The 72089-nt window shown below is 35.5% G+C and overlaps 4 protein-coding genes across 4 annotated transcripts in view; 1 reads left to right on the top strand and 3 right to left on the bottom strand.

The window, feature by feature from the left end:
• LOC131607421 (probable LRR receptor-like serine/threonine-protein kinase At5g59680) overlaps positions 1 to 2789 on the bottom strand; it is a 2858-nt gene extending 69 nt beyond the window's left edge. The window contains exons 1-9 of the mRNA XM_058879427.1: positions 2563 to 2789; positions 1888 to 2431; positions 1208 to 1671; positions 967 to 1102; positions 774 to 845; positions 624 to 692; positions 439 to 510; positions 261 to 329; positions 1 to 168 (exon numbers count right to left, since the gene is read on the bottom strand). The exon at positions 1 to 168 is cut by the window's left edge and continues 69 nt beyond it. Coding sequence (XP_058735410.1) covers positions 278 to 329; positions 439 to 510; positions 624 to 692; positions 774 to 845; positions 967 to 1102; positions 1208 to 1671; positions 1888 to 2431; positions 2563 to 2674 — 1521 coding nt within the window. The 5' untranslated portion in view covers positions 2675 to 2789 and the 3' untranslated portion in view covers positions 1 to 168; positions 261 to 277. The remainder of the gene's footprint in view (positions 169 to 260; positions 330 to 438; positions 511 to 623; positions 693 to 773; positions 846 to 966; positions 1103 to 1207; positions 1672 to 1887; positions 2432 to 2562) is intronic.
• A 9721-nt stretch (positions 2790 to 12510) lies between these two features.
• Positions 12511 to 15919, top strand: LOC131602596 (protein CYPRO4). The gene is made up of 2 exons (XM_058874747.1): positions 12511 to 14192; positions 15467 to 15919. The coding sequence occupies exons 1-2, from the start codon at positions 12591 to 12593 to the stop codon at positions 15758 to 15760; spliced, it is 1896 nt and encodes a 631-aa protein (XP_058730730.1). The 5' UTR covers positions 12511 to 12590; the 3' UTR covers positions 15761 to 15919.
• A 20134-nt stretch (positions 15920 to 36053) lies between these two features.
• LOC131607420 (ethylene-responsive transcription factor ERF109-like) lies at positions 36054 to 36994 on the bottom strand. The gene has a single exon (XM_058879426.1). It carries the CDS (start codon positions 36882 to 36884, stop codon positions 36207 to 36209), a length of 678 nt encoding a protein of 225 aa, XP_058735409.1. The 5' UTR covers positions 36885 to 36994; the 3' UTR covers positions 36054 to 36206.
• A 33404-nt stretch (positions 36995 to 70398) lies between these two features.
• LOC131602595 (ceramide synthase LOH2) overlaps positions 70399 to 72089 on the bottom strand; it is a 3974-nt gene continuing 2283 nt past the window's right edge. The window contains exons 4-6 of the mRNA XM_058874746.1: positions 71651 to 71836; positions 71375 to 71553; positions 70399 to 70750 (exon numbers count right to left, since the gene is read on the bottom strand). Coding sequence (XP_058730729.1) covers positions 70734 to 70750; positions 71375 to 71553; positions 71651 to 71836 — 382 coding nt within the window. The 3' untranslated portion in view covers positions 70399 to 70733. The remainder of the gene's footprint in view (positions 70751 to 71374; positions 71554 to 71650; positions 71837 to 72089) is intronic.

The raw sequence follows: 72089 nt of genomic DNA, 5'->3' as shown, positions 1-72089 counted from the left end.
ATTATGATTCCTGATAATCTGTAAGGACATAATGATATTCATTTGGCTCCAATACTCCTCTTCCCATTACAACTATGGTTTGTACTCAAAACATCCCAATCACATACAAAATCGGCAGGATTTACAATGGCGTTATGCTGATTCTGATAGAAGAATTATTGAAGCCACCTTAATAATCCAAAAAATAAACAATTATTAGTTAGCAATATGGTTTCAGATTCATAGGCAAATATATGTATACTGTTATAAGTAGCCCTTACTTGGACTTCACTTTGCTTTAGTGTTTGATAGCTTTCCCATCAATCTTCTTTTTTTGGAAATCAGAAGAACTGGTTTAACAGACACCATTGGTCAAGTCCATGAGAAAAGCAATAGAATGAATAAAAATTAAGCAATGCAATGTCTTGTTTTTGGCCTTAAAAAATGTCAAAATCTTACATCTCATGTAGTTTTGGAAGTTTCTCAATGGATGGATGAAGTGGTCCTTCAAAGTTGTTATTCTCCAAATGCCTTTATTGAACAATGATTCAAGAAAAAAAGGGAGTAAGAGTTCATGTTACTATATAAAATTTAAGAAATCTAACAAATAGAAAACAATGAAAGAAACAACAAGAGTTACATACAAAGTTTCTAGCTCATGTAGTTCACTCAAATCAGGGATAGGGCCTGAGAATTTGTTCCCCGCAAGCAATCTGTAATCAAATTTATCGTTAAAGAAACAACAAATGGAATTATTTGAGATATTTGAAAACAAAATAGTATAGATTACATACAGGTGAGAAAGAGCAGTTAAATTGCCAATAGTTGGAGGAAGAGTCCCAATCAGGCCAGCGTTAGTTAAATTCCTTGACACACAAGAAATCAAAAGATATGTGAATGAAATGAGTCAAATAAAACTTACTTTATTAGTATATAGATTAAGAATATAACTAAATCATTTGCATTGACTGTGACATGGGAACTTACAATGCGGTGATTCGTGCAACAAATTGATCTGAGCATGTAACTCCGGTCCATGAATTCCCTCTTGGGCGGCAAGGATCACCGTTCCAATCGCGAGGTGGATTTTGAATGCTTTTAACCAAATCTTCCATTGGAATTACTATATATAGACAATCATTAATATTATAGTCAAAATATTCAATTTGTAGCATAATGAAAGAAATCATAAAAATAGCGAGATTAGAGATTAGTATAAGTGAATTACTGTCTCTAGTTTGAGTTCGACCACCAAGGGGAAGAACCTGATAAACTTCTCCAGCATTGAGAATAGGTCCATAAGGCATTCCCTCAGAAGGTTTCATAGTAATTTTGGTCTGTCCGGAAAGTGGCCATTGTGCAGCATAAACTGTGACACCCTTAGCTGTGGCATTAAGGTTTGAGTAAAACGTGTGACCATTAATAGAAACATCAAAGGTTCTCCAGCTAGAAGGGCTTGGCTTTCGGTCGTCTTGAAAATAGAGGGAAATGTAGTAGTAAGAACTTGGAAGGGACACCGGTGGCCATTGAATTTCAAGTGTTTTTCCTTCACTAGTGGTGATTCCTGAACTGAATGCTTTAGCTGGAGGGAGGTTCCAGAAGTCCGTAGGTGTTATATTTGTTTGGCCTGCCACAAGTGGATGCTGGTCCTTAAATGGTTGCCACATCCGGTTAAATTTGTCATCTGGAAAACTAAGTTCACATACATAAAACTCAATCATCAGAATTTGCATCATGTCTATCTAATTCCATATTTTTATAAGAGATCTTAGACGACAACAACCAAGTTTTATCCTACTAAGTGGAGTATTATTTTTCACTGCATCCGGACGGCGATGCAGTGGCTCTAGAGTTTAGACACTAATTAAAATAAAATAAACAATAAAGAACATGTTTATGTTTATGTACCTAATGATATCTTCACTTCCAAATGCATGTCTGGAAACAGTTACAAGAGCATACTTGTGAAAATCAGTAGGATTATACAAAGAACTATCCAAATTCTTAACCTCCAAGGCAGAGATAAAGGGACTTGAGCTACCAGTATGTTGATTCCTAGCCAAACACACACTCAACCTCTTCCCATGAGACGCCTCAATCACAACCTCATAATACGAACTAAGACCTTTCGCGTAATCTGCTGTCGTATTAACAATGCTCCATCTCGTCCCTTCAACGATTTGATCGAACACAGGCGGCTGTTTCCCTCCATCGAATTCTCCGTAATAATATACGGTCTTGACAAGGTATTTGTTTCCTTTGATAACCGGAAATGAATAGCAATATTTTTTAGATAACGTGTTGGTGAAGTAACGCAACGTGCGGAGTATTGGCAGCAAGTCTGGTTTGTTGATTGTTGCGACATTTCCAACCTTTATGTAGCTTCCATCAGGAATGTATTTTAGACTGTCTACGGTTACCTCATTTGTGCCTCCACAGTTAATAAAATAACCTGCATATTCATACATGCATGCATGCATGATGCAAGCACAAACATTGAGAAAATGAAAAGTATATTAAAACAAAAGTGGGTTGCTTGATGAACACGTTAACAATGTATGAAGATGAATGAATGAATGATACCTAGAGGGTTAGAAAGGGCAGGGTGGGCAAGAAGGAGAGGGACAGTGACAAGCCAGAGGATGAAGACGAAGGGGCTCATATTGTCATAAGCCACTGCCCCACCTGAAGGCATGCGATTTGGTGGGTTTGTTGAAAAGAAAGGAGAAAGAGAAAGAGATGATGATGGTGATGGGCATTGCCTGGTTCCAGATTCAGAAGGGAGGACACGTCCAAGGCTGTCCTGAAAGATAGAAGTTTAATAACATGCCTTGACTTGGTCATAATGCATGTTTACTGTATAATTATCTATTGAGAAATCATGTTATTATTAACTAGATTGTGACCCGGGTGATGCGCATGTCAACCTATTTTTCATTCCTTGGTTTTTTAGTTTCATAAATTTTTATTAGAATATATATTTCTTTTTTCTTTATGGTAATTTGAAATATTGAATTGCAATAGTAAAAATGAAAATGAAATAAAGTACTGATAATGTGATAATTCGTTAAATACTAGATAGATAAAATGAGCCAATTTACTATAACTATACAGAGATTTGCGCGAGAGTGTTTAGTAATTGTCCTCAAATTTTTTTTGAGTGAAGACCCATTTTGGTCCCTCACAAATATTACACGAGTCAAATTAGTCCCTCACAAAAAAATTGACCCAACTTAATCCCTTACAAAATTTAACCGGATCATATTAGTCCTTCTGCTAATATTTTTCTCAAATCGATTTTTTCTACTTCTGAACCTGTTCTTTTCATACTTCTAAACCGTGACTGGACTGACACGTTAGATTTTTTTTTAAATACTAAATTAATTTTTATTTTTAATTTCATTTTTAAACAGTTATCAATGAATAATATCAAAAAAGACAAAATTATTTCTTATAAAGTAATTTTTAAACAAGTAATTTCCATGATTTCTACTAATATTAACAAATTCAATACATAAATTTTTACTTATGAGGTCTCAAATCCAAGTCCCTTCAAGTTAAATAATTTTCACTTTACAACTAGACAAATCAATTTCTATCGTTAATAAAGTGACTATCATTTACAACTAGAAAAATCAATTTCTAGTGTTACTAAAGCAACTATATTTACAACAAGACAACTCAATTTCTATTGTTAGGAAAGTGATTATCATTTACAACTAGATAAATCAATTTCTATTGTTAATAAAGTGATTATCATTTACAACTAGACAAATCAATTTCTACGGTTAGTAAAGTGACTATCAATAACAACTAGACAAATCAATTTCTATTGTTAGTAAAGTGACTATCATTTACAAATAGACCAATCAATTTCTATTGTATTAAATTGACTGTCATTTAATCTGAAGAGACTTAGGTTCGAGACCATATTGATACAAATTTTGTATTTTTTATTTTAAGTTTAGAATTGTTTAAGATTAACCACGTGGGCCTGAGTTCAACTCCTTATAAGAAACAATTTTGGCTTATTTATATTATTAATTTATAATTGTTTAAAAATAAAATTAAAAATAAAAATCAATTTAGTATTTAAAAAATGAAAAATAAATAAAATCCAACGTGGCAGTCCAGTCACGGTTTAAAACTAGAAAAAAACCGATTTGAGAAAAATATTAGAAGAAGGACTAATATGATCCAGTTAAATTTTGTAAGGGATTAAGTTGGGTCAATTTTTTTGTGAGGGACTAATTTGACTCGTGTAATATCTGTGAGGGACCAAAATGGGTCTTCACTCAATTTTTTTTAAAAATGCATTTTTGAATATTCTTTATATCACCTTATCATTCATGAATTAAACAACCACTTCATTTTTGTTAAAAAATTAATTCAAAAATGTATTTTCAAAAATATTTCTAAGTGGATTTTTAGCTATTTTAACGCAACCACTTCATTTTTGTCCAAAATTAATTTGAAGATGCATTTCCGAAAATATTCTTAAGTGTATTTTTAATTACTTAAATGTATTTATTTTGTATATTATGAGATATCTTTAGAGATGCATCTTCGAATGTATCCAAAAGATTTTTCGTTCACCCATTTGCACTTATTTTGTGTGAAAATACTCTGTTCGGAGATATATTTTCGAAAATTTGAGAGAACCAAAAATTCAATATTTTTAGGCGGCCTATAGAATGAATGTATATTTGCAAAATTGGGGGACAACCAAGAGTGAATAAAGAACAACATTGAAGATGAATATTTGGTTAGCGTGTACATGTTTATGTACTAAAAACCAATATAATGGAGGAGTCTAATTTTATTAAAGGATATGTACTCTTATGGAGGATGGACATAAGTAAAAATGGAAGTAACTGGTAAGTTGACTAAATATATAGATATCAATTTTATAGTCGCAGTTTTTTTTTTTTTTTTTGCGATACAAGATGAGAAACGCCCAAAGAAACAAAAAACTATAATCTAGTTACATGCGGATAAGAAATTTCGATAAGATTTAAAAGAAAAAGCAAACTCGATTATGTAGCACAAATATCATATAAGTGAAGACCAAATTTATGCTTCAATTCTAAGTTTGTCAGTGTTTCTTGGTATATAGATATCAATTTATTTGATTCTCAGTATGTATGACTGATGTGAATCTCTCATTCACGACCAAACATGGTTTTAGTTCTCTATAACATTCCTCAACCAACATCCTTTGCTTTTTAAAAAAGTTTTAAAAACCTTGCCCTTTTGACATGCTTCACAAAGAGCTTTTGAAGAGAACTTCAGATTAGGAAAGACTTCTGACAAAATTAAGCTATTTTAGCTGAGACATTCTTCTCGTAATAACGTAGCCTAATCGTCTACGCCATGTCAATTTCTCTTTATTAACAAACATAAGTCATTTTATGTTTTGTTATTTAAGATCAGAAAGTCTAATCTTAAAAATGTTGTTATTCCTTTTAACATTAAATATTAGAGTCATCTTTCTGACTATCAGCATTATAGAATTCTGAATAAGATGATCTGATAACCATTTTTACTTGATTGATTTATGAGTTGTAACTCATGCATAAAACCATCAACAAGTAAAACATTAATTAAAGAGGGAAGAGAATTATTACTAACTCTCTTGGAGCCTATAATCTTTCCCTTTTGACCACCTCCAAATCCCACGACATCTTCAAGATTAAGTTCCAGGCTTTGGAACATATACCTTCTTCCCGCATTGTGATACTACCAGCCAAAGTTCAGGAACCAAGACCGGTGTTTCAACTGTGCTGTTGAGAATATCTGCAACATAAATTATTTTCTTTTTTAGTACCCACAACTTCTTAGGTCTTTTCTTAGTTATCCCAGAGTTCTTAATAACTTTAGGTTTAACAACAGAATAATCATAATCACAGGAATTAAAACAAGACAGTTTAGCCAAAGGTTTTGCCTTAGGTTTAGAAATATATTTCTCTTTTTCTTTTCCTTTATCTTGAGGCACAAACCCATTAGAGACAAAATGGAAGTGAATAGTATTCGGTTTGTCTTCCTTATCAGAATTGGATTCGTCATAGGAGTTATAGCCAATACCATTTGTCTCATTTTTGCTCACGCCATAGATCATAGAAGCCATCATGCTTCTCCCTATGCTTATGGCTAGGAACTTCTGAAAAGATTTGTCATATTTTATAATGACTCATCTGTACTCTCAGAAGCTTCTGAAAGAGCTATCATGCCTTTGAGGATGAAGTTCTCGTCTTTAAGAAAGAAGTTTTCTTCATTAGAAATGGAGATATCTTCCTCAAGCTTACTATTTCAGAAGATATGGATTCATGGGACTTTTTAAGTTCCTTGAATTTGCTGGTGCGGTAAAGCGGCAAGCAAAGAGTAATAGGTATATTTATTACCGGGTGATATAGGTTATATCATATCGTAGTCCACAGAGATTGGTAGAGAAAAACTGTCGTTCAAATATATCACGTTCTAAGTTTCATGATTGGGTGCAGAAAGTAAATGCGGGAAAAGTAAATAAAAGCAAATAAACAATCTTAATAATCTAAGAGAAATAGTTATGAAATTGCATTTCGTTCTACCCGTCGAAAACTTAAATCTGAAGATCTATCGCTCAACACTCACAATACGCATCAAAATCACCGGACATCATTCGAGACGCCACATCAGTGTCCATTTCTACAATACCGACGAAAGCACAACCATACTATTCACATCAGCGATTTCCCAACCGACACAAACAACACAGAGGCATTAAACTCGATACCCATTACGATTATTAGCCCCAAATCTATTTCTACAATTTAGAAACTAATATTTATCATTCCTAATCAAGATATATGATGTCTATTTCCACAACAACACAAATCCAGAGCATTTAAGCAAAAAGATCAAGAACAACAACAATGATGATTTGTAAAGTGAATATATAAACGATCCCAAGATCAACAAATGTACATACAAGAGAGGAAAAATATACATACAAAACCCACCATTGGAATGGAACATAGGGAAGAAGGAGATGAACCGTAAACTTTCACCGTGTCAAAGCAATTGAGACAAATCCATAGCCAATCGACAAGATGTAGCACCCAGGTGTTTCCCAAACCTCTAAACTATCAAAAATGGATCAGAGCCACTCCAAGGAGGAAATGGATGATCCAAACCCTAAAAATTATGTTCTGAACTATAAATACAAAAACTGAAAAACGCAGAGCGCGCTAAGCGCCCTACAGCGCGCGACGCGCACTGTCACTTAATGTGCAAAACCGCCCTAGAGCGCGCGATGTGCCCCAAGTCCGCGCGACGCGCCCTTGCTTCTGCCAGACTTTATTCTTTTGCTTCTACAGTGCGCGACGCGCCCTCCAGCGCGCGTAACGCGCTACACCAGAACAACAACTTTATTTCTTCAAAACGCTCTCGCAGCCGTGTCTTCGACATTTTATTTCTCGAGGCTCCGACAATGTAATAAAACCTACAAAAATACAACAAAACTATCAAACGGTACATATTTACACAAAAACGTAACAAAACTCAAAGTATACGAAATTACACAAAACGGAGAATTATTCAAACGGTATTAACAAAAAGTATCGATAAGTGCCACTATTTACATACACAAAATAACTATTTTGTCACTTATCAAACTCTCCCCAACTTAAATTTGTTTGTCCTCAAACAAGGCCAAACACTCAAATCGCAAAAGTAAGAATCTTAAGAATCATGAATCAAAAAATTTGGAGAAACGAAACAATTGTACGGTTCAAACAAAAACGTACGAACAAAGTAAATACTTACCACAATCCTACAACGACAACATGAAAACGACACGATTCCTAAGTACACAAATCATACAAAACATTCTAAAACAAAAACAAGCTCAATCACGAATAACGCCTGGCAAAAATTCATCGACAGATGAAAAACACCGAAAGGTGAGGACTTTGAACACTCATCCAACAATCTTGCAAATAAAAGACAAAATTATGCGTTCATCCAAAAATAGTATTGAAAATGCAACGGCACGAATAACAAGGGCTTTCAAGGTTGTAATGCGGCTTGGTTATCAAACAAGTGATAAGTCCTAAAGCTAATCGAAACAAAAACTTGCCTAAATCTAAGGGAGTAATTACTTCCACAAAGTTTCAAACAAAGCAATTTCAATAAAACTTTCTTCTTCATCACATGTTTCACACCAAACACAATATTTATTAACACAAATCTTATTCTAAACTCTTTTTATTATTTTGTTATTCAACTTTTAATCTTTTTTCTTTCTTTTTCTTTTCTTTCTTTTTCACATTTTCTTTATTTTTCTTTTCTTTCTTTTTCACATTTTCTTTCTTTCTTTTTCTTTTCTTTCCACAACCTCATACCAACCACAATATAAATGGGAAAACATCCTCTCCCCAATTTGAATTCAACCACAACATTAAAGTGAATACTCCCTACTTTCTAAGGCAAGGTAAAAATCCAAACTATACATCATAATTGATGGTTCAAGAAAGCAAAGAATCAACATCCACCATTGTGAACCAAACACTCATAGACAAGTATTAAGCAAAAACAATATGGACATAAACAAAAAGGCTCAAAAGGGGTTACTAATGCTCACACACTCACAAGGTGAATTGATATTTGGCTATGGTAGTTGTGCTCAAAATCAAACAAGTGCCTTGATCACTTTCGTGCATTCACAAAATCAATACAAATGAAAGATTAAACATAATAATATCCAGTTAAAACAAGAAATGTCAGTCACCCATATATATACACAATGGAAAGCCAGCTCACATTTATGGTAAAAAGGGAAAACTAATTGTGATTCAAGTCATGAGCAAGTTATGCAAAAAGAATGAGTAATAAGAAATGTACAAATGAAAAGTCTCCTAAACATGTTATGCTATAGAAAACGATAAACGAGTACCTTGTTGTGTATAAATTTGAACAATCATTACCGCACAACCGACATGTTGAATAAATCAAAATCGGAGAATTACCAATTGCTCCTCCAAGTAGTCGGGCCAAAATTTGAGTCTAAACAACAACAAAAGAATTAAAATATAAAACTATAAAATACTATACTATAAAGCCATGGTGTAAGTGGGAAAAAGGCGAGCCGAGTGGACCATAAAAAAGAGTTCACTGGCCAAAAGCTATAGGGCGCGCGACGCACGGCCAAGCGCGCTACACAAGAAAAACCAAACCAGTCTAAAAAACCAGAATTTCCAGTGCAGCCTCCACTTAACACCTACATTACTCATTTACAGAAAATTAAAACAGAAAAATATAAAATCGTTGGGGTGCCTCCCAACAAGCGCTCGTTTTACGTTGTTAGCTTGACGCCTTTTATTATTTCGCGAATGGTAAGCAAGTTCCTCGCGGTACGTCAATGTATTCTCCTCAAATGCAACCTAAAGAAATCGTCCTGCCCAATCACATAACAAACGAATCAAAAGCAAAAGTATATACACGTAAGTATTAAAACACAAATATACATAGAACACAATATTTACAAAAATCCTTAATTGGCTAAACAAATTGAAAAGTGAAGATTTAGAATTTACGAACTATCCGAGTTCAATTTGTTTAGCCAACTTCACCTTGCTAAATAGCAAAAGTAAAGAGGAACAAGTATGAAAACATAAACATGTATAAATATACAAAAAATACACAAGTATGAGAATATGCACAAAATATATGTTATGAACATATTTACGAAACTTAGAAAGCAAAACCATTGCAATGCGATTAATCTCAAAAGAAATCCCCGGCAACGGCGTTATTTTGCTGGTGCGGTAAAGCGGCAAGCAAAAAGTAATAGGTATATTTATTAACGGGTGATATAGGTTATATCATATCATAGTCCACAGAGATTGGTAGAGAAAAACTGCCGTTCAACTATCTCACGTTCTAAGTTTCATGATTGGGTGCGGAAAGTAAATGCGGAAAAAGTAAATAAAAGCAAATAAACAATCTTATTAGTCTAAGAGAAATAGTTATGGAATTGCATTTCGTTCTACCCGTCGAATACTTAAATCTGAAGATTTATTGCTCAACACTCACAATACGCATCAAAATCACCGGGCATCATTCGAGACGCCACATCAGTGTTCATTTCTGCAACACCGACGAAACCTCAACCGTACTATTCACATCAGCGATATCCCAACTGACACAAACAACATGGAGGCATTAAACTCGATACCCATTACGATTATTAGCCCCAAATCTATTTCTAAAATTTAGAAACTAATAGTTATCATTCCTAATCAATATCTATGATGTCTATTTCTACAATAACACAAATCCAGAGCATTTAAGCAAAAAGATCAAGAACAACAACAATGATGATTTGTAAAGTGAATATATAAACAATCCCAAGATCAACAAATGTACATACAAGAGAGGAAAAATATACATACAAAACCCACCATTGGAATGGAACATAGGGAAGAAGGAGATGAACTGGAAACTTTTACCGTGTCAAAGCAATCGAGACAAACCCATAGCCAATCGACAAGATGTAGCACCCAATGGTGTTTCCTAAACCTCTAAACTATCAAAAATGGATCAGAGCCACTCCAAAGAGGAAATGGATGATCCTAACCCTAAAAATTATGTTCTGAACTATAAATACAAAAACTGAAAAACGCAGAGCGCGCTAAGCGCCCTACAGCGCGCGACGCGCGCTGTCACTTAATGTGCAAAACACGTCTAGAGCACGCGATGTGCCCCAAGTCCGCGCGACGCATCCAAGCTTCTGCCAGGATTTATTCTTTTGCTTCTACAGTGCGCGACGCGCCCTCTAGCGCGCGTAGCACGCTACACCAGAACAACAGCTTTATTTCTTCAAAACGCTCTCGCAGCCCTGTCTTCGACACTTTATTCCCGAGGCTCCGACAACGCAATAAAACCTACAAAAATACAACAAAACTATCAAACGGTACATATTTACACAAAAACGTAACAAAACTCAAAGTATACGAAATTACACAGAACGGAGAATTATTCAAACGGTATTAACAAAAAGTATCGATAAGTGCCACTATTTACATACACAAAATAACTACATTTTGGCACTTATCAGAATTCCATTCTTGATTAACTCATGCGTTTCCAGAATTTCAAGCAAGGAAATAGTTAATTCAAAGTGAGTAAGGTTAGAAAATATCTCTTTGGAGAATACCTCTTCTGCTTCTGATATGAAGTTCCAACATGATCCATCAGCGCCACGTTAGCATGATCTTCTTTCGAGTCGTCTTCGGAGAAGTCAGAATCTTCCCATGTTTCCATCAGCCCTTTCCTCTTACTCTTGAGAGCTTTTTTCTTGGTCCTTCTGAAATTCAAGACAGTTGAACTTGAGGTGTCCTGACTCGTTGCATTCATAACAAATGACTTCTTTTCCACTATACTTCTTTTGAATAGAAGTAGACTCAAAGCGACCATTAGTTCTTCTAGTACTTCTGAACTTGTTGTTGGGGTTTATTCTTCCAAAGACGGTTAAACCTTTTGGACAACATCTATAACTCATCTTCCACTTCATGAGAGTCTTCTTCAGAATCCTCAATCTCTTCAGCTTGAAGAGATTTGGACTTCTTAAACTTTCTGACACATTTGAGCGCAACATAATTTCCTCTCTTCTGAGGTTCATCCTGTTCTAGCTCAATCTCACGACTTCTTAGAGAACTCATCAGTTCTTCTAGGGAAGTGTTGTTCAGATCCTTTGCAAGCTTGAGTGCAGTTATCATAGACTTCATTTAGATGGCAAGTTCCTGATAAATTTCTTCATGTGATATATGACGTTGAATACCCATTGTTCAGAAGTCTCAGTCCTGCAACTAAGGTTTGAAACCTTGAGAACATCGTCTCAACTGGTTCATCATCTTCTATTTTGAAAGCTTCGTACTTCTGAATTAAGGCCAGTGCACGAATTTTGACATCTTCTTCTTTTTCCTGTCCAATCTTTCACGGAAAGAATTTCTTTTGGACCTTCGGTGATTTTTTCATCCACTTTTTCAGTGATGCCAAACAATGAAAAGAAGATTTGTCCACTTATTTTCTTTCCTATATCTTTCCACAAAACCAAATACAGTATAAATGATTGATTGGAGATATACTAATTACCTTTCAAAAATTAATAGAGAAATTGGGGTCAAAATCTTCTCCATTTTTCTCTCTCTCCATTTTCTCATAGAGAGGATCTCTACCCGAGAAATTGTCACCTACAACTACAAATAAAGCAAAAGCTTAGCTATGAAGTAAAGTTTCATGAATCAACTAAGTAAAGAACACCTCCAAAAAATACACGGAGCGTACTCACTTTTTTTTTAAAAGGTAAATTCAGAGTTTCAGACTACACTCACTTAATTAATTTCTATTTTTGCCTTTTCTTTTTAGTTATTATAGATAAATAGTGCGTTAATTTCACGCTCATAGCAAAGGTGACAGCATAGCAGGGAGCGTGTTGCCCGAGTAAATTACCAACCGCCACGCAGGCACTAACACTATATAAACCGTTAACTCAATTCAAATCCCAAAATAAACATCACTCACACCCAAAATATCAATCCCATCTCGATTTCATTTCATATCATCTGAATCTGATGGGTACTTCTCAGAGCCGTGAAGGCCGTGAATTCTCCGATACCGATTCCGATTACGACGAACAAAAAGAAGATTCAGTAGAAGACGATTACCAAGACGCACAATCTCACTCTCAACCCCATTCCACCCAACTCGACGAAGTAGACGCCAAACTCAAAGCCTTAAAACTCAAATACCCTTCTTCTTCATCTTCACCTTCACAACCTCACACACCAACACCAACACCTCTTCCTTCAAACACCGTCAAGCTTTACCTTCACATCGGCGGCAACACTCCCAACGCCAAATGGATCCTCTCCGACAAACGCACTTCCTACACCTTCGTCAAACTCGAAGACGAAGACGAAGACGATGAACAAAACGACGCCGCTCAAGGTCCATGGATTCTCAAAGTCGGTTCCAAAATTCGCGCTAGGGTTTCCACTGAACTACAATTGAAGATGTTCGGCGATCAACGTCGGGTTGATTTCGTATCCAACGGTGTCTGGGCTCTTAAATTCCCCACCGATGAAGCTTACCGGAGATTCGTCACTGAATTTCAGGATCACACGTTTGAGAATGTGTACGGTCTCTCCCCGACTGAAGAGAACAAGATCAAGGTTTATGGTAAGGAGTTTATCGGTTGGGTGAAGCCTGAAGCTGCAGATGATTCGGTTTGGGAGGATGCTTCGGAAGATGGTTTCCGGAAGAGCCCTGAACCGTATCGATCTAGAGGTGATTTGATGGAGGAGTTTGAAGAAGCTTCGAATGGAGGTATTCAAACCCTAACCCTAGGTGCTCTGGATAATAGTTTCCTCCTTAATGATACTGGCTTTCATGTTTACCGGAATTTCGACCGGGGAATTCGCAAGGGAGTTGATGTGAAATTCGAAGGTGGGAACCTCCGGGAAGAGACTCCGAATAAGGCTTTGTTGATGAGGGCGGAGACTAACATGATGCTGATGAGTCCCCTGAATAATGGAAAGCCACACGCTTCCAAGCTTCATCAGCTTGATATAGAAACTGGGAAGATTGTTACAGAGTGGAAATTCGAGAAGGACGGGGCTGATATCACGATGAGGGATATCACGAATGACACGAAAGGGTCGCAACTGGATCCTTCCGAGTCAACCTTTTTAGGCTTGGATGATAACCGTCTATGTCAGTGGGATATGCGTGATAGAAAGGGAGTTGTTCAGAATATTGCCACTGCTAATTCTCCAGTGTTGCATTGGAATCAGGGGCATCAATTTTCAAGAGGAACTAACTTTCAGTGCTTTGCAACGACTGGAGATGGTTCAATTGTAGTGGGATCTCTTGATGGGAAGATAAGACTATATTCGAAAACATCTATGAGGCAGGCCAAGACTGCTTTTCCGGGGCTTGGTTCGCCTATTACAAGCGTAGATGTCACTTTTGATGGGAAGTGGGTGTTGGGAACCACGGATACTTATTTGGTGTTGATTTGTACATTGTTTACTGATAAAGATGGGAAGACAAAGACTGGATTTGGTGGTCGTATGGGAAACAGGATAGGTGCACCTAGACTGTTGAAACTCACTCCCTTGGATTCTCATTTGGCGGGCACTACCAATAAGTTTCATGGTGGTCACTTCTCATGGGTAAGCATTCAATCTTCTGTGTTATTGTTTCATTGCCTTCTATTTTGTAGCACCATCTTACATTTGCATGACATATGAATATGAATGAAAGTAAAACACTATTTGATACTTTCTTTCTGTCCAACATAGACACTTACTGTTGTTTTGGTTAGATTTAGATCCCATGATAGTCCCATTAAATAACCTGGATCGCTCCTTTTACTCTTTGTTCATGCAAAGAACACTAATTAGCTCCTCTAATGTTGATCAGAAATAGTCACACAGTAGTAGGTGACTTCTATGTAAGAATTGAGTCTGTCCTTGATGGTTTGTTGCGTACCTCTTTTATACTTATTCCATGACGAAGGCTTTAAATGCCCTTTAAACAATATAATATGCCTTCTTTACCATTTGATCGATAATCATTACGCCAAGGAACATGTCTAACCATACTGGTAAATGTTCATAAATGCCTGTCTATGGATATTTCGCCCTCGAGCGGTTTATGTTATGCCGCGCCTTGGATATGGACAAATGCCCGACTTGTTTTTGACCTGGCCCACCCATATTCTGAGATATAGACATTCCCCAAGCATGAGGCTTAGAGGGGCGAGATGCTTAAGGGAGAACTCCCCAGGGTGTTCCGACTAGGTTATTCGACCGGATTCCAATTCCCCGGGATGTACGCTGTTGAAAAAATAAGTGGAAGTGTGTTTCCTCTATTGGAGCCAATGGAAGTGTGTTTCCTTTCCTATCATGCACATTTTAACTGACTTTGATCAACTACTTTGAATCTAGTTACTATTTTTACATTGCTTCTTTAATTAAAGAAATTTTCATTCGTACCTGCAAACTTCATTAAGCTGAATTTTTGTCATTGAATTACCATCAATAGTTTGTCACTGAAATTTTCATTTTAGCTTATATTTTATTTTGTGGCAATTAATTTCTCTTGCTATTATAGGCTTATTACCATGTGCAAAAACAAAGGTGTTATTCATACAGGGATTAAACTTGTGTCGTCTTATTTAGCAATAGTATGTAGGTAAACTTAGTGGATCATATGCTTTCTGTTTCTTTTGTTTGAGTTACATTGGCAATGTTTAAAAGCTGGGTTAGCATTGAGGGAATGTGCGAGCTATATAATAGCATTGGTGAAATTATCATGGAGCTGATTTAATGCAACGAGATAGAATTCCTTGTTTATTCCATTATGCATACTTGCATGTAATGAGAATTAGAAAAATTAATTTAAACCTGCAGCAGATATTAATAGTTTGTGTTTTGTGTTTCAGGTCACCGAGAACGGTAAACAAGAACGACACCTGGTTGCAACGGTGGGCAAATTCAGTGTGATATGGGATTTTCAGCAGGTAAAGAACACTGCTCATGAATGTTATAGGAATCAAGAAGGGCTGAAAAGCTGTTACTGTTACAAGATAATATTGAAGGACGAGTCAATCATAGAATCAAGATTTATGCATGACAAATATGCCGTTAGTGACTCCCCCGAAGCTCCGTTGGTGGTAGCAACTCCTATGAAAGTTAGCTCCATCAGTATGTCTGGAAAGAGAACCAGAACCGGTTAAACCTTCGTCCACGTTTTCTTTTCTATTGTTCATTTTAAGGTTTCGAATTTCTAGCGTTAGGAGTGCTTTCAAGTCTCTGATACAATTTTTCTTTCTGTACAAAAAAAAATAGTTTGCCTTGTTTTTTTTTTCTTTCTTACATTGGTCATTTTGTGATTACTAGTTTGAGTTTGGTCTTTCTGTTACCACAAGTTTGGGTTTGCAAAGATTTGATGAACTGTCCTGTTTAATTTCCAAATTAAAGGAGTAGTTTGTTTAAAACTATCAGTATTCAACATCTTTTTTTCCTCTGATTGATTCAAAACGTCACTGAAACACCAATCACAGAAGTAGAGATTGAACATTCATGTCCAAACATTTCCTATATCATTTAACATAAATGTCCATTATTTTATTCTATGCTGAAAATGGCAAATCATAACTTCAAATAGTTGTTATGTATTATTTTAATACTTCAAAAGAAATTTGGCCTAAATTCCATTTTAAATGTTTGGCGTTACTTACTTCATATATTTTTCTCATAAATCATAGGAAAACTGTTACTTGTTACTTCATATATTTTTCTCATAAATCATAAGAAAATCTGAAAATTCTCCGATCTCATTCAAGAAAACTCCAAAGAGAAGAAAACTCAAAAGAGAATGTGTTCTGAAAATAACACAAAGACACACTCATATTATCATATACAAAAGTTAACTTCACGAGCAAACATTAACACATTTTTCTCACTGAAAAATTCCCTTTCAGTAACAATATTATCAAATTTTCATTGAAAAATTCCCTTTCAGTAACAATATTATCAAATTTTCATAGAAAAAGGATTTAATTTCTTTTCCAACGAGGCCTTGTTGCAGTAACATGAAAGAACTTGTTTGTGTCATCTTTAACCCTAATGTCCTGGCACGTTGTTTTTAGTATGTATCTTATTGCAACGAAGCATTTGTGAGATTGTTCACTAAATATCTTACCCACTTTTCATCTTTAGAATATGATTTAATTTTAGCCCCCATAAAAATAGAGTTTTTTTAGAGTTTGAGAGAGAGAAAGAGACAGTAGCTCGTAATTAAGAAAGTTTGTTAAAATACTAAATTTATTGATTATTTGTACAATTTTACAAATTTATGTTTAGAAAAAAGAAATAATTGATTTTCATACACGTGTATTTATTATTGATAACAGAAAAATATGTGATACAATTAGGGATGTGTTTGAAAAAAAAATAATTAATGCATTTTGAAAGTTGATGAGAGTCTTATAAAAAGGGACAAGAAAAAAATTCAAGAGAATTTTATAATTAGGGACAGAGGTAGTATTAATGTTGTAGCATGTGTTAGTTACGATCAGAAAGTTTAATTCTAGAAATGAGTTTGTCTGAATGATATTTTCTAAACATATTTAGTTTCGGGATGGCTTTTTCCACTAATAGTGCTAAAGAATTACTCTGTAAAAACTCAACGTTACCTTTTTATTTTAGTATCCTTTTGTATGCATCTTTGTAAAAGAATTACGAATGTATACTCTTGTAATCATCTTTTATGTAGTAAAATTTGACATTTTTGGAGAAATACATTGACGTAATAGGAAATTTATAATAAGAATAATATCATAATAAATTTGTTATAAATTGGAGAAATACATTTATGTAATAAATTAGAATCAATCCATAAATCCATAACCCCATTGTTCCTTTTTTTTCTACTGTATTGTGTTGTTGTTCGTGCCTTAGAATGACATCTACAGTGGCACTCCCAGAAGTATCTTTTAGAAAGTCTTCTCTCTCTGTACTCGCTTGTGCAATGACCTCTATACGACAACATACAGGTAAAACATCAAAGACATGATCTACCCTAGCCTGCTTTTACTTCAATATCTCCTGATGAGCTGACCTAGGTGGATCTCCGTAAGCATTTGGTATCATGTATGGATGTGATGCTCTTGTAGAGAACCACAAGGAACTGTGTGTCCACAGTCCTAACATCTTTTCTTTCTTCCACATATATCATTAGTTCAATGTATCCCTAAGGACGGGTTGTCGTTTCGTTGAATGCTTGCAACTCTGACCCTACATATGTCCATAAAATTTGCAACTCTAACCCTACATATGTCCATAAAATTTCTTTCTTGAGACCCCTCTTCTCAAACAACTCTGAATACATCACGTCGAAGGAGTTGTCGTCATCAGTCCATATTTGGGATACGTCGAAGTGATCGACTGTGGCAATTATGACTATAGGAAAGATACCATTCAGGATTCCTCCAACTTTCTTGTTATCTTGGAATTCGAGCTTAGGTCCATCTAGGGTCTTGGCAGAGGTACTTCTGTCTTTTTTAAGGATGACCATCAATTCCCCAATCTCCCTCTTCGTCGTTCCCTTTGATGGTACGTTTGCTTAGAGCACACCCTTAGTAATAGCCACAATGTGATGGAGATTTACCTTGCTTTCCCCCTTTTCTTCACAGCTAGCCTTTTCACCGTTAGTCATGACATCAACTGCCTTAGACAGAGACTTCATCTTCGGGGACACTTCTAGATCCCTCTTGCCACCCTTAGTATATTCATACAGGTAGTATCTCTTTATCAAACCTTCGATTGTATCCTTTAGTTGGATGAAATAATTGGTGATGTGGTTGTGGCTCTTGAAAGCGATAATACTTTGTTTGGTCGGTTTTGGAGGATTCTCTGACCAAAAAAGGGTTTTTAATTCTAGCCTTATGGAATTCAATGTTAGCACGCACTTTGTATATTTTCTCCCAAGAAGTGTTGATAGGGGTATACTTGTCATATCGGTTGCGGGTCTCACGGTCGAACTCTTCCCTTCGTCGGTTGGACTCTTTCCCAAACGGCCAGCTAAACTCCACTTCTATTTTTGCCTGACTATCTCCATGGGTGATGAGTTTTTCTTCAAGGTTAATGAAGGGTTGTGCACTGTTTTGTAGCTCCTTCAAACTATGGACTTCTTTGGGGCCCAACTTCTCCATGAAGAAGTTGTCCCTTTTCAATCAGTTCTCAAAATTCCAACACTTGTGGTTTTTCGTTGGAGCCTCTCACTTCCACATATAGTTGTGTGAAACGGTCTATGTACGAGCACAAACTCTCCTTCTTCCCCTAAGTAATCCCTCTGAGGACCGCTATCATCACCAGTTGCCTTTTTTGAGTCGTGAAGCGAGCAGTGAAGTTCTCACACATATCGGTCCACGACTCAATGCTCCAGTCTAGCAAAGCTTTGAACTAGAGCCTAGCCAATCCTATCAGTGTTAGTGAAAAGATCTTGCACTTTATTGCCTCATCGACATGGTAGTAATTTAAGCGATCATCTATCTACTACAAATGTTCATCTGGTTCCCCTTTCCATCATACTTCTTTCGCTTTAAATGTTTTTTGGGCGACTTTGGTATCCGGCTGTCAAGAATGCAAGCACAAAAAGGATGTTTATGCTGGTTCTTGACTGGAGGCTTCTCCACTTGTTCCTTAGGGGGACATGACTAACTCAACCTCCTTCTAGATTGAGATGCATAATCTGATTCCTCTTGCTCCTTTGATGATTCGGAGATCTCGGAGCCACATTCTGACGAGATGTGAGCGATTTAGAGATGATCACATGACTCCTTCGGGAGGCGACTTCTTGCACCATGTTACCTCTTGCATTCATGTTGTGCGGGCTTTCTTCAAGACAAATTGACATTTCTTCAACGTCTTGCGAGTTTTGTAGTCGAATAATGTTATACATGTTATTCAAAAGTTTGTTCGTGCCTTTCACACTGAGGTTAGCTTGTAGTAACTGGAATCCATGTAGCATATATGGTATTGGTACCGTCGGCGGTGCTAGAGGCCTGAACGACAGTTTTCTTTGTTGGAATTATGGAGCACATCCTACGACCGAGGAAGACTAAACGATATCTGGATATGGTGAAATGTTCATGATGAATTGATCAACACCACTTTTTGGATGGGGCAATGGATATCTTATAGCTTAAGCAACAACAACTGCCTCTCGTAGAGCATCGAAGTGAGTGACTTAAAACCTACCATTCTTAGAAGATCTAAGGTAAAAGATTTGAAAAGCTGAGAATTAGAGTTGATTTTAAATCATAGCAAATCATGAACAAAATATATATAGCTTGATTTTAGGAAATCCGAATTACTAGGTTGAAATGTTTTGATTTGGTGAATTGAGAAGTGAGTATTTAATCATGGTAAATACGGGAATCAGAAATCGCTTCCCACATACGGCGCCACTATTCTGCTAGGGAACTAGAATTGATTGGAGATTGGAGGTTGCGAGATGCAACGATGAACTTGAGCTACCTGTAAGGTGAGAGAATGGTTAACCACAAGGTTAACACTCCAATGGTCAACTCAATATGTGAGTAAGATGAGTGAATGAAGTTTGACTTTGAATTTTCCTTAGAAAATGACATGCCTCCTCTTTATATAGGATGTGGGGGCCGTTGGATAGATCATGGATTTGGATCACCTGCAGTCTAATTCATGATATTTCTACTTTACAAATGACTTGGTGGATTGTTGCATTTTCTGGGTCGTGGTTGTTGGACCTTCTGGCTGACCCAGAACAATATTGTTATTTAGTTTTTGAGATTAACCTGTTAAAATTTCAGTTTGGTTCTTGAGATCAGATAGTTAAAATCTCTCTTTGATTTGTGAGCTCAACCTGCTAAAAGCTTCAATTAATTTGGGGATCATCTTGTGTAAAATATATCATTCTTGTAAAAGGTTTGTGTGCATATCCTTAAAAGCTCAAGATTCATTATTAGTGGAACTACCAAGAAGAAACTATTGGGGACAAGAGTATGTCAAGTGATAGATCGAACATGTATAAATTTCTGATGCATTCTCTCTAACACTATCTCTTTTATTTATGTTATTTACTTTTTGTTTTCTTCTTCCTCTTGTTATATCTCCGATGACTATGACAACCCGTTTTTAAGAAATAATTTTTTTAAAAATAAATAATTTCAAAATATTAAAATATTATATAAAAAAGAAAATACTATATAAAAATATAAAAAAGAAACATAAATGTTATTTTAAAATAACAAATCCCCTTAGAACTTGTTAAACATAAAATATACTCTGTACAAGTATTTTGACTCCTTAAATGTCCTTAAATGTCAAGAAAGTTATTTTAAATATAATTTAAGTTATTTTAAATATAATTTAGACCTTTTGATTTTATGAATGCTGTTACGACATTTATTAAAGTAATTTTGAAATTTAACACTGCTGCGTACCCAGGGCAAGGATCGAACCCAAGACCTCTGGTTAAGCTGGAAGATATCCTTACCATCTCACCCAAGTGCTCATGATGACCATCATGTATTTTCATCACGGTAGATGTCATCATGTTCGAGTGTGTCAACAACCAGTATTAAACGAGTACAATTTGACCGTAATTAAATATTAATGTAAATCGCAAGAAATTTAAATAATCAGATGAAAGAAAAGGGAACTAAAAAACGTGGATTCAAAACAAGTTGCATAGACCCACCCAACTAGCTTCTTTTTGAAATTCTTATAATGTCAACAAACTTTATTAAGCATTATTCATATACCAAAACAAGATAAACCTTGTTTGTACATATGCCGTATAAAATGGATGCAAAAGTAGAAGAAAAAAAATCATAATTTAGTCTAGGTCTTGCTAACCAGTATCTTCAGGTAATTATTAAGCATTCTAAAAAAAAAAATTATAAAAAATTTAATATTTTAATTTTTGAGGCATTAAATACGCAGATTACTGAAATAAATTTAGTATTTTTAAAGTCTTAATAATTACCTTGAGGATACTTATTAGTATTTTATTTTAGTTTAAATAATGTCCACGTCATGGTTGTAGCATTACAAAAGTTAGGATAGTTGGAACAAAAACAACAAAAGCAAAGCAAAGAAACCTAAATTAATCCAAAACTAATTTCCTGTCAACATTGCTTCATGGCGTCAACTTTGGAGAAATCCAAGCTAGAGAACAAAAGACAAACTTGCTTAATGGCACTATAAAGGAGATGTCAATCTTCTAGTCCTTAATATTAGAGGTGATCGTATCCGAACCAATCCAAAAGGAAAATTGCAAACCGAACCAATCCAAACCGAAAACCGCAAAAACCGCGTTTGGTTTGGATGGTTTTGGATGATTTTTGGGCCGAACCGCACGGTTCGGTTTGGTTTACGGTTTTCATTTAACAAAACCGAACCAAACCGAACCGAACCGCATATTTAACTAAACTTTTGAATTTCTATAATTAATTTATTATATTTCCAATCCAATTGCAATATTGTACACTCACGTCACGTGACTCACTATTCCTTCATTCTTCCTTCCTATTCAACATTTCAACTTCATTATCTGATTTCTCTCTCACTCATTCTAGAGAAGCATTTGGTGTATATGTAGTACTGATAATATTTAGTCCTGAAGTTGTAATGTTGTATTAATATTTAGAAGTGAAGTTATCTGATACTTGTATATGTAGTATGTAGTTTATTAGTTAGTATGTAGTTTATTAGTATGAAAACTGTATATAGTATGTAGTATGAATAACTGAAGTTATATTAGTAATTTAGTATGTAGTATATGTAACATACATAGTATGGTACTGTAAAATACATGATTACTTATATGGTAGTAATTTTGGTGTAGAATACATGTATGGAAGAATGAATTATTTTGGTGTAATTAGTATGAAAAACTTCTTTTTAATGGTACTGTAATATATGTAATATATGTATAATATATGTAATATATGTATGGAAGAATGAATTATTTTCCTTTTTTTATTTCAATACATTTTTATTTTATGGTGTAAACCGCAGCCCACCGAACCGATCCTAACCGCATTGGTTTGGTTTGGTTTGGATGACTTTTTAAAAATTAACCGAACCAAACTGAACCGCATGCATTTTTATCTCGCGGTTAGGATGACTTTTATGCTCAAAACCGAACCAAACCGCACCGCGAACACCCCTACTTAATATCCAAATCTTTAACTTCATACTACTTTTTACCCAGACTCTAAGGTTGCCTTCTAAATAAAAATTTCCTTCATATATTTTCCCTCAATGAATCAATGACTTAACTTTTTCGTGCCTCTCATCCTCCACTTTGGCAAGACAGGTTTGCTCATCCTTCAAGTTCTTTTGTTATCTTCTCCAACTTTTCCCCAATTTCATCTTTTCTTTGGGGAATATTTTTTCATATCGATGTTTAGTCTCTATAGACATCACATTGTGATACCGACCAAAAATAACTTTTCTCATAAAGAATTTTGAAGATTTTAAGAGAATTTTACCCGCCATCCTTCAAGTTTTACATGACATCCTCTCATTTTTTATTATTTTAAAAATGTCCATGAACAAATTTAGGGGGTGACCAAGAACGGAATTTATGGTAGTCTTACAAAATTTTCGATAATATCACAACTACAAAACGTGTAAATAACAACGGCATAGTCACCACGATTCTTCACTACACCGTGGTGACATCTCTAAAATAAGACGCTACCTTATTAATTTTGTTTTTTAATTAAAAATTAATTGTATATAACAACGATTGAGCAACCAACCGTGGTAAAACCATCAAACTTTCATGGGTTCGAACCTCAGCGTCTTCATATGTATTATTCCTTTAATTGACAGTAGTTCACTGTGAAACCCTAACACCCATTTTTTCTCTTCTTCTTTCATGTAAAGGTATTCTTCTTACATCTTATTGTCAAGGACGGATCTAAGTGGAGTTAATTGGGGTTGACCCCACTTGATTTTTTTCTTTAAAACTAATAATAATAATTATTGATATATTGACCCCACATAAAATATCTTAATGTCCCCACACTACTCAGTTACTTAAAATTCTAGCTTCTAGAAAAGATAAATCTGACACTTAATTTTACTTTATTGTTTTTAATTTCAAAAATAAATGCAAATTAAAAAGGCATGAGAAAATTGTAGAGTTTCTTTTAACTAAATCTGCATAATATAGTAGCAACATATTTCTTTCATTTCTACTCTCTTTTTTGTCTTCTTTCTTCTACACACTACTTTATCATTTATCAAAGTGATGCTAAAAGACAATCATTCAAGTAAGTTTCTTTCTTCATTCTTTTTTTCTTTTGGTACATTATATTATTGTGTTGTGATTTATATTTTTATCTTAATTTTTATCATGTTTTTAATTTTAAGCTTATGCTTGTAATTGTATTAGAATCAAGTAACTAATTAGAGTTATATTTTTATGTGTTAGAAATGGAAAGTATTTTAAAAGAAAATCAACATTAGAGTCTCAACAAGTTAATAAACTAGAAAACACATCAACACAACAATTAGAGCCATCTTTGAAAAAAAAAAGATTTTTAGATGTTGATTTGGATAATCTTCCTGCCGATCCTAGAAAGAGGAATCAAATGTCATGTCTACCAAAGGAGCGTAATCTTCCATAACGACAAATTGGTACGTCTTTATGTAAGTTCAATCCTGATTGGTTTCTTGAATTTGGTAGTTGTTTGGAATATAGTGTATTAAAAGATGATGTGTTTTATTTATATTGTTACCTTATGAGATATGAGATAGGAGAACACAAAGGTTGAGATGCATTTGTGACTGAGGGATTTTCAAATTGGAAAAAGAAAGATAAACTCAACGTCCATGTGGGAGGTCCTAATAGTGCTCGCAATCAAGCTTGGAGAAAATGTAATGCACTAATGAATCAAAAAAACATATTGAAGTTGCTATCAACAAATAATCTGACTTGATTAAGAGGGAATACCGGGTTCATTTAACTGCAATAGTTGATTGTATTCGAATTTTATTAAAGTCGGGATTGCCATTTTGTGGTGATGAATCGATGAATTCAAAGAATAAAGGTAATTTTCTCGAGATTCTATAATTTTTTTTGTAATAATAATGAAGAGATTGATAAAGTATTGAAAAAGATCGTGGAAATATCAAATTAGTATCACCTAGCATTCAAAAAGATATTGTGAAAGTTGCTGCTTGTGAGACCATAAAATTTATTATTGATGATCTTAACAATGATTTATTCTCTATTTTAATTGATGAATCTCGAGATGTTTCAGTTAAAGAGCAAATGACTGTTGTTTTATGCTATGTAGACAAGAAATGATGTTTCATTGAGAGATTTCTTGGCATTGTCCATGTTGCAAATACAAGTGCTATGTCTTTAAAGTTGGCACTAGAGTCCTTATTGGCAAAGTACAATTTAACCTTTTTAAGAGTTCGTGGACAAGGATGTGATGGGGCTAGTAATATGCGAGGAGAGTTTAATGGCCTCAAAGGTTTGATTTTTAAAAAAATAAGTGTGCATTCAATGTTCATTGTTTTGCTCACCAACTCCAATTGGAACTTGTAGCGGTTGTTAAAAAGCATGATGATATTGCTTAGTTTTTTTCTTGTAGTTAACAATTTATCTAATGTTGTTGGAGCTTCATGCAAGCGTAGAGATATTCTTAGATAAAGTTAAATTCTTAAAGTAATGGAAGCACTAGAGAGTGGAGAAATTTTAACCGACCGCGACTTGAATCAAGAAACTACACTAACAAGAGTTGGAGATACTAGATGTGATCACATTATGGTACATTGCTAAGGTTGGTTTCTTTGTTTCCTTCTGTGTGTGATGTACTAAATATAATTTTAAAAGATAGCCTTAGCGCAGAGCAACGAGTCGAAACTCGTCAATTATTGAATACTTTGCAATCCTTTGAATTTATTTTTAAATTGCTTTAATGAGAAATATATTGGGAATTACTAATGATTTGTCTCAAGCACTAAAAAGAAAAGATCAAGATATTGTAAATGCTATGACATTTGTTAAAGTATCAAAGAAAAGATTGTAAAATATGAGAGAATATGGTTGGTCTAGTTTACTTGATGAAGTGACATTGTTTTGTGAGAAGTATAGTATTGACATTATAAATATGGATGACGCCTTCATGTTACATGGAAAACCAAGGCGTAATGTTGAAATAGTTTCAAACTTGCATCACTTTCAAGTCTAAGTATTTTATCAAGTGATTGATAGACAACTTCAAGAGTTTAATAATATATTTACATAGGTGAATCATGAATTGCTTATTTGTGTAGCAAGTTTAAGTCCACGGAATTCATTTTGTGCATTTGATAAGGAAAAATATATTGATTAAGTTGGCTCGATTTTATTCGTCTGAATTTTTTCCAATAGAGATCATTGGACTTGACAATCAACTTGAAAATTATATCATGAATGTTTGTTCTAGTGAGCAATTTTCTAATTTACAGGGAATTAGTGATCTTTCAAGAATGATGGTGGAGACTAAAAAACACATTGCTTATCCAATGGTGTATTTACTTATGAAGTTGGCGTTACTTTTGCCTGTGGCTACAGCAATAGTTGAAAGAAGTTTCTCAACTATGAATTTTGTGAAGAATCAATTGCCTAATCAGATGGGGGATGAATTTTTGTATGATTGCTTGGTAACATACATAGAAAGTGATATATTTGATGGTGTTGAAAATGATTTTTTTTTACAACACTTTCAAAATATGAAGACACATAGAGATTAATTATAATTCTTGAATATTAAGTTGTCTTCAATTATTAAAACTTATGGATTCGTACCTACTTATTGTTAGATAGTTCTGGATCTGTCCCTACTTATTGTAAATAGCTCCCCATTATCTCGTTTGATGCATGTTGATTTTATTGATTTTATTGATTAATTTTTCTTCACTACCTTAACAAAGACCATACATTGACTATGGTACATATTGTTTGTGTAGCAATGAAAAAAGTACAAGAAGCATGAAGTTATGATGAAAACTTCATCCACCTTGTACTTCTTCTTCATAGCTTCACAAACAAGATGTTTTTCACATGATTTTCATAATAGTTTTTCTCTTCTTTATCGTCAGAATCTTTGTTGTTGTTATATGTTGTTGTTGATAAATGTTTGTTTTCATGATTTTTCCAGATTCATCTTCACCACCTTAATAAAGTGCATGCGTGACTATTGTACATATAGTTTGCGTAGCTATAAAAAAAATATAAGAAGTATGAAGTTGTTGTGGAAACTTCATCCACCTTTGTATTTCTTTTTCATAGCTTCACAGACTAGATGAACTTCATAATTGTTCCCTTTTCACGATAATTTTCCATAAAAGGTGTGTCCTAAAATGTATGTTTTTTATGTCGTTACAAGTATTTGTAGATGAAGTATAGTTTATTATATTGACAGTAGATGAAGTATAGTTTATTATATGATATGTAAATTGTTTGTTTAATTAACATTTCACTGAAAATACATTCATTTAAATTGACACAGAAACTTATAATCTGAAAATTAAGTTGTATTTGAAAACTAACTTATAAAAATCAACATTTTTCGGATTGCTTGCATCTCATCGTTTATTTTATGTTCTTTAGCATTTGGAATGTGATGCAATGACCTGATTCCTTCAATACATCGTGATTGTTATGATGATAAGTTAGCATAACAATCACGATAATAAGCGACAACAATGAGATAGACCCAGCTAATAAATTAATGTTGTTCAAATTAAACTAGAATCGAAGGAATCGATGCAATGAAGGAATCATACCATTGAACTACAATTTATGTGTTAAAGAGTAAAACAAACAATCTACGTAGTTTATATTGCTGCTGAGAATTGAACCGAAGACCTTTAGATATATCACAACAATTGAGTTAGCTAACCATTGTGATAGCGCACGCACTTTTCAGTATAATACAACGGTTCCAAGACGGTGATTGTAAGTAAGGCATCTGCGACAACACTCTACATAACAACGCCCGGACCCGCGTAATTATATGTATTTTTCAACTGTTGTTAAATAGGTTTTCCGTAGTAGTGATGAAGAGTGATCTTAAGAGCATCGTCAACATCAAAACCAAAATGATGGATGCACCCTCCATACTTGTAAGCACATAGATCCACACTTCATAACTTCCAACATCTACTTAGTATCTACCACATGTCATACAGGGTAGGTCCTAAAAGTCTTTATACATATGCTTAAGCACTTCTTTAATAAATTTTTATGTTTAGAAGTTGTGGACCATCATAGCTTCCAGACCTATTACCAAGTGAAAGGGTCCTATACCCTAGTATGAACACGTCTATGGAATGAGGCATGTGATGTTTTACTCGATCAAGCAAAATTAAATCATTATTACAACAATAAGGATAAACATGAGAGCTCATATATATATATATATATATATATATATATATATTCAACTCGATTAGATTTTTTTACCATAAGTATAAACATATTGATCTTTGGTTATGTTCTTGCTAAAACATTAAAAGGTTAGCTTCCATGCTATAGTCAAGGAGAGGCTCAACATTCAAGTTGCACGATGATTCTACATGTCAACTTAAGAAGAGTGTTCCCCCCGTCCCTTAGGTGGGAGCCCCTATTTACAGTATAATCCTTGATCTAATGACCATTAAGCCGCTTTGAAATGTTTGTAACTACCTTTAATTATTGTAACGTCTTCATTAATCATGTGTAATTACCTTCATCAATAACCTATAACTGATTCATGACCCCTGGCGTTTTTGTAACCGAGCCAGTCATGATAGCTCCGACTTATATTCTCGGCTCTGAGAATTCTGGGTTGTACATTTTGAGATCGTTTCCGGGCGAGTAGCATCTCACCCAGTCTCGGTCAAGCTGGGACCTTTACCCGACCGTATAATACCCCAGGCGATCCAGACCACATTTCGGCTTATCCACATTCTGATTGCATAACCAAGTCTTGCCTCTGCTTAGCCGGACTCTATACTCTCCCTGAGACCGACTTATAGTCTGACACTTAGATAATTCCAAGCCCCAAGTTCATACCTTGACCGGTAAAAATAATATTAAAATATACAGGTAGTAAGACTCATCAATACTCTATAAGAATAATCATATTTATTTTCTTACAAAAATAATAAATCAAATATTAACATATTATTAAAAAGAAAGAGAAAGACACATGAATGTTTATTTAAAAAAACATATTCAAGTTTTTGGTGTGACAAGTGGAACATAAACATTATAGTTTGGAATATCAAGTTTTTGGTGTGGAGGTGGACTTCCTATGGCGACATTGCTTATTCCAATTGCAATTTTTACGATTTTTGCAAAGACCTTTTGTCTTTTATGTCGTAATAGGAATTGGTTTGTAATATCGTCCTTTTTGTCGGACTAGTTTCGCTCTTGTGTATCAAAGTTTGGAGAACCCTTAGTTCTCCCTTATATGAAATTCTTGCTTACACAAAAAAAACATATTCAAAACATAAAATATATTAAAATAACAATTTTGACTCCTTAAATGTCAAGAAAATATTATTTTTAAACATAAAATTGACTTTTTAGTTTTTTTAGTATTAAATGCGATAAAGACATTTGTTAGACTAGTTCTTATATTTATTTGTATGTTGTTAAGATGATAAAGTCTGACCATCAAGTACTTTCGTCACGGAATATCTCATCATGTCCGTATGTGTCAAGAACGAGTATTAAACGAGTATAATTTGACCATAATTAAATACTAGTAATATAAATCACAAGAATTTAGATAGTTAAATTGATATAAGAAAAGAGAACTATATTAATTAAAAAAAGATTCAAGACAAGTTAGAGAGACCCACCCAACTAGCTTCTATTTGAAGCTCTTGTAATCTCATCAAACTTTATTATAACCTTTTTTCTATATCAATTGGGTTTGACAGCATTAAAAGTTCCTTGATCTCATCCATCCACAACACAAGCACAAAACAAAACAGCACGTGAAGAATCGAGCACATTGAAAACGTGACATGAAACAAAACGTGCTTGAAATATAGTTGGCAATGCTCACTGTAGACGTGGCATAATTCTGTACACTACACTTTATACATCAACGTCCTTCAGGTGATGTTTTGTTTTATGGGTACAGTCCAAACATTATTACCGGATGTTAGTTATTGGAATCTTACACATAAGCAGTTGTGATTCCAACTAACATGATCAACGGTTAGATATTCTCTATGGAAAAAGATTTTCTTTTTATATATTTTGAGTTACAGTAAAATTGACGAAATTATAATTTATTTTTGGAAGAAAAGGAAAATATATTTATTTTAATATAATAACATTTATACTGAAATAAAGAAAATACGAAGTTAAAGGAATCTAACTTAATTTTAAATATTTAATTTTTTTAATTTTAAAATATTTAATTTTTTATTTAATCGAATGTGACCATATAAGTCTTTTGAGACGAATAAAAGTAAGGTGTAGACTCTCTATATACAGAGACAGGGACTGTTCACTACTATAGAAAATATCTTTTGTAAAACAATATTACAATGGTCTCATTGTTAACTGTGGAGATATCTTGTTTTTGGATTTTTTTTTTTTGTTTTTACTAAAAGATATTTCACTATGGTCATTGTTAAAATCTATAGTGAAATGTATCAAGAGTTACAGGATTTGAATCCTAACTTCCTCGATTTCCAATTTTAACTTCACAAAAAGGAAATGTCCTTGTATAACACAACAATTCATTTAGTCAACCGTGGTGTAAAGTCCAATTATTTCTCTCAAAAGCAAACCCTAACATATTTCACTCTCCTTTTTAAAACATAACCATAACATCCATGTTACTCATCACACATACGACAACCTTCTGATTCGTCTTCACCAAACTAATACAACTATGTCGTCTTCACCAATGGCTACCTTCAGGTTCATTCATTAAACTTATGCTTCGATTTCGTTTATGTTTATGTTTATGTTTTTCTATTATTTTTTAGTTTATGTTTTTGCTTATGGTTTTTGTTTCAAACCCTAAGATTTAATGTTCTGACTTGTTTATTTTTCTGTGTATGTTTCTGTTTGTTCTTACTTGTAGGTATGGTTGGATGGATGAATGTTGTTAATATTTGTTTTGGATGAGTTTATTATATCTTATGTGGTTTGCTTGTTTTTTCAACACCTTACCAAAAATATAACTTTTTCGGATTGCATTAGAAAATTATAATATGATAAATAAAGTTATATTTGAAATCAAGTTACACGTTCAATTCTAGACAAGAATTCTTTAGTCCATTATTTGCATTTTGTTCTTTAATAGTGAAAACTTGATTTAATGCTTCTTATTTTTTCAACCTCTCCTTCCTTCACCTTTATTAAGTTTGCAATGTAAATAATATGCTGCAAAAATAACTAGAGGTGAAGGAAGAGAGTTTGAAGAATTTGGAAAATCAAAACCAAGTTCTCACAATTAGAGAACAAAATGCGGACAAGGAGTTGAAGAATTCATATCTAGCATTGAGCGTGTAATTTGTTCTTCTTATATAACTTTATTTGTCATATTATAATATTCTAGATTAAAATGAAAGATTATATGTTTAGTGAGCATTGGCAAAATGAGCATTCCACATAATTTTTAATAAATCCACTGTATATACCACAACACTTGTTTATAAAAGTCGTTATTAAATGTTTTTCTTTAAATTATTTCACAACAGTTATTTAGAAACTCGTTGTGGTAGGTAGAACGCTACTTAACATGTCATCACGGCCGCGTGCCCGTGGTGGAAAACATCATACATACAATAATCTCTTACCTCACAACGGTTGGTAAACCGTTATAATATCCCTTTTGCAACCGTGATGGTAGCCCTTTTCAGTAGTAGTGACTTAAGATTACCCTTCATTGAAACCACTATATGAGTTTCTAATTTAAACCAATAAAATATATGTTTGTGCGAGTATTTCAAATTATATTAAAGGCATTACATTTCAAGGAATTATGTGCATAAAAACAAACCACTAACATGTTGAAGATCATGAAGTGTGCATAATGCTATATCAACAGAGAGAAAAAAGTTACTCAACAATGAGGCGAGAATGGAACCAACACATTAACCATAGTTATTGTCATATAGAGAAAGGCAATATCATTTTCCAACGGATCAATAGAATTATAGGATATATCAGAATTTAAAGGAAATCATGGACACTAGATTATGGACACACCACCAAGATCTAGAGGATAGATAGACTCTTAATCAAATCAATGGACTCTTACTCAGGGACGGAGCTACTTGTATGGTATTAGGGGCATATGCCCTTACTTGTTAAATTTCTTATAAAAAATGACTTAATAAAATATATTATTTTCAGTAATAATTAAATATTATCCCTCTTAATTAGTTATATTTTTTTAAATAATTACATAAACTAAACAAATATATTCGACCATTTTAGATACCATAATTTGAAATAGTGAATTTTTGAGTTAAAATTTCTCCAACAATTTTAAATTCCATAAATATTATTTATATTTATTTTATTTCATATATAGTTGTATATTTTCGTATAAATATATTTGTATAGTATAATTTTTCCTCCACTATCTGATATATCTCTCTTCATCCCTACTCTTACCATTGGGTAAAATGGTATATCACTTGGGATGATAAAACGGGTTGGACTCGTCGGATTGGCACATTTAGCCCGTTATTTTGTGTGGCGAGTTGGTATTCACCCGCCATAACTAATTTGATTGTCTCGTCCAACACCACTCGTGGGCCCATCTATTATATCCATTATTTCTAAAAATTTGTTAATTATTTCTCAAACTTAAATATCTTATCATAATCATAATATTAAATATAGGTTGATTCACTTTTCCAAATCAAGAAAAATATAAGACATCTAAAATGGTAAAAAATAATTTGAAGGCAAGATTTATTGTTCCTAACTCAGATAAATCGATGTTTGAAATCATTATAAGATGATTGGAAAATAACCATATTTTTGTACACGCTAATAGACACAAATTTATATTTAGAAACCCATTTGAATTTTAAAAAAAAGGGGAAACAACAACAATATGATCAATACTTAAACTCTTGCATATTATTTCAAAGGCTTTTATAAACACAAAGGTGTTAGGATGAAATTGACAATGGACTACATTAACTACTAAAAGCATTTCACACTCAAAACAAGTAAAATAATTTACATATAAAACGTATCATTAATAACTCTAATCAAGCGACAAAAATTTTGGCGCAAAAGAATACAACCTTCTTATCTCTAAAATAATCTGATTAAAGCTCTACTATTTTGCAATGAACTCAATCAAGATCAAAACCAATTAAATTCATCAATATTTTAACAAATTACGATATAAATTCGAGAAAGTGGAATTGACAACGTCACTCTCAACGCTACTAGATAAAGCACTAGAACAATAATAGTTAAGGTTTCTTGAAAAGCCTAGAAACTCTTTACAATAATTTTTTCAATTGATAGTATCATAAGTTCTCTTAGTACGAAAATAACACAATTTAACACGAGACATCATTTATGAGAGGTTTTGCACCCCTTTCATCAAATTTAAGTTCACAAATAACCACCATTTATCTAAAAATGAGTTGAATTAATTAAATAAAAGAGAACAAAGTAAGAAATAAAAGAAACAATTCGTTATAAAAACAAAGAAAATATAAACTAAAACAATTAGTGGTATGAGCAATGTATTGAGAAAAACAACGGATAATAGTTGACACTACGTTGAGAGGTACAAAATTAGAGGAAATAAAGAACAATATTTTTCTAAAGATTATACTTCAACCAATGAAGGGACATGACGCCTAAAATTCGTTTGAGGGTACATGGTGTTCTCATCAAATAGACATGACAAATGTCATTAATTGGTTGTTTAAAATGCTAGAGGTTGTCTTGCAAAACATAAGAGAAAATACTTCTTTACCAAGGAAAGTGAAGTGTTTGCACTCAATAGAAGGCAAAAACTCAATGTTCTAAAAAAAGAAAACACGTTGTTTCAATTATCAACTTAAAAATACATAATTTCATACAAATAAGCATTTCAATGCTTGACCACCATACTTTGATCATTTACCCCTCTTATTAGAGTTTTTCTTAACAATATATATTTCTTGAATATGAATAAACTCAGAGCATTGACCAAAACACTTCATTTTTACATGCAAGTGCGCATACAAACACTCACATATCAAAATTTTTAAGTCGTCATTGATTTTTTTAGCCACTACAAATAATACTTTAAGTCGTGATTGATATTTTAACCCACATATCGGGGCAAAATAAAATACCCCGAGTTGCCAAAGCCATCCTAGTGGGAATCTTATTTAAAAACAACCTCCATCCGAAAATAGACACCTTACTCGGAATCTTAGTCTTTCATAAACAAGATAACTCCTTAAAAATGTTTTCATCCAAGCCATGACCCCGAGAATCACCTTCCATAATCATCTCATAAGTTGCCTTAACCGAAAAAACACGTAGGATTCTTCCACCAAACAAACAAATCCAAAACTCCAGTCACGGACTGCACCGAATTGATAAGTCTCAACAAATCCACAAGGGGCTTCCCACCATCATCATTAGAAAAGTCTTCGCAAAATTTAATAAACCAAACAAGAACCATTATTCCAATAACCGTTGTCACAAACCATTGTATAAGAAAATTCAGCATCTAAAAACAGGAATGGAAAACGGTTGCAAAGCGGGTACCCTCCCACCCACCGATGTACCCAAAAATCAATAATCTCTCCATTTCCAAGTTTACAAAAAACAGATGAAAGAAACCAATTTTTTAACAGATCCTTTCCCACCGATCCCACTTAAACATCTTTCCATTAAAGACAAACCATATTTCTTTTATGAATCACCAAATGTGAACTAATATTTTGTTAACAATGAAAATTGTCAACATCATATTTAAATAGTTGTTTAAAATGGAAAATACAGTATTAGTTGAAATTGGTAGATGAATTTGACTCTTTAAAACGTGTTTTCTTAAGTATTCTTATCTTACATTTTTGTCTCTATCACATTAAATCAACTTAATAGATAGTTATACAGAGATATCAGACGCCATCACTTATTTATCTTTAAAGGTGAATTTCATCCATTAAATTATACCACGAAAAAAAATAGTCTCTACCATTTGAAGGAGTTTTTATTTTTCACTTATAATTATTTTGTGTTATTTCACATTTAGTAATATAAAATTTTTTAGTTTCACCATCAATTGCCATATGAATTTACAAAAAAATCCAAAAAAATTAGAAAGTTTCTCAACCCACCCTATGGTTATCTTACACACCACGCAAAATTCCAATTTTGTCCTATGCTTCCGTAGATGCACATCCGGAAGCACCCCATATTTTGAAAAAATTTGTTTCCTTTCGTAGATGCATCCACAGAAACATATAAAATACAGTGAAATTTAGGATTTTCCCAATTAATTGGGAAAATTACAAATTCCGTAGATGCATATACGGAACAGTGAACACTCTATTGGCAAAACTCATCAAACCTTTTCGTAGATGTAACTACGGAGGATTTTTCTCAATTAATTGAGAATTTGGGATTTTCCTCCCAATTAATCTTTCCGTAGATGTAACTACGGAAGATTTTTCCCAATTAATTGAGAATTTGGGATTGTCTCAATTAATTTGTAATTTAATTGGAGATTTTCCCCATTAATTAAGAAAATCCCAAATTAATTAAGTTTGATGAGTAATCATTAAAACGTGAAATTCGGGATTTTCCCAATTAATTGGGAAATTCCCAATTAATTCAAATTAATTAAGTTAATGAAATTTTCCGTAGATGCATCTACGAAACATTCTGATTTTCCTTATTAATTAGGAAAATCTTACGTTTTACTATGTTGTAAAGAATTCCGTAAATGCATCTATAGTGCTTCCAAAAATACATCTACGAAAGTACGAAGACAATTTTATCAATTTGATAATGCGTTAGAGATGCATCTAGTAGATGAGAAATTGTCAAAAATTAAAACATTGCCCGTTGTAAGTTGTAATGGACACGTTTTTTTTTCTTTCTATCACATCATCTGATTTGTACAACCAAATATAAAACAAAGAAGTTATTATAAAAAAAACCTGTTCAAAAAGTATTAGATAAAAACTCCTTTAATTTATATTTTTTACACTTGGCCTATTGTCAAAATTATTCTAGATTTCTAGCAGTGTCGCTACCACTGATGTGTAAAATTCGTTTGGTCAAATCTCAAATTTAATTTCCATTTTTAGCAATGTCGCTATCCACTTGTAATTTTCTATTGTTGTTTCCTTTGTTCACATTTGAATTTTGTGTATAGTTTAACACATCAAATTCTTAGTTTATAATAATAAAAGAATGCACGAACTAAAGTGGAATATTTAGCCCTTTTAAGCTAAAATGACGAAATTAGAGAACAAAACTATTTATAATTAAAAAAGACACACTTTAAGTACAAAACTTTACACAGCAGATTATTCTGCAAAATCAAACATTAAAATCACGTTTCTAATAATTCTACAACTAATTAAACACACACTAACAAAAAAGCTCTTCCGTTGTTTCAAATTCAGGAACTAAAAAGTGCTTCCTGTTCTTGAATCAGAAGAATCTCCGCCAAAATCCATAAACCTCATAAGCTGCTGAAAATCAGCTTCCCCAATCCTATCCCAAAATTCGCAATCCACATTATTCCCAAACCCCATTGTTGTTTCCATTTGCATTTCTTGATTCAAATTCTCGTCCTTGACATTCTCGGTACTTGGACTAGGAACAACCACTTCTGGTTCCTCCACTTGCTTTTTAAGCGATTCATCTACCAGTGGAAAATTGAGCTTGGCTCTTGGTCCACGAAACTCGATGGCGGCATTGTCGTAAGCTCTAGCAGCTTCCTCCGCCGTGGTGAATGTTCCGAGCCAAACACGAGCGGCGCGTCTCGGGTCGCGAATTTCAGCAGCCCATTTTCCCCATGGTCTCTGTCTCACTCCTCTGTACTTCTTTTTTGCTCTCTTTTGTTTTTTCTTGTTCTCTTCCGGGAAGAAATTGCAGCCTAGACATCCTGCTATGTTGCATTCACGGCAGGTTTCCATGGTTGCGGATGGAACTATTGGATCCGGGTTGCGAAATTCGGGTATTGAAATAGCGGTGGAGGTGGAGGTGGAGGTTGAGGTTGAGCCGGAGACGACGTTGGTTAGAGCGGCGACGATGACGGAGAGTTCTTGATCGGAGGTGAGGGAAGTAGGAGAGTAGTTCATTTTAGGAAGTGTCGAAACTGAGAAGAGACACAAGTGAGTTCTAAGTCGCAGGTTGTTGCTGCTGTTGTTGTTGTTGTTGTGTTGGAGTTTGGAGCGTTTAAGATTTTGAAGATTTTGAAGTTGAAGATAAGTCAGAGGATTGAGGTTGGTTTATATACGGTTTGGAAGTGACGTGGCTGGTAAGAGACAGCTGTGCACACAATTCACACACGGTTTCTTTTTGGTCTTTGAAGATGGATAATATTAATCACGTGGGGTTTTGTTTTTGAAGAAAGAGAAAGTCAGAAAGGTGCCAGTTAGGATGGTGGGGTTGGTTTGTGATTCGGGAGTAATATTACCATTACCAGCAACATAACGAAAACGAAAGGAGAGTTCACTAGACAGTGTAAGGACTGTGTTTTGACATTTTCTCTTTTTAGTTGACCATTTCATTGTACAAATTCTATACTACTCCATCTTCTAGATTTTTATTATATGGTCCTACGCTATTTATTATTTGGTCAATAGCTATATATAGTTATATTAATGTTTATAATTATTTATGTTTTGATTTATATATTATTTTGCACTCAATTTTTTTTAAAATTAAAATTATATTTTGGATTAAATGTTATGAGTGTGACTTATTTGCTTAAGGAGTGTTGACTTTTTTCAGATGTACATTCTCCGTCTCATAGTAAGTGTTTTATTTGTATTTTTTCTATGTCTTAAAATAAATGTTTATTTAAAATATTAATATAATATGGATAAAGCTAATATGTGTCCTTGATACACATGTTAAAGATAAAAAATTTATATTGAAAAACGTAATAAATATATTAATTATTAACTTTTAATTAAAACAATACACAATTTCCAAAAAATAATTTTCACATTTAGATTTTAATATGTGCCGTTATGGCACATGTTAGCATTACCCATATAATATTTATTATTTTTTTCACTACTATACCTCTATTTATTAACTTTAACGCTTTTCAACCGTTCTGCTACCTATAATAAATAAGGGTATTTAAGTAAATGATACTCCCTCTATTTCTTTTTAATTGTCACATTTTGACTTTTTACACATACAAAGAAAACTAATAATGACGGTTACTTTTTAACATATAATTTTTTTGTCTATAATACCCTTAACTTTTAATCATTTCAATATACTTTTTTTTCTCTCATAATAATTAGTTAGGGACAATTTTGACAAAACTATAATGATTACTACATTGAAATTTGAAAGTGACAATTAAATTGAAACAATTTTTTTCCTCAAAAGTGGCACTTACAAAGGAATGAAGGGAGTACTAATTTTATCATTAAAACCAACACATCTAATCATTTTTTTAAAAATCGCGCATAGCTCAAATAAAACACTTATTATGAGACAGAGGGAGTAACATATTATTGAAAAATGGTGAAGAGTTTTAAGTTTAAATCAAAGTATTTAAGTTGTGATTAGTTTCATAGTCAATTAAAAGGATTGAATTTTAAAGAAATTAATCATTACTAGACTTATGATTCTTAGCGTGAGAGTTGATTAGGTTGAGATGTATGACAATGATTGGTCGACGCTCTATAGATATAAGTTATGTAATTGCAAACACTATAATGACCAAGTAAGTAAGAATCATGAGTGTAAAGTTTAGAGCTAGAGTGATAACATACTTGGTTCTCTACCATAACTTAGGCTTTATAGTCATACGATTAGGATTTTATGGTCCAATACTCTAAAGGAACAATTGTGCCCTCTAGGAAACTATGGGCAAATCATGAAAGGATCTTATTCATACGACCATGATATGACCATGGGTCACGTCCCACTGCATCTCTATGGTGTATTCATGGATCTATGTGCTTGTAGGTATAAAGTATATGATCCTATTGATAACCTTCCTAAAGTTTTGATGGCGACAACACCAATGACAGTTGAAGGCGGTAAAGTCAGTGGTAATGATTTTCAAACTCTCTGATGATGGTGACAAAATTAAAGGATGTCTCAAACCCCATCTAGTAGGAGAATCAAGACTTCATTGAAGTGCTTATAAGATCAATGTATTTGGCAAAGAATTTGAAGGTCTTAGAGGTGTGAAAGAGAGGAAGCGTGAAAGATCGTCTGATCGTGTCTGTCATAGTGACCAAAGTTTTGTAAAATAAAGGAGTAACTCCTATGATACTAAGTTTTTGTTTACTGGTGTAGTAAAAATTAGAGAGTTCTATTATATTTTTAAATTTAGCAAGACAAAAAAAGTGTGAAACATGTAACACCCCAATTTATGATTAATTTTTTTTAAGTGATTTGTTTATATTATGTGCATTTTATTTAATTATTATGTGTTTAATTAAATAAATAAGTTGTTCCTGCAGGTAGGGGTGGCAAAACGGGCCGGGGCCCGCCGGGCCGCCCGCGCACCCGCCAAAAATTGGCGGGTTGGGTTGGGATTTTAGGCTCGCCGCTCGCCAAAGCCCGCCCCGCCAAAACCCGCCGCCCGCCATACCCGCCCCGCCGAAGCCCGCCGCTCGCCAAAACCCGCTCCTCCTCCAAAACCCACTCTTTTTTTAGTTAATTCTAGTAATTGCAATTCTTGATGGTTTATTTTATACATTTATTTATAAATATATGTAATATTTTTTAGAGTAAATTTGTTAAAAAATTACTTTTATAAAAAATTGTTTCAAAAAATAAGTGAAAAGTTTAATTAAAAGGTAAAAGAAAGCATATTAATCTATTAAAAAAATATAAATAAAAATAGGCGGGTAAGCCCGCCGCCCGCCAACCCGCCATCTTGGCGGGGCGGGCATGATTTTGATGCCCATTTTACTTGGCGGGCATGCCCGCCCCGCTCGTTTTTTGGTGGGCATAAGGCGGGGCGGGCGGCGGGCGGGGCGGGCGGCCCGTTTTGCCACCCCTACCTGCAGGACACTTTAGATTACTCTCCGGAATAAGATTCCGACGAAGTCACACAGGAATTTGTAAGCGTTTAGCTTTAGGAATTTGAGCCGTTCAAGTAGTGCAAGCTCAGGATAGAATGCGTCTTGCTTATCCCTCGGTCGGGAGCCCCATTTATAGTTGCTAGAGCAGTAATTACCATCATAAATGGAGGAAACTTGGATTCCATCCATAACGAGCGAATTACAGTAACCTTTGCCTTCTGGAAATTAAAGGATTGTAACTCCCGTAACAGCGGAGTCCTTTCGTGTGTGGATGACGGTTACGATCGACTAGGTTAAACGGCTCCGACCCTACTCGAGGTAACGTCTTCCGACCTGGAAAATCCGCCCTAAGCGGGTTGAAGGTCATTACTGTAACATCCCGAAAATTCTTATTTAATTAATTTAATCAAGTTTTAAATTAATTATGGGAAATTAACATTTTGTTGAATTATGTGGAAAAATAATAAAATGTTAAGTTATTGGGCCATGCGGTGGAATTAGTAAAGTGGGGGTGTAATTGTGTAAGAGCCCACTTCTAATTTTATGTTTTTCATAAAATAAAGGAAAACAAGAGGAGAAGGGAAAAATTAGAACGTGAAGACCAGAAGCTGTGAGAAGAGGAACTGAAGAACGTGAAGGAGAACCAAAGAGGAAGAGGAACCAATTCAAGAATTTGGCTAAGGTAAGGGGGGACTTATCTGATTATCATCTATTATCGGGTTAGGGGTTGATAATACTGAATAGATGTGGAATTTGGGTCGATTGAGTCATATGTTAGGTTTAGGGATTGAGTCAATTGTATGATGTTTGATCTCTATGTTTGAATCTATGATTTCTGCGTTGTTATGGTCTCAATTGATGTGTAATTGGTGTATTATGAGATGTATTTTGTGTTGTTTGTGCATTCTATTCCCCTAGGTTCGTACTGGTATGAATTGGGTAAGTTGGAATGTGTGGAATGATGTTTTCTACAGGTTGGGGTTTCTGAAATCGCCGGTTGGCGCCGCGTGCATAGGGTTGGCGCCGCGAACAGGTGGGCAGAATGCCAGGAAGTTGTGATACGCTCAGGTCGCACCGCGTACCTGTGTTCGCGCCGCGAAGGCGTAACTTTTTCTCGCTTCGCGCCGCGTGTAGATGTTTGCGCCGCGAACAGCTTGGCAGAGAGCCAAGGAATTCTTGGAACGCTCAGTTCGCGCCGCGAACTGATGATGGCGCCGCGTGCTGTTGGTTTTTGAGATATTTTTGAAAGTTCAAAGATGCATAACTTTTTAACTGTTGGTCCGTTTGATGCGCCGTTTCGAGCTAAAAGAACCTTATAGGATAATCTATATGATGATGATTGAATGTTTTTAGAATGATGAAAATACATGTATGCTATTCTTATTGAATATGATGATTGGTGCAAATACGTGTATGTTTTGTATATGATGATGATGGAATTGTGATTGAATGATGTTAATATATATGAACATACTTGAATGATGATGATGATGTTGATGATTGATGATGATGATGGTATAAGTATGTTGTATATGTTGCATTCATTCATGTTCATTGATGATACTGTATCCATAAGGGTGTGTTGGATCAGTGAAGGGCATGATTCCCATTGTGTGGAATCTGTGCTGGCAGGGCCGTATCTTGGACGATGTTGGATCGGTCATGGGTTATTCCCATTTGATGATGTTGGTACCACATGCATAGTGTCAGTTCATACATATGCATAATTTATAACATGATTGGATGTATTCCAGTGTTGTAAATGTAGATGATGTGTTGATTGTGGTTTGACTTGTTGTGAATATCTGTTTATGAAACAATTGGGTGAATGATGCAACTGTGATGTGTTATTGCTTTATAACCTTATAACATTTGTTAATTATGATGAGACTCACCCTTACATGTTGTCATTTTCAGATTGAGGATAGCGGTTGTTCGACTCGGTGAGGATTAGCTCATGAGTCAGTGTCTTAGTTAGCGTCAGGTGTCATGCTCTGATAGTTGTAACACTGAGGACGCGATTGTTTAGAGTTTATGATTATGACTCTAGTTATGTTTTTGATGTTTTGAAGGATAAGTTTTAAAGATGTTAAACTTAGTCCGTTTTTGATAAATTTCCGCTGTGTTAACATGAAACGTTTTAAGTTATGATGATTACCTCAGTGAATGCATGACATGACTGAATGATGTTTATTTATTATGAATTGTGGCACCCTTATTTCATGTACTCTGAATAATTGTTTTAAATTGCCGCGGGGTTAGTAAGGGGTGTTACAATAGTGGTATCAGAGCATAGTCGGTCGTTATGACCAGAGTCTTAGTGTCAGTTTTGTTTCCTGTGTATGCGACTAGTAAGAGTTAACTGTCGATACTTCTGTTCTGATTAAATTGGTTGTGATTTAAGTAGAACAATGGCTGGAAGAGGAGGAAGAAACGATGATGCCATCGCTGAGGCTCTGGGCATGATTGCTGGTGTGCTGGGAGGAAATGCCAATGGAGCTGCGATTGGTGCTGACAGGCAGTTGAACAGTTTTCAGAGGAACAATCCTCCATTGTTCAAGGGCACGCATGATCATGAAGGTGCTCAGAAGTGGCTTAAGGAGATCGAGAGAATCTTCAGAGTCATCGATTGTGCTGAGGATCTGAAGGTGAGGTATGGTACTCACATGTTGTCTAATGAAGCTGATGACTGGTGGATGACTACCAGGACTGAACTGGAAGCTGATGGTGTGGCTATTTCTTGGGCCGTGTTCAAGAGAGAATTTTTGAGAAGGTACTTTCCTGAAGACGTAAGAGGTCAAAAGGAAATTGAATTTCTGGAACTAGTTCAAGGTAGCATGACAGTACCAGAGTATGCTTCGAAGTTCGTTGAGTTGGCGAAGTACTATGTTCACTACAACAACGATGAAGCTAGTGAATTCTCGAAATGCATCATGTTCGAGAACGGTCTCCGTGATGAGATTAAGCAGGGTATCAGATATCAGAGAATCCGGAGATTTGTAGACTTGGTGGACTGTAGTAGGATCTTCGAGGAAGATAATCTCAAGCTGAAGTCATCTCACTCTCGCGAGTTACTTGACAGGAAAGGGAAGAAGCCTATGGATAAGGGTAAGCCATATGGTAGAAGTAATCCAAAGACTGGTGGTTGGAAGAAGCCTAGTGGGGGAGACTCCAGTGCTTTTGTCAAGTGCTATAACTGTGGTGAGGTCGGGCACCGTAGGAACGAGTGCAAGCTGAATCAGAAGAAGTGCTTCAAGTGTGAAGAAGTGGGTCATGTTGCCGCTGATTGTAAGAAGAAGATTGTGACTTGTTACAATTGTGGTGAAGAGGGTCACATTAGCCCACAGTGTCCTAAACCGAAGAAGAACCAAGCTGGAGGGAAGGTCTTTGCTTTGTCTGGATCAGAAACCACTCCGGAGGATAGATTAATTAAAGGTACGTGTTTTATTCGTGGCACACCTTTAGTTGCGATTATTGATACTGGAGCAACTCATTCTTTTATTTCCTTGGATTGTGCTAAGAGGTTGAATTTGGAAATATCTGAAATAAATGGAAGTATGGTTATTGATACTCCAGCGTCGGGTTCAGTAACTACTTCGTCTGCATGCTTGAATTGTCCGGTTGATATTTTTGGTAGGGAATTCAGGATGGACTTAGTGTGCCTTCCGTTGAAACAACTCGATGTGATCCTGGGGATGAACTGGTTAGAATTTAACCGTGTTCACATCAACTATTTTTCGAAGACAGTGATCTTTCCTGAAGAAGTTCATTCTGATGATCTGGAGATGACGGCTAGACAAGTGGATGAAGCTATCAAGGATGGTGCAACAGTGTTTATGTTATTTGCATTGACAAATTCGAAGGAAAGAGTAGTAAGTAGCGAACTACCAGTGGTGTGTGAATTCCCAGAAGTTTTTCCAGAGGATGTGAATGAATTACCACCGGAAAGAGAAGTGGAGTTTTCTATTGATTTAATTCCGGAAACTAGCCCAGTGTCAATGGCACCGTATCGTATGTCACCGTCTGAGTTGACTGAACTGAAGAAGCAGTTGGAAGAATTACTTGAGAAGAAGTTCATTCGTCCTAGCGTTTCTCCGTGGGGTGCACCTGTGTTGCTAGTGAAGAAGAAGGAGGGTTCAATGAGGTTGTGTGTGGATTACAGACAACTGAACAAGGTTACTATCAAGAATCGGTATCCCTTGCCGAGGATTGATGATTTGATGGATCAACTGGTTGGAGCATGTGTGTTTAGCAAAATTGATCTGAGGTCTGGGTATCACCAGATTCGTGTGAAAGACGATGATATTCAGAAGACCGCTTTCAGAACAAGGTATGGACATTATGAGTATTCGGTAATGCCGTTTGGAGTTACTAACGCACCTGGTGTATTTATGGAGTATATGATTAGGATATTTCATCCTTATCTCGATAAGTTCGTAGTGGTGTTTATAGATGATATCCTAATATATTCTAAGAGTGAGGAAGAACATGCAGGACATCTCAGAATTGTGTTGGAGTTGTTAAAAGAGAAGCAACTTTTTGCCAAACTGTCGAAGTGTGAGTTTTGGTTAAAAGAGGTCAGTTTTCTTGGACATGTAATTTCTAAGAATGGTACTGCTGTCGATCCTACTAAGATAGAGGCTGTATCTCAGTGGGAAGCGCCGAAGTCAGTGTCAGAGATTCGTAGTTTTCTTGGTCTTATAGGATATTACAGGAAGTTCATTAAAGGATTTTCAAAGTTAGCATTGCCGTTAACTAAATTAACCAGAAAGGGTCAGGCTTTTATTTGGGATGTAAAATGCGAGGAAGGATTCCAAGAGCTGAAGAAGAGGTTGACTAGTGCTCCTATTTTGATTTTGCCGAATCCGACAAAATCATTTGTGGTTTATTGTGATGCTTCGTTGATGGGTTTAGGTGGTGTACTGATGCAGAACCAACAAGTGGTCGCGTACGCGTCGAGACAACTCAAAGTGCATGAAAGGAATTATCCGACTCATGATTTGGAGTTGGCAGCGGTGGTTTTTGTCCTGAAGTTGTGGCGACATTATTTGTATGGGTCGAGATTTGAGGTGTTCAGTGATCATAAGAGTCTGAAATATCTCTTTGACCAGAAAGAACTGAATATGAGGCAGAGAAGGTGGTTGGAATTCCTTAAAGACTATGATTTTAGTTTGAATTACCATCCGGGTAAGCCAACGTAGTTGCTGATGCTTTAAGTAGGAAGACTTTGCATATGTCTAAGCTAATGGTGAAAGAATTGGATTTGATTGAACAATTCAGAGACTTGAGTTTGGTGTGTGAAGGTACTCCTACTAGTGTTAAGTTGGGAATGCTGAAGCTGACCAGTGGTATTCTTGAAGAGATCAGAGAGGGCCAGAAGGCTGATGTCGAATTAGTCGACAAGTTGACTTTGATTAACCAAGGCAAGAGTGGTGAATTCAGAGTTGACGAGAATGGTATATTGAGGTTTGGAGACAGAGTTTGTGTTCCTGATGTTGCTGAACTCCGAAGAAATATTTTAGAAGAAGGACACCGTAGTGGATTAAGTATTCATCCTGGTGCTACCAAGATGTATCATGATTTGAGAAAGCTATTTTGGTGGCCTGGAATGAAGAAAGAAATTGCTGAGTTTGTGTATTCGTGTTTGACTTGTCAGAAGTCAAAGGTTGAACATCAGAAGCCATATGGATTTATGCAACCGATGTTTATTCCTGAGTGGAAATGGGATAGCATATCGATGGATTTTGTTTCGGGTTTGCCGAGAACTGTTAAGAATTGTGAAGCTATCTGGGTTGTGGTGGACAGATTGACGAAGTCTGCACATTTCATACCGGTAAGAATGGATTATCCGATGGAAAAGCTGGCTCAATTATATATTGAGGGGATAGTCAGTCTACATGGTATTCCATCGAGTATCGTGTCAGACAGAGATCCGAGATTTACGTCTAAATTCTGGAAAGGTTTGCAGAAGGATTTGGGTACTAAGCTGAGACTGAGTTCTGCTTATCATCCGCAGACGGATGGACAGACTGAGAGGACAATTCAGTCGTTAGAAGATCTGTTACGTGCTTGTGTGTTAGAAAAAGGAGGTGCTTGGGATACTTATCTGCCTTTGATTGAATTTACCTACAACAACAGTTTTCATTCGAGTATAGGTATGGCTCCGTTTGAGGCATTGTATGGTAGGAGATGTAGAACTCCATTGTGTTGGTACGAAGCTGGTGAGAGTGCTGTGATTGGACCATAAATTGTACAACAGACTACGGAGAAGATTAAGATGATTCAAGAGAAGATGAAAGCTTCTCAGAGTCGTCAAAAGAGTTATTATGATAAGAGGAGGAAGACACTTGAGTTTCAAGAGGGAGATCATGTGTTTATGAAGGTTACTCCTATGACGGGTATTGGTCGAGCTTTAAAGTCAAAGAAGTTAACTCCGCGTTTTATTGGACCATTCCAAATTTCAGAAAGAGTGGGAGAAGTGGCATATCGTATTGCGTTGCCGCCAATGCTTGCCAACTTGCATGATGTATTTCACGTGTCTCAATTGAGGAAATACATTTCGGATCCGTCCCACGTGATCCAAGTGGATGATGTGCAGGTTAAAGACAACTTAACGGTTGAAATATTACCTATGAGGATTGAAGATAGAAGACTGAAGCAATTGCGGGGCAAGGAAATAGCTTTAGTCAGAGTAGCTTGGGGAGGACCAGCTGATGGAAACGTCACCTGGGAGTTGGAAATCCAGATGAAAGATTCCTATCCGGAACTATTTGCTTGAGGTATGTTTTCGAGGACGAAAACTCTTTAGTGGGGGAGAGTTGTAACATCCCGAAAATTCTTATTTAATTAATTTAATCAAGTTTTAAATTAATTATGGGAAATTAACATTTTGTTGAATTATGTGGAAAAATAATAAAATGTTAAGTTATTGGGCCATGCGGTGGAATTAGTAAAGTGGGGGTGTAATTGTGTAAGAGCCCACTTCTAATTTTATGTTTTTCATAAAATAAAGGAAAACAAGAGGAGAAGGGAAAAATTAGAACGTGAAGACCAGAAGCTGTGAGAAGAGAAACTGAAGAACGTGAAGGAGAACCAAAGAGGAAGAGGAACCAATTTAAGAATTTGGCTAAGGTAAGGGGGGACTTATCTGATTATCATCTATTATCGGGTTAGGGGTTGATAATACTGAATAGATGTGGAATTCGGGTCGATTGAGTCATATGTTAGGTTTAGGGATTGAGTCAATTGTATGATGTTTGATCTCTATGTTTGAATATATGATGTCTGCGTTGTTATGGTCTCAATTGATGTGTAATTGGTGTATTATGAGATGTATTTTGTGTTGTTTGTGCATTCTATTCCCCTAGGTTCGTACTGGTATGAATTGGGTAAGTTGGAATGTGTGGAATGCTGTTTTATGCAGGTTGGGGTTTCTGAAATCGCCGGTTCGCGCCGCGTGCATAGGGTTGGCGCCGCGAACAGGTGGGCAGAATGCCAGGAAGTTGTGATACGCCCAGGTCGCGCCGCGTACCTGTGTTCGCGCCGCGAAGGCGTAACTTTTTCTCGCTTCGCGCCGCGTGTAGATGTTTGCGCCGTGAACAGCTTGGCAGAGAGCCAAGGAATTCTTGGAACGCTCAGTTCGCGCCGTGAACTGATGATGGCGACGCGTGCTGTTGGTTTTTGAGATATTTTTGAAAGTTCAAAGATGCATAACTTTTTAACTGTTGGTCCGTTTGATGCGCCGTTTCGAGCTAAACGAACCTTATAGGATAATCTATATGATGATGATTGAATGTTTTTAGAATGATGAAAATACATGTATGTTATTCTTATTGAATATGATGATTGGTGCAAATACGTGTATGTTTTGTATATGATGATGATGGAATTGTGATTGAATGATGTTAATATATATGAACATACTTGAATGATGATGATGATGTTGATGATTGATGATGATGATGGTATAAGTATGTTGTATATGTTGCATTCATTCATGTTCATTGATGATACTGTATCCATAAGGGTGTGTTGGATCAGTGAAGGGCATGATTCCCATTGTGTGGAATCTGTGCTGGCAGGGCCGTATCTTGGACGATGTTGGATCGGTCATGGGTTATTCCCATTTGATGATGTTGGTACCACATGCATAGTGTCAGTTCATACATATGCATAATTTATAACATGATTGGATGTATTCCAGTGTTGTAAATGTTGATGATGTGTTGATTGTGGTTTGACTTGTTGTGAATATCTGTTTATGAAACAATTGGGTGAATGATGCAACTGTGATGTGTTATTGCTTTATAACCTTATAACATTTGTTAATTATGATGAGACTCACCCTTACATGTTGTCATTTTCAGATTGAGGATAGCGGTTGTTCGACTCGGTGAGGATTAGCTCATGAGTCAGTGTCTTAGTTAGCGTCAGGTGTCATGCTCTGATAGTTGTAACACTGGGGACGCGATTGTTTAGAGTTTATGATTATGACTCTAGTTATGTTTTTGATGTTTTGAAGGATAAGTTTTAAAGATGTTAAACTTAGTCCGTTTTTGATAAATTTCCGCTGTGTTAACATGAAACGTTTTAAGTTATGATGATTACCTCAGTGAATGCATGACATGACTGAATGATGTTTATTTATTATGAATTGTGGCACCCTTATTTCATGTACTCTGAATAATTGTTTTAAATTGCCGCGGGGTTAGTAAGGGGTGTTACAATAGTGGTATCAGAGCATAGTCGGTCGTTATGACCAGAGTCTTAGTGTCAGTTTTGTTTCCTGTGTATGCGACTAGTAAGAGTTAACTGTCGATACTTCTGTTCTGATTAAATTGGTTGTGATTTAAGTAGAACAATGGCTGGAAGAGGAGGAAGAAACGATGATGCCATCGCTGAGGCTCTGGGCATGATTGCTGGTGTGCTGGGAGGAAATGCCAATGGAGCTGCGATTGGTGCTGACAGGCAGTTGAACAGTTTTCAGAGGAACAATCCTCCATTGTTCAAGGGCACGCATGATCATGAAGGTGCTCAGAAGTGGCTTAAGGAGATCGAGAGAATCTTCAGAGTCATCGATTGTGCTGAGGATCTGAAGGTGAGGTATGGTACTCACATGTTGTCTAATGAAGCTGATGACTGGTGGATGACTACCAGGACTGAACTGGAAGCTGATGGTGTGGCTATTTCTTGGGCCGTGTTCAAGAGAGAATTTTTGAGAAGGTACTTTCCTGAAGACGTAAGAGGTCAAAAGGAAATTGAATTTCTGGAACTAGTTCAAGGTAGCATGACAGTACCAGAGTATGCTTCGAAGTTCGTTGAGTTGGCGAAGTACTATGTTCACTACAACAACGATGAAGCTAGTGAATTCTCGAAATGCATCATGTTCGAGAACGGTCTCCGTGATGAGATTAAGCAGGGTATCAGATATCAGAGAATCCGGAGATTTGTAGACTTGGTGGACTGTAGTAGGATCTTCGAGGAAGATAATCTCAAGCTGAAGTCATCTCACTCTCGCGAGTTACTTGACAGGAAAGGGAAGAAGCCTATGGATAAGGGTAAGCCATATGGTAGAAGTAATCCAAAGACTGGTGGTTGGAAGAAGCCTAGTGGGGGAGACTCCAGTGCTTTTGTCAAGTGCTATAACTGTGGTGAGGTCGGGCACCGTAGGAACGAGTGCAAGCTGAATCAGAAGAAGTGCTTCAAGTGTGAAGAAGTGGGTCATGTTGCCGCTGATTGTAAGAAGAAGATTGTGACTTGTTACAATTGTGGTGAAGAGGGTCACATTAGCCCACAGTGTCCTAAACCGAAGAAGAACCAAGCTGGAGGGAAGGTCTTTGCTTTGTCTGGATCAGAAACCACTCCGGAGGATAGATTAATTAAAGGTACGTGTTTTATTCGTGGCACACCTTTAGTTGCGATTATTGATACTGGAGCAACTCATTCTTTTATTTCCTTGGATTGTGCTAAGAGGTTGAATTTGGAAATATCTGAAATAAATGGAAGTATGGTTATTGATACTCCAGCGTCGGGTTCAGTAACTACTTCGTCTGCATGCTTGAATTGTCCGGTTGATATTTTTGGTAGGGAATTCAGGATGGACTTAGTGTGCCTTCCGTTGAAACAACTCGATGTGATCCTGGGGATGAACTGGTTAGAATTTAACCGTGTTCACATCAACTATTTTTCGAAGACAGTGATCTTTCCTGAAGAAGTTCATTCTGATGATCTGGAGATGACGGCTAGACAAGTGGATGAAGCTATCAAGGATGGTGCAACAGTGTTTATGTTATTTGCATTGACAAATTCGAAGGAAAGAGTAGTAAGTAGCGAACTACCAGTGGTGTGTGAATTCCCAGAAGTTTTTCCAGAGGATGTGAATGAATTACCACCGGAAAGAGAAGTGGAGTTTTCTATTGATTTAATTCCGGAAACTAGCCCAGTGTCAATGGCACCGTATCGTATGTCACCGTCTGAGTTGACTGAACTGAAGAAGCAGTTGGAAGAATTACTTGAGAAGAAGTTCATTCGTCCTAGCGTTTCTCCGTGGGGTGCACCTGTGTTGCTAGTGAAGAAGAAGGAGGGTTCAATGAGGTTGTGTGTGGATTACAGACAACTGAACAAGGTTACTATCAAGAATCGGTATCCCTTGCCGAGGATTGATGATTTGATGGATCAACTGGTTGGAGCATGTGTGTTTAGCAAAATTGATCTGAGGTCTGGGTATCACCAGATTCGTGTGAAAGACGATGATATTCAGAAGACCGCTTTCAGAACAAGGTATGGACATTATGAGTATTCGGTAATGCCGTTTGGAGTTACTAACGCACCTGGTGTATTTATGGAGTATATGATTAGGATATTTCATCCTTATCTCGATAAGTTCGTAGTGGTGTTTATAGATGATATCCTAATATATTCTAAGAGTGAGGAAGAACATGCAGGACATCTCAGAATTGTGTTGGAGTTGTTAAAAGAGAAGCAACTTTTTGCCAAACTGTCGAAGTGTGAGTTTTGGTTAAAAGAGGTCAGTTTTCTTGGACATGTAATTTCTAAGAATGGTACTGCTGTCGATCCTACTAAGATAGAGGCTGTATCTCAGTGGGAAGCGCCGAAGTCAGTGTCAGAGATTCGTAGTTTTCTTGGTCTTATAGGATATTACAGGAAGTTCATTAAAGGATTTTCAAAGTTAGCATTGCCGTTAACTAAATTAACCAGAAAGGGTCAGGCTTTTATTTGGGATGTAAAATGCGAGGAAGGATTCCAAGAGCTGAAGAAGAGGTTGACTAGTGCTCCTATTTTGATTTTGCCGAATCCGACAAAATCATTTGTGGTTTATTGTGATGCTTCGTTGATGGGTTTAGGTGGTGTACTGATGCAGAACCAACAAGTGGTCGCGTACGCGTCGAGACAACTCAAAGTGCATGAAAGGAATTATCCGACTCATGATTTGGAGTTGGCAGCGGTGGTTTTTGTCCTGAAGTTGTGGCGACATTATTTGTATGGGTCGAGATTTGAGGTGTTCAGTGATCATAAGAGTCTGAAATATCTCTTTGACCAGAAAGAACTGAATATGAGGCAGAGAAGGTGGTTGGAATTCCTTAAAGACTATGATTTTAGTTTGAATTACCATCCGGGTAAGCCAACGTAGTTGCTGATGCTTTAAGTAGGAAGACTTTGCATATGTCTAAGCTAATGGTGAAAGAATTGGATTTGATTGAACAATTCAGAGACTTGAGTTTGGTGTGTGAAGGTACTCCTACTAGTGTTAAGTTGGGAATGCTGAAGCTGACCAGTGGTATTCTTGAAGAGATCAGAGAGGGCCAGAAGGCTGATGTCGAATTAGTCGACAAGTTGACTTTGATTAACCAAGGCAAGAGTGGTGAATTCAGAGTTGACGAGAATGGTATATTGAGGTTTGGAGACAGAGTTTGTGTTCCTGATGTTGCTGAACTCCGAAGAAATATTTTAGAAGAAGGACACCGTAGTGGATTAAGTATTCATCCTGGTGCTACCAAGATGTATCATGATTTGAGAAAGCTATTTTGGTGGCCTGGAATGAAGAAAGAAATTGCTGAGTTTGTGTATTCGTGTTTGACTTGTCAGAAGTCAAAGGTTGAACATCAGAAGCCATATGGATTTATGCAACCGATGTTTATTCCTGAGTGGAAATGGGATAGCATATCGATGGATTTTGTTTCGGGTTTGCCGAGAACTGTTAAGAATTGTGAAGCTATCTGGGTTGTGGTGGACAGATTGACGAAGTCTGCACATTTCATACCGGTAAGAATGGATTATCCGATGGAAAAGCTGGCTCAATTATATATTGAGGGGATAGTCAGTCTACATGGTATTCCATCGAGTATCGTGTCAGACAGAGATCCGAGATTTACGTCTAAATTCTGGAAAGGTTTGCAGAAGGATTTGGGTACTAAGCTGAGACTGAGTTCTGCTTATCATCCGCAGACGGATGGACAGACTGAGAGGACAATTCAGTCGTTAGAAGATCTGTTACGTGCTTGTGTGTTAGAAAAAGGAGGTGCTTGGGATACTTATCTGCCTTTGATTGAATTTACCTACAACAACAGTTTTCATTCGAGTATAGGTATGGCTCCGTTTGAGGCATTGTATGGTAGGAGATGTAGAACTCCATTGTGTTGGTACGAAGCTGGTGAGAGTGCTGTGATTGGACCATAAATTGTACAACAGACTACGGAGAAGATTAAGATGATTCAAGAGAAGATGAAAGCTTCTCAGAGTCGTCAAAAGAGTTATTATGATAAGAGGAGGAAGACACTTGAGTTTCAAGAGGGAGATCATGTGTTTATGAAGGTTACTCCTATGACGGGTATTGGTCGAGCTTTAAAGTCAAAGAAGTTAACTCCGCGTTTTATTGGACCATTCCAAATTTCAGAAAGAGTGGGAGAAGTGGCATATCGTATTGCGTTGCCGCCAATGCTTGCCAACTTGCATGATGTATTTCACGTGTCTCAATTGAGGAAATACATTTCGGATCCGTCCCACGTGATCCAAGTGGATGATGTGCAGGTTAAAGACAACTTAACGGTTGAAATATTACCTATGAGGATTGAAGATAGAAGACTGAAGCAATTGCGGGGCAAGGAAATAGCTTTAGTCAGAGTAGCTTGGGGAGGACCAGCTGATGGAAACGTCACCTGGGAGTTGGAAATCCAGATGAAAGATTCCTATCCGGAACTATTTGCTTGAGGTATGTTTTCGAGGACGAAAACTCTTTAGTGGGGGAGAGTTGTAACATCCCGAAAATTCTTATTTAATTAATTTAATCAAGTTTTAAATTAATTATGGGAAATTAACATTTTGTTGAATTATGTGGAAAAATAATAAAATGTTAAGTTATTGGGCCATGCGGTGGAATTAGTAAAGTGGGGGTGTAATTGTGTAAGAGCCCACTTCTAATTTTATGTTTTTCATAAAATAAAGGAAAACAAGAGGAGAAGGGAAAAATTAGAACGTGAAGACCAGAAGCTGTGAGAAGAGAAACTGAAGAACGTGAAGGAGAACCAAAGAGGAAGAGGAACCAATTTAAGAATTTGGCTAAGGTAAGGGGGGACTTATCTGATTATCATCTATTATCGGGTTAGGGGTTGATAATACTGAATAGATGTGGAATTCGGGTCGATTGAGTCATATGTTAGGTTTAGGGATTGAGTCAATTGTATGATGTTTGATCTCTATGTTTGAATATATGATGTCTGCGTTGTTATGGTCTCAATTGATGTGTAATTGGTGTATTATGAGATGTATTTTGTGTTGTTTGTGCATTCTATTCCCCTAGGTTCGTACTGGTATGAATTGGGTAAGTTGGAATGTGTGGAATGCTGTTTTATGCAGGTTGGGGTTTCTGAAATCGCCGGTTCGCGCCGCGTGCATAGGGTTGGCGCCGCGAACAGGTGGGCAGAATGCCAGGAAGTTGTGATACGCCCAGGTCGCGCCGCGTACCTGTGTTCGCGCCGCGAAGGCGTAACTTTTTCTCGCTTCGCGCCGCGTGTAGATGTTTGCGCCGTGAACAGCTTGGCAGAGAGCCAAGGAATTCTTGGAACGCTCAGTTCGCGCCGTGAACTGATGATGGCGACGCGTGCTGTTGGTTTTTGAGATATTTTTGAAAGTTCAAAGATGCATAACTTTTTAACTGTTGGTCCGTTTGATGCGCCGTTTCGAGCTAAACGAACCTTATAGGATAATCTATATGATGATGATTGAATGTTTTTAGAATGATGAAAATACATGTATGTTATTCTTATTGAATATGATGATTGGTGCAAATACGTGTATGTTTTGTATATGATGATGATGGAATTGTGATTGAATGATGTTAATATATATGAACATACTTGAATGATGATGATGATGTTGATGATTGATGATGATGATGGTATAAGTATGTTGTATATGTTGCATTCATTCATGTTCATTGATGATACTGTATCCATAAGGGTGTGTTGGATCAGTGAAGGGCATGATTCCCATTGTGTGGAATCTGTGCTGGCAGGGCCGTATCTTGGACGATGTTGGATCGGTCATGGGTTATTCCCATTTGATGATGTTGGTACCACATGCATAGTGTCAGTTCATACATATGCATAATTTATAACATGATTGGATGTATTCCAGTGTTGTAAATGTTGATGATGTGTTGATTGTGGTTTGACTTGTTGTGAATATCTGTTTATGAAACAATTGGGTGAATGATGCAACTGTGATGTGTTATTGCTTTATAACCTTATAACATTTGTTAATTATGATGAGACTCACCCTTACATGTTGTCATTTTCAGATTGAGGATAGCGGTTGTTCGACTCGGTGAGGATTAGCTCATGAGTCAGTGTCTTAGTTAGCGTCAGGTGTCATGCTCTGATAGTTGTAACACTGGGGACGCGATTGTTTAGAGTTTATGATTATGACTCTAGTTATGTTTTTGATGTTTTGAAGGATAAGTTTTAAAGATGTTAAACTTAGTCCGTTTTTGATAAATTTCCGCTGTGTTAACATGAAACGTTTTAAGTTATGATGATTACCTCAGTGAATGCATGACATGACTGAATGATGTTTATTTATTATGAATTGTGGCACCCTTATTTCATGTACTCTGAATAATTGTTTTAAATTGCCGCGGGGTTAGTAAGGGGTGTTACAATTACCGAGTTGAAGGTCCTTGTTGAGCCGAGTCCATAGTTTCTTAAGATCAAACCTAAGTTTTATCCACCTTATCTCGTACCTACCTCCCCCGTCTGGTGTCGGCTTGCCTAATCGGCCTAAACATTTTAAATATGTACAAGCCCCCAATCTGGAATTCCGTAGGGATGAATAGTTTGGTCCATCAAGAGTTTATTTTGGGTCGGTTTGGTAAGTCGGTTCCTACGTCCATCAAACGGTCAAAAAATATGCTTTTGCTGTGTCAGCAGGTTTCCCATACTAATTATTGCTTTTGATTTTTCGAATGTACCAATAATGACGAGTCTTTATGGGTAGCATAACTTTATACCATAACCCTACTTTATTAGCCCCTACACCTAATTCAAAATTTACTTAACGCCTGCCCTTATTCAATCCCTCTTTTTGCAACGACCGAATATTTCCATGCAAAGCTTGCGCAAAAGTGATTTTTCTCCATCCCTAGCTTTCTTCATCAGGTAACTTTCTTCTCTTTCTTATTGTTATTCTTTCCCTTTTCTTTTTATCATGGTCATTATTAGAGAATGTGATGAGTTAGGGAATACTTATGTTCCCCAAACTGCTGAAGAGAGGAAAGCTCTTTGGAAGCAATGCATTGAGTCGTGCAAAGGTCATATGCATCGGGTTGATTTCAACCAGATCATTCAAGAGGTGTATGGAGACCTTTATGAATCTTTTAGCAATACTGACTCAGAATCTGGTTTGTCAGATTTTGTAGAGATTCTTAAGGAAATGGAAGGGTCTTTCATCGATGTAGAAGTATTAAAATATAATAATAGCTCAGTTGATCGCAACGCCATAGAGAAACTCCGTTCCAAGAGGGATATTTCTTCTACTGGAAACGAAGAAAACGTAATTTTGAACGAGTGCAAAGAAGGCAGAATAATATGTCTTTTTCGCCCAAAGGGTGTTGTTGCACCCAAAAATTTTCCCTCCTCTCTTATAAGTTATAGATGACGTTTATTTTGTCGTTAAAAAAAAAGATTAAAGGGTTTTTGTTGTTTCGAGATAGTTCGGATCAAAAGTCTGCTTTTACGATACGAGTGCAAAATTTGTAACTTCCGATTGGAAGGTTTTATTGGCTTGGTTCTCACACTGATATGACTGTTTTGACGTTCTCCACGTCTTTCATGTTCGGGTCGGAAGCCAATTCTTTAAGGAAGATTCTCGAAAGTCCAAATTACATGAAATTCAGATTTATTGTTCAACTGCTCGTAACTTCTAACCGGAATATCCTTTTGAAGCGATCCTTACGCCAAAAGAATTGTCTTGGTGTCCACTACATTTCATATGTTTGGTTCGAGAATTGATTCTTTTAAGGGTGAAGGTTAACATGGTGAACTATATTTATTTGTCTATTATGGTAAATTAAAAATTACCTGCTATTGCAAGTTAAACAAGTTTTTTTAATTTAAATAAAAGACCAATATCTACTTTAATTACTTTATACTTTTTACATAAACACCAAAAAAAATTATATAATTATTTACTAGCTTAAATAAATATTTTTTTATAAAATATTTATTGAATAAGAAAATATTAATTATTAATAAATTAAAAATAAAATTAAAATTAAAAATATTAAATTTTTTTCATTGAAATCTAAGTTAGTTTCAATTCGTTGTAATAAAAAACTAATGAAAAACTCGCTTGTTAAACTTCATAAGTGAAAATCTACTAATCTTCAATTGAGACCACCATAAAGTTTCATAAAAAGGCGTATATGTAATGTAGGTTTGCTAAGGCTCATAAATTTCATCTAAATAAAAAAAACTTGTTTAGTTATAAAAAAACTTGTTTAGTTATCTGAGCATTGTGCGGCAAGATTAAAAAATTCGTAACTTCCTCAAATTTTACTATATCGGGCTCATTCTAGCGGAATTCTTTCATAAATTTTGTCAGCTATGATTTCTCTTCAGACCCTAGGTTCGAATTTTAATCAGAAGGTTGAATTTCATCGCATTCTTTAAGAGGGGTGCACGAAAATTCTGCATTCGCAAGTTTTTGCCTCAAATCACTAGATGATTCTCGCCACTCAAACGCGCATAACTTCTTCACTATTTATCGGATTGAGTCCGTTCCGGCTTCTACAATTCAAAAACTTTGTCATCTTCGATTTTTCCATTGGGCTCGAGTTCGTATTTCGCACCGAAACACGTTTCCTCATAATCGGGGTTCAAAAAGGCGTTTTGACGCACTTTTTAAAATTCGAAATTGAGAGCAGTATATATATATATATATATATATATATATATATATATATATATGTTTCATTTTTCCATTTTTCCTATTCATTCACACTCATTTCCAAAAACAAGTTCTCATCTCTCTCTCTCTCTCTCTCTCTCTCTCTCTCTCTCTCTCTCTCTCTCTCTCTTTCTCTTGAATCAAAAGCCATATTTCTTTGAATATCATCAAGAACACCACAACAACTTCATGAATGTCTCAAGAACATCAAGATCCAAATTCATTAAAACTCAAAACTAATTCTCCCTCCACACTTCATTTCCAATCGCCTCCCTAACCTCCATTTGTTGCCGCTGCTCCAGCCGACGATCGCCGCTTCCCCAGCCGCCTGGCTACCAATCTTCAAGCGAAGCCCCTCCGCCGCGTTGCCGTTTACGGCGGCGACCTCTCTTCGTCTTCGCGCGTTTCGCGTGGTTCCTCCTCCCTCTTTTTTTTTTCATTCGATCGTGAATCTTCCCTCCGTTACTTGATTTAGTACTATTTCTCGACTTAAATATTGAATTTGTCATGTAATTGTGGTTTGGATTAAGAAATGATATTAAATCGTGATGTTGATAATGTTTGACATTTGAATTGTTGAGAGTTGATAATTGATGAAGATTGATATTGAATTGTGATGTTGATATTGTTTGATATTTGAATTGTTGATTATGCATAAAATCTGAATTGGTCAAATGTTGTTGATATTGAATTTCTGTTACTAATTGTTGTGTTGGGCTTGGTTTTGGTGATAAACTTTGGTTCCGGTTGAATAATTGGTGAATGTGTGTAAAATCCGGATTGGAATTCATGTGTCGATGTCTATTTCCATGTGATATTCGTTTATGCCGACACTTGGAGGCTTGCTTGAAACCATGCTTTTGATGTGTATTTTCGATTTACAACATGTTTTTGTGGCAACATAACTTGAGTTGGTAGTTGCTTTTGAACACTTATTCATGGTTTTAATTCGGGTTTCGTTGGATATTAACTCATGCGCGTGTTGCTACCCGGAAATGCAAATATGTCATAATTCGCTTTCAGAAATTCGGTTGATGCATCCTTGTATTTACTTGTGCGTTTAATGATGATTTCTATCGATAAATTCCGATTCTGGTGTGATTTTCCTTGTGTTTCAATGACTTGATGCAATGTTGTCCCGATTCTATTTTAACATGTATTTGGTGATTTGAAACACATATAATGCATGTTTACTTTTAATTGCTCGATTGTGGACCATTGTTGTTGCGTTTGTGCATTCTTAAGTCGACCTTTTATGTGATTCATGTGTTTACAGTGTTGCTGCCCCGATTTCTACATGCATGCTAAGTTGTGATTCAATTCATGATAATGGGTTCTTTGATCTTGTTGACACATTTCCTTGGCATCGGTATCATATTTGCTTGTTTTTACGACAACTTTTTGTGCGTTTCCTTGTGTGATATCAATGTTGTCCCATGTTTGATGTTTTGGTTCCGATGCATGTTCACTACTCGTTTCTTCATGATTCACCTTCGATTTGACTTGTGATTCGATAATGCGACTTTGGTTGCATTTCCTTGTTATTTCTAATAAGTTTGCTAGTTTGTGCAAGGACTTTCGAAGGGGATTTCCGATGGCGATTTGAGCACTTTGTATTCCACTTTATTTGTGGGATACGAATTCATTTTCGATTGCGACTTTTCTTATCTCACTCTTTAAGACATGTATACATACACTGCTTGTTTCTTTTGTCTGGATTGCGATTTCTTGCAGGTGTATTGTTCAGATGTCCGACACACATTCCGATTTTGGGGCTTATCTTCACGTCGATGGTGCTTTGATGCCTATGTTGTACACCGAATTTCTGACTTTGCTTGTTGCTTGATGACAGCTCGCGCGAAGTCTCTGGGTTTCTTTGATGCTTAGTTTGCTTTATTACAGATTGTACCATTAAAATAAAATCGCGATTTGTATCGGATTTAAGTTGTTGCCCTGATATCTACCCAAACCGATCGATTGTCCAACCCTAATTGATAGTGTGCTTCTGTCTCCTTTATTTTTATTGCCTCTTGCTTTATTTTTTTGTTTGTTTTATTATGTTGATGCATGATTGTTAACTCAAGGCAATAAGCGGCGATTAAAATCAACCTTTCATAAATAAAATTGCTTGATCAACATCAAGTCCATTTTCAATCCTCAAATCAAACCAAACCATTTTCAAAAAGTCAAAACACTTGATAAACATCAAGTTTCTTTTCAAAATCAAAACCAATCCCAAAACCTTTCACCCTGAAATAAAACTTTTCCAACACACGTCCGTGTTAATTATCTCTTCCAACACTCGTCTGTGTTGATCCTTTTGCTAGTATGTGAAGCTAAATCCACCTAGCGTAGTTTCCCAAAACTACGTATGTCTTGAGTTCCTCGTCGCACAATAGGATACGTAGGAGCAAGATTCAATGTCTCGTTAGACAACCTTTTTTTATTTTTTCCTAACTCTTTTTCTCTTTTTCCGAACATTCGTCTGTGTAGACTTAATAACCTATAACCTTTCCTTTTAGCACCATTTCTCCAACACTCATCACTGTTGACTTAAACAACCTTTTTTCTTTTTCCAAACACTCGTCCGTGTTGACTTAATAACGTACAACCTTTCCTTTTAGCACCATTTTCCAACACTCGTCCGTGTTGGTCTAGACACTCGTCCGTGTAGCCCAAACCCAAAACGTTTAAATTCGATCCGAACTATGAAGCTCTGTTTTTCTCATTGCATCATGAGGATACGTAGACACGAAATTCTAAAATCTTAGCGAGCCTAATAATAAGAACCAAAAACATTTCTTTTTCTTTCTCTTTTCTCTCATAATAATTAGGAAGCAAATAAACTCTACGCTAACACTCATTCGTGAAACTAACAAAATGGTTAACGTTGACAAAAACAAATGTGAGGGGTGCTAATACATTTTCATTGCATAATCGACTCCCGAACCCGCTCTTGGTTGCGATGACCATCTTATTCTTCGTTCTTTATCGATTTTATCGATATTTTCTCTTTCCTTTTAAAATAAATAAAGTTCGGTGACGACTTTGTTACATTTCGAGCATGCGATGCGCTCTAGTATTTTTTCGCGCAGCGATAGATTGCACAATACATGATTAGATTAAATCCATATTTTTTTTCTTTTCTATTAATTAAAAATTTTAAAAAATTGTGTAACTCATTTGACCATTTTTACTTTTCCTATTGGTATGGTGTAATCAGAACTACAAAAACCAAATTTTCAAAATCATATTCCTTTAGGAATTCGTAACATTTGTTCTTCAGTGTTTCATGATACTCATAATTTACATATATTGTTAGATGCTGATTCTTGTGGTGAGATCCAAATTATAGGTGATATTTGATGATAATACTACTGGAGATAAAAATCCAATCCAAAAAAGCAACCTATTTAACCATATCAACAGTTTCACTAAAATGAAGAATTTAATTAGTCAGAACATAAAGGATTGAATGTAATAGTTGCAGTTCCAGTTCATCTTTGTAAGATATCGTCAAACAGATGGCAGACCCATAATCTCTAGTACCAACAAAGAAGACATGCATCCTTTTAGGATTTGAAGACAATGTTTCAACAACTAGCCTCAACCCTCCATCAAATTCAGGCGACAAAGATGTTGTATGATATTGAAAAAAGTTGTTGCGCCATTTGAGGTAACACAATATGATATTTTGGACATGAAGACTGAATTCAATTTAGTGGAGCACTCCCCATGATAACGGTAATGCCGAAGCAACTAACAAAGTATTATAAGCAGCATTAAAATAAAAGTATATTAAGAAAAATGATGGTGGATAAAAGATCTGTATTAAATGATGTGGTCATATCATACAACACAACACTCTTCCACAAGATAATCACTATTCAAGATGGTTTAGACTTTAGAGTTTTAGACACGATAATTCTAGTAGAGATTGGAATGTGGCCAACCCATGCTTCTACTTTAGTTGACTTATTTTCCCGTTTCAATAATAAACATGGAGCTCCCCCCCTCATGGACTTTTTAATTAGGCTAACACAAAATTATGTATGTCTTGAAATATTTTTCTTTGATGATTTAAAAAATAAATGGGGTGAACTATTTTTTTCATCCAAAGGTATGGATTTTTAACGAGGCTCCCATTTACTAAGAGCGGGATTAATATTGTATACATGTTATTTATGCTAAACTCCTTCCAAAAACAAAGGCATTGAGTATTATGATACTTTCCCTTCATTTACCCATCGACTCATACTGAAAAACGGAATGGTGCCATATTAAATGCATCCGCATTCGAAAAATAGAGGGACTTATTCTTGCGATACTTAACCCTTTAGTGGTATTTGTAATCAAAGTTAAAGCACATTTTAGGCGGTAATTCGGAATTTTTATTTTGTTTGATTTGTGATTAATAGTTTAATCAAGATCCGTTCGTCGAAATTGTTCCGCTAAGAGGATAACTTTTTGAAAAAATCCTCTTAAATCTCTTCACTTTATCAGTTTCTGGTACCACGCCACTACTTCACAGTTCAACTCATGGCGCGTCTGAAATTTTCTTGAGGTATTTTCTGATTCAATCTTCACTTCTTCTCTTAAATCTCACACGACAAGTCCCCTATACAAATCCCGAGCTTCTCCAATTCTTGCTAAAACACATCAGGTCATTCAAGGGTTATTTTCGTACTATAACATCCTCATCTCAAAATTGATAGGTGTCTGAATCTTGTTCACCCTCAACCTTGCCTGCCTAGTAAATACATCTGTGTTAGATCCAAGGGAGACTCCGAAAGTACTTCACATCTCCTATTAGGGTTGTCACACTAAATCATTGTATCATCGCATTGTGGAATTGTCATGCCAGCATTGTTCCCTTATAAGTCGCAGTTTTTTTACCATACCATGTCCTTTTATATCAGAGCATAGTGTTTGGACCATTTACGTCCCACCATCCATCTACATGTATCTCGACATGCCTATCTTCTACATGTATCTTTACTCGTCATTGATCATGTTGTGCAGTCATCTCTCCCTTCTAATTCTCACTTTAAGAATGTTGTCACTTGATCCATATTGTACTCGTATAAAATAGCTTACGATATGTTTAGAACTTTGACAATGACTTTTGTGTTACCCTTAATATTTTTGTAAGCCTTGCTCTAGGATGCATCATTACCCGAGTTGTATATATTTCATGAATATAGGGTAACACCTCTTATAAGCATGAGGTGAACATTATGGACCTTGATTAGTAGATCGCCCCTCGACTTCTTATGTAATTCCATTAACTGCACTAAGGCTTCAAGTTCTCTAGAATACTACGAACACAACTTAAACTTTAATAGATGAGTTGACTTAATTACTTTGCTCATTACCACTCAATTAGATTCCTTACTCTCATACACATCATGTAATCCAACTGCAAATTCTTGAATTTCCTTTCTCGCATTCACTTCGTACTTCCTGTGGTCGTTACATGCCACCTGATTATGGTGTTCAAACTTTACTAGAGAATATCCATTTGATTTCTATTTAACCTCATATTATTTTTGTGCTAAACCACTAGAATATCTTACCCGACTCAAGGGACATCTTAGTTAATAGGTTACAATACTTCTTCCCTTTGATCACATGGTTGTCCAGGGTTCGGTGCTCATAACCACTCCATAGTTCCTATTCAGTTGTAGGTTATTGTCATTTTTTCCTTCGAGTGTTTATCCATTCTTGAGTTACTTGGTGGTCTTCTCTCTTACTTAGTCTCGAGGTTTCCTTTTCCAAATATTTTTGGACTTAAATAGCTATACATGATCCCACTACTCTCTTTAGGTTATTGGCTATGTGATCCTTCTTACATACATAAACCTTAAGGTGATCAAACTTAATGCTTATGACCTGGTGTAACACGGTGGGAGAACTAACTTTATTTTATTTTGCAAGCAACAATGTTGCGGTGAGCAAGAGTCGCCACCGACTTTTATTTTATCCAATTTGTAGGAAAGGTAAAAAAGAACAGAAAAAATACCTTTTTTTAAAGAAACGGGCTCGGGGGGTAAGTTATAAAAAGGGAAGGTATAAGCACCCTTTTCATCCGTAGTTATCTACGGGCTCTTAGTTTGCTTAGCTCTCTTGTTTTGTTTGAAAGTCAAAGTGTGTGAGTGTGTTTCAAGTTCAGATATTTATCTTTGATTAGTCGTTAGCTATGTTCAATTTGTTATCTTTCCATACAATCCTATTAAACTAACAGTTAGATATGTGCAGAAAAATTAAAGCGGAATGTAAAGGTCCTACACTATTACATGGCTTTGGGATTAGGGAGTTACAATAAAACCAACGGGGATAAAATTATTACAGATCCCAAATGAAAGTAAAAATATACGATAATTAAGTGAAATTGTAAATGTCCATGATAATAGTCCAGTGCCTCAAAGTGTACCTCATAATTAAAACAAAATGTTAGTAACAAAATGGTGAAAGTAATACAGGACGAACATACGGACGAATACTTATCAAGGAATTTACAAACAGGGACATCTAGAAAAATGTTAAATTCCAAAGAGAAATCAAAATAAGACAATATATATATATTTTTTTTGTATTTTTATTGTAGAAGTAAAAATGATTATTGAAATAAAACTAACATAGAGACAATTAAAATAAAAATAAGATGGGCTCAAAAAACAGAAGTAAAATGGGGGTGGAAACATAATCAAGGGCGCTGGGCTTTTATTTGTTCAGCCCAAGAATAATTCATAAACAGCCAGGGGGTGTAAAGGTTACCTGATGGTGTGGCTAGCATATAATTCGAATGGGCTCTTGAAGCTTGGCCCAAGTCAAATGATGGAAGTAGAAAGAAAAAAAATGAAACCCTAGGAGACACTATGGTCCGCCTCCCTCTCTTCTTTTTTTTTCACGTGAAACTCAGCAAACCTTCATCTCTCTGCTCTGTTTCTAAACAAAACTCATAACATTCATTAGTCTCAAGATCTATGCCAAACACTCTCTCGTGAACAATCAAACACTATCAATACCATCAATCTACAAATTACAACAACTTATAGAAAATACCAGCAAGAGATTAGAACGAAAATGACCTCCGATACTGACGAAGGATGAATGCATTGTAGTGAGGTGATGGTGACGTCGCTGTGATTGTTGGCGATTTCAGACCGTTCGAATGGCAATGGTGGGATTCGATTATTGCATTTGGAAGCAGCTTGTGAAGTGGTGGCGGTATGAGTGGTCTCCGACGGTGGTGGTAGCGGCGCTTGTCGGTCTTCGTGAAGAGAGGAATTCTCCAGGATCTGAATGGTGATCTTCCTTCCGCAAGTTCCTTGTTTCTTCTTTTTCGTTCTGAAGGTCCGGATTCTGTTGAGTTTTTGGTTGAATCGGAATGGATCGAAGGATCGGTTTTGAACTGTTATGATTCAGGATTTGTTGTTGTCTTATTGATTCTTGCTGATCCGAGAATGGTGAGATTGTGCTGCAATTGTGTTACAACGGCAGAATCTCCTTGTGGTGGTTGGGATGAGTCGCGGCAGACACAGGAGGAGGAGGAGGTCCGATGTGATATCGATCTGGAACCATGGAATCAATTTCAAATCTCTCTATTTTCCTGCATACCAACACACAACAGTTAGAAAAAAATTACAATGATTATGGATTGAAGTTGTAACTTTGATTCGGTTCTCTTGCTTTGTTAACCTGCAAAATAAATAAACAGAATACATATGCAAATGTCAAGATTGAGTTTCAATTAGGATTTTATATGACAAGCTTGCTATTGTTTGTGAGATGCATATGGAGTATGTTGATATTTGTTCTAATAGCAATTCTGTGTTAATGGTTGTGAACGGTTCCCACGAGGAAGAAAAAGAAATCTTCTTGTTTCAATCGTGACAGTGAGATTTGGGTCCCTTGGCTAGTTTGTGAAGACTATATTATTATAAATTTAATATTATCTGAAATTCTAAAAAGAATGATCGGTTAAATTGTTAAAAAATGTTTAAAGTTAATAATATATTAATTAGCATAAAAAAAAACAATGGTTAGAAATGCCAAAGTTTATATATGAATAAATAAATTAAATTGTAATTTTCACAAAAATATAGTATAATGATTAAAATTGGAGAACCATGAGATAATCATCCTATGGTAAAAACAAATTAGAAATAAAACAGGCCTCATATAAAAATCCTTGGCCAAAAAGAATATTGTGAAAAAACATTTCGATAAAGGGAGGCCTCAGGTGTCATCATTGGCCAACAAATTAAAGGTTTTGAAAAAAAGCTTTTGAGAAAAAGAAATTTGTAAAATTGTGAATGGTTGTGAAAATTGTGTTAGTGATTCTTAGAAAGAGAATTGTTGATGATAAGAGAGGGTGGAGAGTGCCCTATTTATAGAATGAGAATTAGGTTAAAGTCAATCCTAAAAAGGAAATGATCCAACCCAATGGCCCATGGACTTTTCTTGATGACCAAGATTGAGAACCTGGACGTACTTGTGTCCAGGTTCGATCAGGTGCAAAAAAAGATTAAAAATAGTTAAAAAACTGGCAAAGTGCACCAGGCGAGATTCATACCCGGGACCTTTTGTTTGCAAATCTTTCATCTTTACCAATTAGGCTATGTTATTTATTTGAAATAAAAAGCCAAATGGAAAGTATATGAAGCATAGGCAAACGTCTTATATCTATTAAAATATAACAATTTAAGGGTAAACGGTTATATTTTAAAATAGACTTTAAATCGAATATTTATAAAAATAGGATATCAATGTAAATGAACCCTAAATTTTTATAAAACCCAATTTTTGAAATAGTTTTGAATTTTTGAAAAGTGTGGGCAAATTTTGGGGTATGACACCTGGTAGCTAAAATCCCATAGGTAATTTTCCAAAATTCTAATTGCAACCTGACACTAAAGACTCATGGCTAGGTGCTGAATCGCCCTGCTATGATACTAATGTAATACCCACTAGTCATATGTCTAGAATAAAAACTAATGGAATGAATAATATGTACGGGATACAGCAACAAAAGTATATGAAAATGAACCAGATTACAATTTTACAATAAAACATCAAAATAAATAATACTTTATCTATATGATGAGTTCTTTAACACATTGGAAAAAAGCTTCATCAAATCCTCAATTGAAAGTAGAAGCTACGAGTACAATCTGAACCTGCTTACCTCAAAATAGTATAACAACGTTAAATGAGATACTAATCTCATTGATCTTCCTGATATAAACCATTGAATCACGCTCCTCCCTTCTACCCGATTAAGGCATACTTGAACATTCCATCGGGGTATCTCACATCTTTCTCACATAACACACCGAGTCTTCAATATCTCATATATTACATTAACTTTTACTATATCATGGAGTCAAACATAATACAAGTGCGGATATATTCAGCTAGATTACCTTTCTTTTATTTTCATATTCCTTCCTATACTTCTCATCTGATAATATCCACAAGGGAAATATAGGATTATGTCTCAATGATTTATAGTATGCTATCAAGTTGTCTACTAAGGATCTAGTATGGATATTATAATCCTATATATCATAAATTAGCTATATCATTTATCTATTTCTCTAGACTCTAAGTCCTCTGATGCTATCAAACATACCCTAGTTACTATTTATCCAATCACTTGACGCCAAGTGTAGTTCTACGGTCTTACACGGGATTAGATAAACCATGACTAGACTAGGATAAGATTTATTGCACTTCGTAGATTCATTCACTTCAACTTCCACCTAGCGTAGTTATAGGGCTTAGGCAAGCTAGAACAAATAAGAAGATGCAGTAGCCTACCACATTCGCTTCCTATTTATAATATACATATGATGAAATAAAATACACACTAGTCACTATTCAAGTATCTACCTAACGCCTAGTGTAATTATGTGTTATTACACTGGATTAGATGAAGCATAACTAGACTAGGATAAGATTTATTGCACTTTGCATATCATTCACCTCAGCTTATGCCTAGCGTAGTTCTAGGACTTCTGCATGCTAGAACAAATAGGGAGGTACAATAGCCTACCTCGTTTGTCATCTTACTACTTAACTAAGTACTCAATATTTTCCTATACTGGATATAAATTATCTAGGTTTTCACTACAATACTTAACTTATGATACCCATGATTTGCCTAAAGTGAATATGGATAATTCAGGTTTACCCTGCAGTATATATGAAACACATTTCTCTATGTGTAGTCCATCTCGTAAATGTGGGTTAATCAAATGAGAGTATATCCCACCGTAGTCAAATGCAAACTGACGTCTAAATTATTTGACTATAGTTCGCTCTTGCACTTGTAAATTGACGTCTCTTCCACTTTATGATGTTGTGATATATAAAATTCATTTCACCTTCTTTATATATACAATAATATATGTATATATAAACATACAAATGCTTATCATGTGTTTTCCTATTTCGTTCTTAGTGAAATATAAGCTTTTAATCACATCATTAAGAATCATAATTGTTGCTAACTTAGAATAAGGTCTAAATAAAAAAAATTAGGGCTTTAGGTACATCCTGCCTTCATGATTCAAGTCACAAACTTTATCATTCAAGTCAGACATACGAAGTTGAATTTCTAGTCAAAAAACATCTTGTGACTCAAGTCATAGGATCCTTGATTTGAGTCAGACATAACCCTTAGTCACAGAACCCTTGATCCAGTCGCGACAATTGTGACTCAAATCACATAATCCTTGACTGTAATTAGACATGCAGAATTGCACATTTTTTGCTTGATTCAAATCAGGAGCTTTCTTGATTATACTTTTTACAGAAAAACTCATTTCTAACACATTCCTAATCTCTATTGTCATGGTTCATCATGCAACCAAAATCTTAGCATAATTAACAAAGAACCACGATATATTTATCATCTAATGTTCACATCATCAATTAACACATGAAATCACATATTTTACACAACATAACACATTAAAAGATCTTAAGTTTTAGCATGCATTTATCATACTAAGAACTCAAACTTTACTCAACCTCATACAAGGTTATTTTTCTACTCTAGGTTTAAGATCAATTCTTAAGGGATGCAAAATCCACCTTTAATTGATTAGGATGGTGATGATCTGTATTCCTTTCTTCTTGAATCCACATGCAAGATGATCATCAAGCTCCTTATCGACCTTCCCAAGTTCATGTCCCTCATGAAGCTAGTGACCTTCCTTATTTCTCTTCCATTCCTCTTGATCAATCATGCTTAACTCCCAAGATCTTCTTTTCTCCACCAATGATCATCATTAGTTGCTCCTCGAAATGGTGTTCATGATGATGGATTGATATTACATGCAAGCAAAGGTGGCTTGTATGCAAGACAATTCCATTCTTTACTCTCAATTCAAAGTGTGGAAGTAGAATGAAGAGGAAAGGAAATGAGGATGGTAAGAAAAGCAATAGAAATGGAGGAGGAGGGGAGAAATTGAAGTTTTGAATGGATTTTATTTTCCTTCCAACATAGCCTTACTCATGTGAATTGTCAATATTACCCTTCACTTACCTAGCACAAATATCTATTCTACCATTGATCCAATAAGTGGTTTATAGGATTAATTGTTATCTCAACAATAATTAAGCACCACTTCACTTGGCATCTCACATGAGGCCACTTAGAAATGACCAAAATGTTTCATAGAGTAAAATGATCATTTTACCCTTGGTTCTCAAATTACTATTGGTTGACCAATAAATGATTTCGAATCCATGTTCAATAATAGGATGTTACAATTCACTTGTTGAAAGCTTCAAGACTTATGAGATATGATAGATTGGATGTGATTTTGATGAAAAATCAAGAATTTTAACAATTTTTTTTGTTCTATCAAAAAAATGAGTTTGTAAAGACAAACAAGATGTAGAAGGTGAGGGAAAATTTTAGCATTTTAAGTACTTTAAAGAAACTTGAAGAATAGAAATGGAGGGAAAATTCAGTCTAATCAGAATCTTAGTCACTAATCCAAACACACCCTAAGTTTAACTTTAGCAATGAAGTACCTTCCAAATGTACTTCTCCATTCAAAATCATCATAACCAGGGAATCTACATATTCAATTTTACAACCCATAAAATCCGTATTTGTGGGTATCCACCCGAATCCCCCGAAGTTGACAGGAAAAACCTGCTTTGACTAGGTTTTGGGTTCGGATTTTCCCCGATTATAAAATATGGGCACGAATCGAGTAATGGGTACAGTAGCATCCACCTCGTTTATTTCATTATGTATATTATTGTTTATTTTTGATAATTTAGAATATTAAATGTGGTCAAAGTTTTGATATTTCTTATTTATATTTATTATTTAAAATATTTGAAATGTATGTATGAGATTTTTTAAGGTTGTTTTATTTTATTATTTATATTGTAATTTGATTTTGAAAAAAAGTATTTTTATTTAAAAAATTAAGTTCACTAAATAGATTGTGGTGGATTAGGAATACTCGAACCCAACCCGGACCCGTTTGAGTCTGTTTGGGTTTTAACTCTCCAACTCCGTTTAGATTTGAAGCGGGGAATGAGAATTATTTGGGGATTCGGATTTGAGGGAGATAATAATAGTAATTAAACTGTTTTTTCCCGGATATGGTATCAGCAGTGCAAATTAGAGAGCTCCAGTGAACCACAAAATTTGAATGAATTAGAGAATCTAGTAAATCATTATACTTGTAGATTTTACATGGGGATTTCACAATTTAGGGCTTATACGTTTTTTAAGTTCACAGTGAGGAAGACTGGCAATTTATAAAGACTAGAGATTACACTGATTTAATCAGGGACGTAGATGAGAATATACAATTATCGCCAAAGAGCTCCAAAACATGAAGTTCAGTTTGATGAGTGTGATTGCCGCATTGTACTGATTCAGTAGAACTTAAGAACTGCTTTTTAACTAAAATAACAATAAGTTCAGTAATTAAACTGTGATAGCAGTTCGATTATGTAGGGTGCAGTTTTTGGTTCAATAATGATTTTTTAAACCAAAGTCATTGAAATTTCCAGTAAAACCACATCGCCGCAATTTTACATGAAATGACACCCAACACCTTACACTGCATGTAACAGCATGCAAAGTAGCTCACTCTAAGAATTCTTTTCTTCTTAATTTTGTTTATCCCCTACTTTTTAGTGAAACCTTGCACTACTAAACAGGTATGTTTGGGAGGAAAATTATACAGGAATTTCTATGATTTATACAGCAAAAATATGACTCATGCTCAACGGTTCTCCTACTTCAGCTTAACTAGGTGATCAATGAAAATTTTGAAATTAACGAAAATTGAGCCTGCATTGATTGGTTGTACTAACCAACTGAGCTTCTAGAAATCATTCTATTAGACAACTCTAAAGCAGTATCTGCAGAGCTACCACCGACCAGCAGAACAAAGAAAACTCAGCAAATCCTTGATCTGTTCAATCATCATCTGAATCTGCAAAACAAGAAAAAAAGGGCTCCCTCAAGCTAAAATAAAGTACAAATTTACCCAAGACACAGTAGATGCTGGAAACTGAGTGCAATAACTAGCCAAAGTTTTGATTGCAATAATTAAAACAAAGTAGGTATACAGGACTGAGAATCAAGATTTAACTAATACAAAATGATTGAGAGTAGAATAACTGTAAGCATATCACAAAGTGGGGGTAATAGAAGGCTCAAAGTAGGCATCTTTAGCAACTTAGCTTTATACTCCTAATCTTATCCTTGATCATACATATGTCGAACACATGTCAACCTGTTATGTTACATTTTCTTCTGAGGTCTGAATATTATTTAATCATGGGTGGACAGGCTACATCCTTCCTAAGATACTGTAATTGCAAACAATTTACACAAAACTAACACTTCAAATTTTGTTGTCCAGGCAAGTTCATATTTCTAAATTCAGAAATTTAAAAACTATCAATTATGATGTTACTGGTGAAGGGGGCATCTGTATCACTATATTCAGTGGTAGATATCCTGACAAGTGCCAATGGACTGGTTCCTTAAGAAAAGAATAGTTGAATAATAACAACATTTATATCCGTAATCTGTACAAATGAAATTTGCTTACCTGATCTAATATCTTCGCCAACTTTTCCCCTATTTTTCAGCTGTCTATTGATCATCGCACATATGAGCACCCACCAGTATATATGGAAGATGAACAGCATTATGAGCAATGAATTAAACTCATAGTAAAGTAACATGGGCAAAGTCTCTGATAGATTTAAAACCTTCTTAAGGTCAAGGCTGGAAAGTGGGAAATACAGTGGTGAGAAAATATGATTAGTAAGTTGCCTCTCAAAAAACAAAGTCCAATGAAATCAACAAAAACAAATAGACAAACCTTGTTGTTCTAATAATCCAAAGAGGAAAGAAAATTAGCCGCAATAAGAGCCATGAAACTGCAAAGAATGCAAAACACACACTAGCACCAAATTCTCTTCCAGAATACTTGAATACCTTGGCAGCTTCCATGAATACATCACTTCCATCATGAAGGGCTAGGGTCATGGAGCCAAGCCTGAAAAAACTGTAAATACCGCATGTGTAACAGTATCAGTTACCTCTTCATAATCTATCTTGATGCAGGGTATCACAACACAAGCAATTTATACCATACACATAAGAGCTCAAAAAAATAAAAGAATAAACAAAATTAGCACGCAGTCATAACTAACTGTCAAAGTTTGTTGTTCGTTACTAATTTTCGAACCAAATGTATAGCAAATATGCAGAGGGAAGGAATCTTTTATGTTGCAAATACAAGAGTGGGGCTGTTATGT

Source organism: Vicia villosa, linkage group LG5 (assembly GCF_029867415.1).
Source record: "Vicia villosa cultivar HV-30 ecotype Madison, WI linkage group LG5, Vvil1.0, whole genome shotgun sequence".
Taxonomy (NCBI): domain Eukaryota; kingdom Viridiplantae; phylum Streptophyta; class Magnoliopsida; order Fabales; family Fabaceae; genus Vicia; species Vicia villosa.
This window is presented reverse-complemented; position numbering and strand designations above follow the sequence as displayed.

What these genes read in the sequence shown, in the direction of transcription:
- LOC131602596 (XM_058874747.1), top strand. Translation starts at nt 12,591, where the DNA reads ATGGGTACTTCTCAGAGCCGTGAAGGCCGTGAATTCTCCGATACCGAT. An exon ending in ATGGTGGTCACTTCTCATGG is followed by an intron (nt 14,193 to 15,466) that starts GTAAGCATTCAA and finishes TTTGTGTTTCAG; the next exon opens with GTCACCGAGAACGGTAAACA.
- LOC131607420 (XM_058879426.1), bottom strand. Translation starts at nt 36,884, where the DNA reads ATGAACTACTCTCCTACTTCCCTCACCTCCGATCAAGAACTCTCCGTC.